At 46.5% G+C, this 72,089-nt stretch overlaps 3 protein-coding genes and 4 pseudogenes across 8 annotated transcripts; 6 read left to right on the forward strand and 1 right to left on the reverse strand.

Annotated features, from left to right (window-relative positions):
* Window positions 1–4,898: 4,898 nt before the first annotated feature.
* LOC125555543 (uncharacterized) lies at window positions 4,899–6,005 on the forward strand. The gene has a single exon (XM_048718457.2). The coding sequence runs from the start codon at window positions 4,899–4,901 to the stop codon at window positions 6,003–6,005; it is 1,107 nt and encodes a 368-aa protein (XP_048574414.2).
* A 10,681-nt stretch (window positions 6,006–16,686) lies between these two features.
* Window positions 16,687–22,808, reverse strand: LOC125535479 (uncharacterized). 6 transcript variants are annotated; one of them, XR_007294682.2, is made up of 9 exons: window positions 22,569–22,808; window positions 22,361–22,481; window positions 19,675–19,796; window positions 19,400–19,586; window positions 19,075–19,158; window positions 18,921–18,986; window positions 18,138–18,294; window positions 17,933–18,052; window positions 17,382–17,762 (listed from the first exon to the last, which is right to left on the reverse strand). XR_007294682.2 is itself a non-coding variant. In XM_048698533.2 (9 exons), the coding sequence occupies exon 3, from the start codon at window positions 22,210–22,212 to the stop codon at window positions 21,106–21,108; it is 1,107 nt and encodes a 368-aa protein (XP_048554490.2). In that variant the 5' UTR covers window positions 22,213–22,247; window positions 22,361–22,481; window positions 22,569–22,808; the 3' UTR covers window positions 17,382–17,762; window positions 17,933–18,052; window positions 18,138–18,294; window positions 18,921–18,986; window positions 19,075–19,158; window positions 19,400–19,586; window positions 19,675–21,105. The 6 variants fall into 6 exon arrangements, 3 of the variants coding, with proteins under 3 accessions (XP_087399169.1, XP_048554490.2, XP_048554491.2); XM_048698533.2 differs by having other exon boundaries at window positions 19,675–22,247; XM_087543043.1 differs by lacking the exon at window positions 17,382–17,762 and adding an exon at window positions 16,687–17,323 and having other exon boundaries at window positions 19,675–22,247; window positions 22,361–22,808.
* Window positions 22,809–35,081: 12,273 nt separating this feature from the next.
* On the forward strand, window positions 35,082–36,627 carry LOC125555542 (mannose/glucose-specific lectin-like). The gene is made up of 4 exons (XM_087539568.1): window positions 35,082–35,418; window positions 35,619–35,808; window positions 35,927–36,124; window positions 36,213–36,627. The coding sequence occupies exons 1-4, from the start codon at window positions 35,138–35,140 to the stop codon at window positions 36,456–36,458; spliced, it is 915 nt and encodes a 304-aa protein (XP_087395694.1). The 5' UTR covers window positions 35,082–35,137; the 3' UTR covers window positions 36,459–36,627.
* A 4,796-nt stretch (window positions 36,628–41,423) lies between these two features.
* On the forward strand, window positions 41,424–42,115 carry LOC125506699 (NAC domain-containing protein 83-like; annotated as a pseudogene).
* An 8,642-nt stretch (window positions 42,116–50,757) lies between these two features.
* On the forward strand, window positions 50,758–52,371 carry LOC125534895 (alcohol acyltransferase 9 pseudogene; annotated as a pseudogene).
* Window positions 52,372–56,531: 4,160 nt separating this feature from the next.
* Window positions 56,532–57,223, forward strand: LOC147983623 (NAC domain-containing protein 83-like; annotated as a pseudogene).
* Window positions 57,224–65,865: 8,642 nt separating this feature from the next.
* Window positions 65,866–67,479, forward strand: LOC147983624 (alcohol acyltransferase 9 pseudogene; annotated as a pseudogene).
* Window positions 67,480–72,089: the final 4,610 nt, after the last annotated feature.

Consider the following 72,089-nt stretch of genomic DNA (forward strand, 5'->3'; position numbering starts at 1 on the left):
ACATCAGAACTATCTACATATGCATCGGTATCAATAAAGGGGGTGGTGGAGTTTAACTGCAGCAGGCCAGCTTTGACTCAGTGGCTAATCTGAACTACGACTGCAAGTAACTCTTTTGAGGTGGCGCACACGAGTCCACAAATTCACCATACCAATACACCACTATGGATCCGCTCCCGTCTCCCTACGAGAACGCCATCCATAGCACTCACACTTATCTTGCCCATTTTAGAGTATCCACTTTCACTTGTCTATGAACTATGCAAGGGGTCCAAGTTTCCATATCCGAGGAATCCGGCTATTCGAATAGATAATGATAACCCTTCAGGGGTGTACTTCTTCACACACGCTCTCGCCACTTATAGCCCTGTACACGTCATGTACCTCGGCAACCTTCAAGCGGAAGCCGGGCGAGGGAGTCGTCCACGACCTGACTAACCAACAAGTCTCTAGTCCAGGTTTATCGCCTATTCGGGTTCCATCCGCAAGGAGATCCGGCCGGGGTGTCGCTCACGGCCCCAAACGATGTGAGCAGGGTTCCCAAGCCCACCATCCGGGTGCCACTTGGTACACCGTGCCACTGTGCCTAGTCTGTCCCAAGCCCACCTGTACCGGGTGCCACTTGGTAGACTGCTAACACTACCTACAAACACCAGAAACTAGTTGCAACTCCTAGACAGAGTTCGAGTTGATTAATAAGCCGAGAGGGGCCGAGTTACCGGAACCCAATGTGTTGTAGTAACTGTTCATGGATCACAAATACAGAACTCAGTTCCTGAGGACGGCTGCAATGAGACAACCCACCATGTACTCCTACATGGCCTCTCACCGCTACCTTTACCAAATCGTATTCACACACTTAGCTCACACACAGTAGGACATGTTCACACACCTCCGATTCATCTCCGATGAACCAGACCTGACTCAACTCTAAGCAGTAGCAGGCATGAAAAATAAGCATGAATGAGTAGGCACATCGGGCTCAAACAACTCCTACTCATGCTAGTGGGTTTCATCTATTTACTGTGGCAATGACAGGTCATGCAGAGCAAAAGGGGTTCAGCTACCGCAGCATGTAACAGTTGAATCGATGTTGTCCTAATGCAGTAAAAAAACAGGAGTGAGAGAGTGGGATTGTATCGGAATGAACAAGGGGTTTTGCTTACCTGGCACTTCCGAAGATAATATAGTTCTTCATCGGTGTCATCGATCAATCGTCGGAACCACGTCTATCGGGGGGGAACAATCACCGGCAACCACAGAAAGAATACAATCAATGCAATGCAACAATATGATGCATGATCATGACATGGCAATATGATGTGAGTTGAGCTAATGCAACTAGTAGCAGAAAGGTTTGGGTTGATTTGAACTCAAGGTTCAAATTCAAATTCAATCTATGAGTTCAAATAGTGCATTATCATGTTTTGGACTAAATAGTGAGGTTAACTTGCTCAAACATGCATGAAAATGGTACAAATGGATTCCTTGAATTTTTCTGATAATTTTTCATATATAATTTGTTTGATTTGGAGTTATAGATTATTTTCTATGATTTTTAGAAGTTTTAGCTATTTTCTGAAATAAATAAATCATTTCTGATTTATTTAAAATCCCAAAAAAGCTTTACTGCATCAGCATTGCGCAAGGGTGATGTCAGCGGGTCAACTGGTCGGCCAGGTCAAACCTGACCTGCGGGACCCATATGTCATTGACTCACCTAATTAATATGGTTAATTAACCTTAAATTAAGCCTAACTAAAATGTCAGTGGGGTCGGGGCCCACATGTCAACGGCTAACCTAACTAATTTAGTGTTAGTTTAACTCCTAATCTAGGTTTGACCAGGGGCGGGGCCCACGTGGTCAAATGGGTCAACCCCACCAGCGACATGACGCCGGCGAGGCCCGAGACGGCGGCGCGGCTCGGAAACGCAGCACAGGCGACGAAACGAGCGGCGGAGGGCATCCGCGGGGAGCTGGAGCTCTCCCGCATCCAGCGCAGCAAGCAGCAGCAACTGGGATGGCCGGAGCTCGCCGGAACAGAGCTCACGGCGGTGGCCGGAGTTCGGGTTTGAGCGGGCGCAGGGCTGCGGTGCGCTAGGAGGCCAGCTGAGGGGCTGGGAGGCCCCCGAGGAGTGCCCTGAGTGCTGTGGCGCGCTCGGGAGCGAGCTGCGGTGGCTAAAGCGGCGGCGGCGACATGGCCGGCGGCAGGGGAAGCTCGGCCACGGCAGCAGCGCTAGCTAGGGGACGAGCAGAGTAACGTGGTTAGGGGGAGGAGAAAGAGGAGCTCACGGCGATGCGGCAGGGTAGGTTAGCGGCCTCGGGGACGCTCTGGACGAGGCGAATTGACGGAGTCGATCTCCGAGCACCGGAGGTGAAGACGACAATGCTCCGGTCGACTGGGGCCTCTTCTGGTCGCGTGCGTCGGGTGTGCTGCTCCACGGGGTCGTGGCGGAGCTCGGGGACGCGGAGAGGAAGCGAGGGAGTGGCTATGGCCGTGGTGGAGCTCGTCGGTGGCGGCGGCGCGGTTGGGCACGAGAGAGAGAGAGATCCAGGGAAGGGGGTGAGAGCGCGACAGAGAGAGAGGGAGAGGCAGGGAGGTGCGGGGCTTCGTCCACGTCTCCTGGGCGTCGTGAGAAGGCCACGGAGGCGTGAGGCAGGCAGGGAGGAGGTGGCGGCCTCAGCGCGCGCCGTGCCCGCCTTCGCCTCTGCCTGCTGGCAGAGGTTGAGGACGACTAGCAACTCGCCAGGTGGGCTGGGCCTCCAACAGTACTGGGCCAACTGGGTGCTAGGTCAGCTACAGGTGAGGTTCTGCCCTTTTTTGTGTTTTGGTTCCTGTTTTCTATTTCTGACATTTGTTTTAATTTGGTTCTTGAACCAAACTAATTTTTCTGCTTCTGACAATTTTTGCAGGGACTAAATGGATTATTCCAAAGCCCCTCAACAATTATCAGAATTATTGGACATATAGTTAATATATCACCTATGTAAATCCAATGCAAATAATTATTGGATTAACTCAAATGCCCAAAATAAATATTTCTGTGAATCCAAAAATATTGGTTTGAATTTTACCTCTTGCCAATATTTTTATAGCTTAACAGGAACATTTTATTGGATTATTTGAAGCAATTTTTAATGTTGATCATTTTTTTGAAATGATTTCTGAGGCTTTCAGCTTTCCCCAATTCAACTTTCATAAATTTAAACATGATGCAAGCAAGATGGAAACTCTAGGCAGCACCAGAAGCTAGGGATGTGACATCTGCCGGAAGCACCTGAAGCTTGTCGAGGCAGAGTGGATGATCTTTGCCAACGCTAGTGGCGAGATTATCGTTATCTCATCCGACGAGGTCGAAGGCGGCGAGGACGGCGGTGCGAAGGGTAGCAAGGACGAGGAGATCAACGTCGAAGTGTGGAGGAGTGTCTTCCCCGGCGACGAAGACGACGACACCAGCACAGACCCAAATCATGACACACCATACCTGACGAGGAAGGATTGGCTCAACCTCACATTCGATCGAAAGTACTTTAGTTAAGCTTAATTTAGTTTAAATTTGTGTTTTATATTTGGTTCTGCAAAACTATCTATGTCTATGTTTGAATGTGGTTCAAATTGGTTTGAATTTGATCAAATTGTAGCTTACTCCGTTAAGTTTAGGGAATCAGCTAGAAACGGCAAAAAAACAGTAGAGTATATATATACTCTACTAAGGGTTTTACTTTATTAACTTATAGGGGACTGGCTAGAGATGCACTTAGCTGATTGTGCGATTTTGTTAACATATATGTTTTTTCCTGGAGCTTTTAGCTGTTTGTGCGTTTTGTTGTCCTTTTGTATCCCTCTCCTGTTCTAGTTTGTCTTCTTGCTTTCTCCTATCTATATTATTGTTTTCATTATTTTTTGGAATGTATTTAAAATTCAAAGCATTAAAAAAAGAACTTCAGGAAAATCATGAAAGCTATTTAAAATGCATGAACAATGTTTTAGTCTGTGAACTCTTTAAAAATTCATGAACATTCTCTAAAGTTTTGGGAACATTGTTTAATACTCCCTCCGTCTTGTGTAGAAAAACGCTCTTATATTATGGGATGGAGGGAGTATGTACTACTTGTTTTAGAGAAATTGTTTTTGAGAGAATTTATCTTCTTTTTTTTGAGACATTCGAGAGAATTTACAAAAAAAATCTGGCTCAACCCCGGAATGGGCCCATGTGTGCGCCTAGGCAGGCTATCCCTCGGAATGGGCCGAATCGAGTGGAGACGAACCGAATTTCAGGCGCCTGAAGAAGAATAGCAGACGCGCAAAAAAAAAGATGGGAAGCAGAGGAGGGGCGGCCACATCAACATTTCGGCGACCACGGGAGGGGCGGCGCGGCCACACCAAGATTTCGGCGACCACGGGAGGGGTGGCGTGTCTCCACTGCCTTGTAGCCACACGGGCGGCCCGGCAACTCGAGGAGTCCACGGGCGCGTGGAGCACGAGAGCGGCGACGACGACTCCGGCGACCACGGCGCGGTAACTCCGGTGACCCCCCTTTTTTCCCCATCTCATTCCCGATTTGACTCTTGATTCGGCTCCCCTCCCCCAACCCTAGCTCCATTGTAGCTCTCTTGTGGAGTAGTGCGCTCGTCATGGTGGTTCTGCTCCTTCCGACTCTGGGTCTAGCTAGGCACTCTGCCATTGCCTATCTGCATGTAATCCGAGCCCGGCTGGGAGTCAGCCCCAGGCTCCTTGCCCTTCCGCTTCTTCTTCATAAATACTAAGACGAGGGATGGATTGGCGAAGCCCTCTCACATCCCCAGGTTAGATCTGTCGCCTCCTCCTTGCCCTTCCGTTGGCAACCTCGTAACTATCAGAATCAAAAAATCAATATTTAGATCTAGTTAGAAGAACATGTCCAAGCGTCAGCACTCGCACCTCGACGGCGATCGCGCCGGAAAAAGGCCACGGCGTGCGCCGAAGAAGCACCTCTACCTAGTGCTGGATGATTGGGACACGGGCTTCAGCATCTACAAGGTTGATGCCGACACTTTGCAAGATACTACCTGCACCAGCAACGTGCAGTTTGGGTTCCCTGACCCTCCCGTCCTCCGGTTTCCCGTGCCAGTACGCCATCTTGGCATGAGCTTCACGCCCTTTGGTAACAGCATCTTCATCGCCACCAACCCACACTGTCCACAGACTCCCATCCTCGTATATGATACCAAGATAGCGGGAATCACAATCGGGCCAAGCGTACCACGTTCACTGCTTGGTGGCATTGACATCTCTGTGGCCGCCGGTGATACGTTGTATGCATCGACATCTCGCCATGCCGGCGAGCAGCACTCTTTTGAGGCCATGTCATGGGCAGCCACGGGAAGCGATGAGCTCCACAATCCACGGCCAGCCATGGACTGGTCCTGGAAAAGGGTGCCATCGCCACCGCCATTTGCCATGGATGATATAATTTCCTCTTACGCGCTGCACCCGGACGGGCACACCATATTCATGTCGGCACATGACAGTCTTTATCAACATGTTCCAAAGGGTACCTTCTCATTCGACACCAAGCGTTCCGAGTCGAGGTGGCATGGGGAATGGGCTCTGCCTTTCCAAGGGCAAGGCTACTACGACAGCGAGCTAGACGCATGGGTCAGGCTCCGTAAAGACGGGTACATTTGTGCCTGTGAAGTCGCCTCCCGCAGCCGCGAAAGTGCTGTGCAGCCATATTGTAAGATTGCGAAGGAGAAGTTGTTCCTCAAAGTCCTGGAGCGGCGGATGGCAGCAACAAGGGCCACTCTCGCGTACATGGGCAACAGCAACTTTTGCCTTGTCGATTGTGTGCAGCGCGAGGGAGTGGAGCCTACATGCATCGCCGATTGTTGCGTGCTCCATATGAGCACGTTTGGGCTTAAGTATGATCACAGGGGAGAGCTGCAAACCACGCGCCACCGCTCTAACTCTAGTGTAGTGTCTAAGCATATCCTGTCCTTTTCTCCTGTAGTGTTCTGGATGTAAGAAGTGTTTTGCTTGTTTTATGCAAGCCCTGCTGTGTAATCTTGATGTAAGCTGCTGTGATATGTGGCACTACGAAGAGAAATAAAAAGAAGTTGGTTTCCTTTTGCAATTTTCTTGAACCTGAGCCCAGAGATGGTCGCATGTTTCAAGAACTAGAAGCGTTGTACTTTTGCTGCTTGCGATATCACGATTGACAGGGATTAGAAAAGGTGGTGCAACTAAAGAAGTGTTTATTCAATTTTTTCCTCCAAATATTAGATAATCCTGTATCTAGCTGCCATGATCACTCTTTCGCAACTAATTAAGAGTCTAAGATCCTCATGTCTAGTCACTATATCTTGTTTCAGGATTAGTGGCAGGGAAGTGTCTAGTCATCTCTCCTCAGGTAGTCATCAGAAAAACAATGGCAGGGAAGCAGGATTAATGGCATGGATAGATAGGTAGAATAAACCTTGAACGCAATACCTGTGTTATACGTGACTAACATTTTTTATCAAGTCCTCATGTACTACCTTATATGTTCATGCATAAGGAATTAGGATTGGATGGAACCCAAGCTTTCCAATATTGTTGCAGATCTCTTTTTGGTATAAAGCCCGATGGCCAGTGAGCTAAAAAATGAAAGAATGGGTCATATGCTCTCCTCTTATAGATAGGACGAACAAAGAACAAAAGGCAGTTAGAAACGACATAGTGTCGGCTGTCAAGTTGTTTGCATGACATGGCAGGTTGATTTAAATGCAGTAACAACTTAACAATGGCCTTGGGCATAAGTTATTTCCGAGGAACAGTAGACCAGGAAGCATCCTTTCTTGCAACTTACAACCCTTTTTTTCTGTTAACCCATAAGATAGAACCACACACCAAAAGTTATAACAACATCCACCTCCAGGTTAGAAATAGCTTCATCCAGAATGTCAGCCCGTCAAGTAGAAGGGTGGAGATGTCGTAGTTTAACACCTATGGCTTTGATTGCAGATCTGAACCCTAGAGCATCTGAGCATTTGAGAAGGGCATTTTAACTCTTTCTCTTTTCTGGTATGGGCAGCACACAGAGATCAGGCAGCAATTTGAGATGGTTGTTCCATGGCTGGTACAGATCATCCCCTTTCCTTATCTTCTCTTTGATATTCTCATTTTCACATTTCTGCTTGTTTGCTGGTTTATTTTCTTTTCAAAAAATTCGGTGGTCAATGGCAGGTTTGGCCTCAATCATGAAGAGTTGAAGACCAATCCTTCCAGTGCAGATTTATTTTTCTTTTTAAGCTTACGGCCGTGTTGATGGATCATATAGAAGGTTCAGTGTGAAGTTTTTAAATTTGTTCAGCACAAGTGTGCATCCATACGCACACATACATAGTTCATAGCGTTTCTTTATTGTGTTATTGTTACCATTTACTTACCAACCAGTGTTGGTTTACTCTCATAATTGACCCAACACATTACCTTCAATTTGCATATACAACAAAACACTTTTATTAGTCTATGATTCCCTAATATTCAGATTTATTCATCCCCATAAGGATAAGTTAAGTATTGTCCATTGCATCGAGAGGATTCATCAAACCATGACTCTCTGTTTTTGGTTTCGTAGTTTCTGTATCTGACATCCATGAATTGTATTATTTGACATCCACTCACTCAAACTAATTATATATGTTTGATATATCACTTTATTAATGATTTACTGGATCTTCGATTGTTGGTGTACCTAATTTTTTAATATTGTGATTTTGGCCAATTACCATTCCTGTTTGGTCTGTGTTTGATTAAACTCCATTCCCCATATACTTTTGTTTATTTAGGCTGCATACTCTTTTGTTTATTTTGTACATGGACAGGGATGGGGGTTTAAGCTGCAAAATATAAACTCAACAGTGAGTTATCAGTTCGGTTTTCTGTATTTCATTTCATATATGTTTGAGTGCCAATGATGATATGGTTCAGGGAGACAATTTAACCCTTTTCTTTTCTTGATCAAGTTTTTAGGCTTCAATTGGTCTACACAGTTTATTTAAATCACAAACCTGACATTCTTTGGAGTAGCCAACTGTGTATCTCTGAATCGCCAAGTGGCGGTTCATTGTAGCAATCGGCGCAGCAGAGACAAAATATGATAAAGATAGTTTGCTTGCCAGCTCTATGTTGGCAGTGGAGGTGCTGTTGGAGAACAAAGCCCTACAGGCAACATAGGTGGTGCTTTTTATAAGTTAAGCTGAGCTGTTCAAGCCGTTATTCTGTATGTATCTTCCATAAGAACACGGCAAATTAATAATTGATTATGTTGATCCAGGAAATATGATTTTATCTTAGTTGCCTATGTATATTCCTTGAATCTTTAACTAAATATCCACTCTTCCTATTTAACCATCAAAATATTACGATGTTGTGTCCTTTTATTCAACTATACGCATCCACGACAATTCCGACAGCACCATGCATGAGTTACTTTCCTTTTTTAGTTGCTAATAATCTACTCTGGACCATGCATTTTAAATTCCAATGAATGTCTAACAGAAGATCCTGCCTTTAATTCACAGTAGACATAATCCATTGTCAATCACTTAAATCTGTCCAAACATAAAAAAAAACTATCACGCTATGAGTCCATTGGTTGGGAACTTGGGATATACTAATTTGCCGTGCACTTTCTTATGCTCCGAAGTCAAATCATACAACAAACTTATACGTTTGTTCACAAAGTCTCTACCAACTTCGACAGCTAGAAAATGTTCCTGGAATTGGTATTCGACGGCTTTGAGATATGCAAGAATCAGGGGGGGTATCTTCCTGAATTACCCCTGTTCAATGCATCATATTATACTCTTTTTTCCTTTATGAGTTTACTTCACAAGTTCTCATTAAGGTTTTTAATGAGGTAATATCAACACAAGACCATATGTCATAATTTTTGTTTTCCCCATCGGTTTTTTTAAGAAAGTATATACGACATATTTATTGTCCTCTAAACTCTACGGATTTTCTCGTATTGAGTTAAAAGAGACAATAATCATTATATGTTGCATCATTTTCTTCTTATTTTCCCACAGGGTTTGAAGGAGTTTTATGCAACATATCAAACACTATACTCATATTTTTCCCACATGGTTTTTGGAGGAGTCTCTTTCAAGATGATGATGATACCTGGACAAACATGGATTAGGGGGAGTGTTAAGATTAATTACAATAGGAATTAAGGGATTAATCCCTTCTTGACAATCGGTGTGCAGTTGCGCTTTGCAACGGACGCATCTCTCTTCTCTAATCGATGCATCTCTGGCAAGCGTTGCGTCTGTTGGGATGATATAAATAGTCCTTGTAACTATCAATCAAAGGAGACAATCATTTGCTTTCACTTGATTACTGACAATTCGCACCGAATAAATTTGAAATCGATTCACTAATAATGAGGTTGTTAATTGATACGTCTCCAATGTATCTATAATTTTTGATTGCTCCATGCTATACTATCTACTGTTTTGGACTATATTGGACTTTATTTTCCACTTTTATATTATTTTGGGACTAACCTATTAACCGGAGGCCCAGCCCAGAATTGCTGTTTTTTTGCCTATTTCAGTGTTTCGAAGAAACGGAATATCAAACGGAGTCCAAACGGAATGAAACCTTCGGGAACGTGATTTTCTCACCGAACGTGATCCAGGAGACTTGGACCCTACGCCAAGGCATCAGAGAGGCGGTCACGAGGGTGGGGGCGCGCCCCCCTGCCTCGTGGGCCCCTCGGAGCTCCACCGACGTACTTCTTCCTCCTATATATACCTACGTACCCCCAAACGAACAGAGAAGGAGCCAAAAACCTAATTCCACCGCCGCAACTTTCTGTATCCATGAGATCCCATCTTGGGGCCTGTTCCGGAGCTCCGCCGGAGAGGGCCGTCATCACGGAGGGCTTATACATCATCATAGCTTCTCCGATGAAGTGTGAGTAGTTTACCTCAGACCTTCGGGTCCATAGTTAGTAGCTAGATGACTTCTTCTCTCTTTTTGGATCTCAATACAAGTTCTCCCCTTCTTTTGTGGAGATCTATTCGATGTAATCTTCTTTTTGCGGTGTGTTTGTTGAGACCGATGAATTGTGGGTTTATGATCAAGTCTATCTATGAATAATATTTGAATCTTCTCTGAATTCTTTTATGTATGATTAGTTATCTTTGTAAGTCTCTTCGAATTATCCGTTTGGTTTGGCCAACTAGATTGGTAGTTCTTGCCATGGGAGAAGTGCTTAGCTTCGGGTTCGATCTTGCGGTGTCCTTTTCCAGTGACAGAAGGGGCAGCAAGGCACGTATTGCATCGTTGCCATCGAGGATAACAAGATGGGGTTTATTTCATCTTGCATGAATTTATCTCTCTACATCATGTCATCTTGCTTAAAGCGTTACTCTGTTTTTAACTTAATACTCTAGATGCATGCTGGATAGCGGTCGATGAGTGAAGTAATAGTAGTAGATGCAGAATCGTTTCGGTCTACTTGTCACGGACGTGATGCCTATATACATGATCATGTCTAGATATTCTCATAACTATACTCAATTCTGTCAATTACTCAACAGTAATTTGTTCACCCACTGTAGAATACTTATACTCTTGAGAGAAGCCACTAGTGAAACCTATGGCCCCCCGGGTCTATTCTCATCATATCAATCTCCATCACTTTAATCTTGCTTTTCTTTTTACTTTGCCTTTTACTTTTCACTTTGCATCTTTATACCAAAAATACCAAAAATATTATATCTATCAGATCTCACTCTCGTAAGTGACCGTGAAGGGATTGACAACCCCTAATCGCGTTGGTTGCGAGTAGCTATCGTTTTGTGCAGGTACGAGGGACTTGAGCGTGGCCTCCTACTGGATTGATACCTTGGTTTTCAAAAATTGAGAGAAATACTTACGTTACTCTGCTGCATCATCCCTTCCTTTTCGGGGAAAACCAACGCAAGCTCAAGAGGTAGCATTAGTTAAGCCTAAATATAATTAGAAGTAGCTATTTTTAATAAGGATGACAATTAATTAATTAGGCAAAAAAACATTTTTTTGAAAACTCAAAACAGTTTCTGAAAAACAAGTTTTTAAAAAGCATGAACATTTTTAAAAATTATGAATAATTTTATCAAAACTTACACATTTTTTGAATTTGCAAAATTTTAAACATGAACTTTTTAAAATCTGTGAACCTGAAACGATATTTTTTTAATTTCAGAACAAATACGGAAAATAGGAACATTTTTTGAATCTCTAGAACATTTTTGAATTTGTGAATAAAATTTAAAAATGAGATATTTTTTGAATTTGTGAACAAATTTTGAATCATGAACATTTCTTTAATGGGAGAACAAATTTTATAAATGGGATCGTTTGTTTTGAAGTTCCTGAACAATTTTTTAGTTTGTGAACAAATTTTAAAATGCGACGATTTTTTGACATTCAAACGTTTTAGAATTTTCAAACATTTTTTCAAAAGATGCGAACAAAATTTGAAATTCTATACTTTTTTTGGAATTTCTGAACAAAAGTTAAAAATAGGAACATTCTCTAAAAAAGTGAACATAACTTGAAAAATGCGAACATTTTTAAAATTTCAGAACATTTGTTGAAATATAAAAAATAAATTGTAAAAGATAGAAACATGAAAGGAATGAAAAAAGGAAAGAGAATAAAAAAGAAAAGAGAAAAAACAAAAAAGGGAAGGAAAAGAAAAAATGAAACCCAGTTCAGGAACCTCCTAGAAGGCTCCTAAAACCGAAAAAACCCGGCTAGAGACACACCATAGAAGGTTCCAAAAACGGGATTGCTGAAACGCTAAACAGACCGGCCCACGCCTCGAACGCTGGGTCGATCATCCAAACAAAATCCAGAGACAACCATCTGCAACAGATATGCAAATTTATTTGGTTTTCAACCTCATCCACAAACACATTACCCTTTCCCTTGCTTAAAACAACCACTTATGAATGGGACACCAAACTTAACTGCAATTCACAACCCCAATTGTTCAATGGCACCATCATGGATCAGCTAGAGATAGTTTTACAGACTGATGCCTTCTACATGTTGTGGCCCTTTAGCAACTACCACACGCAGGAGCAAACTTTAACTGAATTTACATGTACTGAACACCCAAAGTTAACTGAATACCACACAAGTCAGCTACATTATATAAACCGGTACAAGCACCGAGTAGTTCCATGTTATCATCAAGCAGCTCACATAAGGCCCGTAGTGTCATCACATGGGATAACACACAAATAAATATACTAAGCGCAGAGTGATGACAAGGTGAGCTACCAATAAAAACAATCCTGGAAGAATGCCTGGCCAAGCAATGCACCCGTTCCAAATAAAACTGCTCCCAACATACCAAACATGCTCCTGAGAAAAGTAATTGGCCATCCACATTGAGCATGGTTTCCGAGGAAACAGTTTACACCAATGTTGAACTTTACTGTTTGTGGTAAAACCAATTGTAGCATGTACAAACAGAGACACAATTTCTGTTAAAACCAACTATATCGTGTACAAAGAGAGACACTAATGAGTTCGCTAAGATTTTTCTGTACATTTACCAACCGCTACTACTAGCGGCAGTTCAGCTTCAGATGACTTAGGTAGCCTCCATCATACAATGCCCTTTGCAAATCACACAGTAACCTTGGATAACCTTTCATGACCATCTGAACAAAAAATTGGAGATCACGCCTTGACTAATGCTTCGAGTTGTTCCAGATGAGCCTGAGAAGTACTCTTATATCGTATTCATAGAAGACAATTTCTTGATATGTACATGTAGATCTATACAATCTACGATTATTATCAAAACCCTAAAATGTATTGAAGTACTAAAATGTGAATGTTCATGTGCAACAATGTGCGTTTTCATGTTCAACTCTAAGATCATCAGACCTAGGGAAAAAAGTTTTTCCCTACTATCCATTACAACTTCATTTTTTTCTCATGTATATATTTGAAAAATCCTATCCTTCTATTGTAAACATAGACGGGCGCGGCGACGCGCGCCGGCAAAGATCTAGTTATTTTTTGAAAAGGGAATTACCCTGGCCTTTGCATCACATTATGCACACATCATTTTATTAAACGTAGATAAAGTTACTCAAACTAATGAGGGCACAGATTCATCCCACCCCTCGTTTCAAGGATCGAGCGAGATAAAATAAATAATATTCATACTAAACTTCTATATTTCCTTAATTATAATTCGTTGACAACCAATGATCTTACTAGTATATTTCTTCTTTTTTCTTAGTTAGCATATATATCCACCTAACAACATTAACACATATTAGGATATGGTGTTTATGTAGTAAATTTCTAATGTTTATTATTGAGAATTGAAAATACTTTTTACTAAAATTGTATTTATAGCAAACCTTATTTTTTTTCTTAAATAAAAACAATATGGTGTGTCTTTGTGGATTAATATACTACATTTCCATTATGTAAATATAGGGGTTGTTGATATCCTTAAATATCTTAGTTGCAGATTCAGATGCATATTTGTCTAACAAAAACATCTTTAAATACTTTTCTAGTGTATTCTTACGTAAGAAAATTAGAATTATAGACTATATAAGGTGTTTGCATTGGTTTTGACACCAGGCAAGTAGCAAGGTTGCTTTACCCTATTTTGAGAAGCCTATGAGTGGCCTGACATCGACACATGTCCTTCCTAGAATGGGGGGACACTGGTATAGCGTCTCTATTGTCTTTTTCTTGAATATGCGACTCTATCGTCTTGTTCCCTCCTTAGAGGTGTCGTCTCATGATCTTGGTAACTCCAGCTGGTAGTCGGGGTGTTGACCGAGGACCACGTCGATGGTGTTGCTTTCGATCGGCATGGTGTGGCAGGGACGGTCGCCTGGCTCAATATTTTTCTTTCTTGGCGGCTGGTTTCTAGGTCTCATTCGTGGTCTGGTGAGCACATCGTCGTCCGACGGTCGGCACCCTTCTAGCTAGGGCAAGAGAGCGGGGGTCTCTTCGGCGATGGGCAAATGGTTCCACGAGGAAGTCTGCCTTTGTGTGAAGCTAACAATGGGTTCGTTCTTCTGGTGTGTTGTCTATCATTGCCCTCAAGTATGCTTATGTCCTCTTGTCTAATAAAACAGGGACCTGGGGCTAGCTCCATATTTCTCCTCGTCTTAACGCCTGCACACACATGTTGTGCAATCGAGAATTCTACTGGGAGGTGAATTTGTTTACTCCAAGGTCGACGTACACAAGGTCGTGAAAGACATGAATGTCGAGCCAAGTTGCACCCATGAGCAAATTGTGTTGCTGGTTGAGGACGCAAAAGAGGTGCACCACGACAACATTGAGGGAAGCACCTCATCGTAGAGTTCATGTAGGATGGTATGTGCTTCGAACACCTCCAGGAGCGCCCATGAGATGTAAATGCCGGCGAACCACTAAACTAAGGTTGCACCAGCTCAATGAGATTAGAACATTAACTAAATGACTCGATTTCCCTTAAAGAATTAAACCAGGTCGCTCGAATCCTCACCGGAAATTTCGGCAGCATAACGCGTCGCAACATACACAATGGCGCTACAAAATTGCTCCGCACGACCATCCCTTCTACATTTTTTTGCGTGTTTCACATGGAACAAAGGACCACCGCCGACTTCCATCTACATGCACAACGAGTCAACGACCCTATAATAAGATACAGTAATTTTGTTTTCGCCAATCCGGGCGTTGGCAAACCAAAATATTGCCACAATATAAGATCAAAACAAATGATCCCATCAACTGCAGCGCACAACCAAAAATTGGCAAATTCGATGACTACACTAAAACATCACATTTTTTCTCATCAAACACCGAGATTTCCTATATACTCTAACACAAAGAAAAGAACTGGACATTCGCTAATAAGTTGATCTCATGATACATCACCTCCTATTATAAAAGAATGAACTGAACAGTTGGTAATAATGTTTTATTTCTTTATTACCCAGGAAGCAAAACCTAAGATCAAGTGGGAACATTGCATGAATAGCAAGTAAAACGGGCCCAAAAGATGTGTATGTATATTCCCTCTCTTATGGGAGTCTCTACTGTAGAGTCGACTGGATAGAGTTTTCAGCCAAACAACAACAACAATAGTATAGCATCAGAGAAAAGTTCAGTGTAAAGTCAAACAGCTGCACTAGTATAGCATCAGCAACACTAGCAGCAGCAGAAGGAGTAACAGCTGCACTAGTATAGCATCAGCAACACTAGCAGCAGCAGTGACATACAGCAGCAGAAGGAGTAACTTATAGCAGTAGGAAACACACCTAACTATAACGTCAACAACAGAGTATAGCATCAACAACAATAGTTCGACGGCAGAAGCGGTAGTCTTAAAACAAATTCAGATATTGCTTAGGTCACTTATAGCAGTAGCAGCAGGAAACACACATAACTATACAGTTCCTCATCTACTTACTGTGATCGAAAACTTGTTTACTATTAAAACAAATACTAGTTACACTGAAATACATAGCGTAAGTCGCCAATAAACATCAAAAAAAGTACATCTCTGGCAAATTGCTTTAGCTATTTCTGTAAACCGGTTAATAGGTTCCCCATTAGTGGATCCCCCTTACAATAAATGTATAGGTAAACAAACATGTAATCCATCCTCAGCAGGAACATACCTCAATCCATATCCCGCTAGGTAGCTAGTCGTTGTCTGACGAATTCATCTCTGCCTGGCTGCATGTCCCCTAATTAACTACGGAGTAGAACCATGTATTACATCACAAGGAAGAAAACTCATCAGTTTGAGTAGTGCCATATATCCCAAGATTTTTGTCTTTGAAGAGTGAATGTTAGATCGAGAAAAAGGGTGCACTCTTACTGCGAGATGGCAAATCAAACCCACAAGCTCTGCTGACCACGACATGACATGGGTGATCAGTGTTGCTGCAGGCAAGGTGCATCATCGGAGCGGCATGGAACAACTTTGGGTCTCCATGTATGCATGCGTTGTAGATGAGGCAAGGTGAGGAGCAGATGGAGAGGAAGGGGGGCGCGGGGAGGAGGGAGACTGGATTGAGATAAATAGAGAGAGAGGAGGGCAGGCGAGAAACGCGCGGAGACGTTGGATGGGAGGTGGATCCGCGTGACGTGATGGGGAGGCCGATGGATGGCAGGCGGCAGGAACGAGAGGGAGGGAGTAATAGAGCGCCTGGTTTCGAGGAAGAGAATAAGACTCCAGAAGATGATCACCTTCCAGATTGCATTTGCCGAGGCACATAAAGGAACTCCTTGGAAGAAAGCTCGGTTAGGCCCTGCAAACAATATCCCATTTTGTAGGGCAGTGCCCTCCAGCAACTTCAGAGCCCTTCCAAAGGAAGGCCCTGCAAATCTTGCCGATTTTCTTGAACACAAGAGAATCAGGTTGCAGATTGCAATGCAGGTTAGGACAGACTGGACCAACACAAGATGACCACTCTGCGTTAACATTGCAGACCGCCACGATGCAAGACGCGACCTTATGATGTCCAATAATAATCTTTGAAGGTCCTCTTTACTTGCCCTTTTGCAGTTCAGTGAGTGAGCCTACGGCCGAGCATATTGCAACAGAATGTGGCTAGATAATCATCACATACGATGGGGGAGCTTGAACTTTTGGATAAATTACAACTCAGTCCAGAAGCCCCTTTAAGGATTTCCAACAAAGAGTTCACGACCTGAACATCCACCGGGGAAGCCCACACAAAAAGGATCACATGGAAACATGGTGAAAAGACCACAAAAATCTGCCTTAGAGATCACCCAGTCAATTTAGAAATGTGTGTTTAAGCTGCGAGGCTTGTTGCTGCAATTCAACGAAACTTTGTCGCTGCTTCATCTATGAAATTTAAAGAACTGACCACATGGTGTATGATAGGGCATTTCAAGCGAATGGCTTATCCACTGCAACAACTGTCCTTTGTCAACAATATAGACAATGGCACCAGTTAAGATTATACGAGTGAATGCATTTTCTTTTCTCAGCAATCAAACAAGGAAATCCACAACTCTCCATCTACAATGGCACCAGTTGATACATATGGACATGCTCAAAGTCAGAATGCAAATAGACATTCAGGTTCAACTAATAGCCAACCAGCCAACGTCTCTCTTTTGTTTACTTATTAAGTCGACCACACAATACAATACAATCCAAACTTTAGCACGACAAGACCAACACCGACCTTCAACGAAAAATAAACAGAGAAATATGATCCTCCTTTTTTGGAGCAGAGCGTTTCCTTCCTCAGATATGCAAACAAGGCAGGCGCCCTTCCTTCCTTCTGCACAGAAAAATGCAAAATCGGGGTCTGATACATCATATAATAATACATACACCCGGCAGTAGAAATCTCTCTGCATACGCAGAAAGAAAGAAAGAATCTGCATCCAACCTTTGCATCGTCAAAACTAATTAAGCTCAGCTTTTTGTGATCAAGCAACAACACTCAGGGAAATCCAAGAAAACAGCCCCCAAACTGACGGTGGCATTGGCACTAGCTAGCATGTAAAAACACACAGTACAATGTTCAATAGACAGCAAACTAAACTGCTCGCAGAAGCAGGCGCAGCCCAGGCCCCAGGCAGTGTGATCAAATTGGCTTCAACGATGGGGCTTTGGCACAGCGAGCACTGACCTCCAGCTAGAAACAAGGCACTCACGGCTCAAGCCGTGTGCGCCCCAGCAAGCAGGCGCGAGGCTTAATCAGGCTCGATCTGGGCCTGTTGGAAGTACATAATTGTGAGCAACCATGTCTGTTGAGCTAGTAGTATCTCTAGAGTTTTCCTAAGCACATGTACTTTCACCAACAGTAGCTACTTCTAAGTCACAATCATGTGAACTGATGATGAAGAAACAACGGTGTGAAGTTTGAATAGCTCAAGAAACGTACATGATTTAGGAGTCCACTGCTAGCAACTTTGACCCCTTACCCCTTTCATCTCAGCTTCACATATGCCATTTATTTAAAATTGGGCTATTTAAATGCTTTCTTCTCCCAGTTCAGTCCATACTGCAGAAGCATAAAAGTTGGTTATTCTGTTATAACTGATATAAGATATCTCTCCAGCGCATTCTTATGTTCAAAGTTGACCCACCCATAATAACTTATATCCACCCGACATATCATATAAGATATCTTCTTCTGCTGCAGCGCCCTGCTTGAGGCGCTTGGCAAGACCACAGCCTGTAGGAGAAAATGACTGTCGTCATGCTTTTCTGTCATGTCCGGTAAGTTCCACGGATGTATACTCCCTGAGGAATGCAATGTGGGTGGAAATAAAACAAGCAAAAAATGATCAGTCTACTGCACAAGCAATGTAATGCATTGGAGGAATGCAGGAAAGATTAGAGTAGAGTAGCTCTTATTAAAGTAGCTTAGCTAGCATACAGCGGTCTGCATTTTACTTCAGCTGTCCTACTTATGATGTGATTCGGCTCCAAGAAAGAAAGTGGCCGTGTAGTCAAAATTAAATGCGACTACTAAAAGGAAGAAGAGACCAACAACAGCGAAAGACCTCTCTATACATGTACTACACAAAGCACATAGATCACTGCTGCCTTGGTTCTGACCCAAGAACTGTTCAGTCACTCACTACTTGGGCAATACAACACAACTAGAGATGCCCAACAAGTCTTCCATCCTACACTGTTTTTGGTTCACCATTAACTATCTACAAAACTCGAGCTTCCAGGTTGAGACTCCAATCAACGCCCATGAAAAACAGCACAGACCCATTCGATTTGTGGACCAACATAACACAGGCCAAAGTAGACCAACGTCCAAATCCTTCATACTACTACTCCTACTGACAAATCAAAACAATTAAACACTACAGACGGCCCTGCTGGTCTTAAGTCGTGGCATCATTGAGACTTACTTCCAGGTATACAAAACTTCATACTGGGCGAACCACGGCTACTTTCTTAGTCCTTGAGTTGTTGATCTACAAAGGAAAGCAACATCAGATAGCTGCCAACACTACATGATGTTTGACTGGAATACATAGTAGACAAGTCAGAGTCAGTACTTACAGTTCCACCACCAGTTAGCCAAGCTTCACATGTAAATAGTTGAGCAGCAAGTAAATCCTCGACATTGATCACCATCTTGATTCACTGTTCAATGATCAGAACAAAATCGATTTTACTTGTATTCAGTAGTGATTGGCACATAAAAATAGAAAATGAACTGATGGAAACTGAAAACTGTGTGTCTCTATTATATTCCGTACAGGAGACTAGAAACTTTGAACAGTGACTGAAAACTGTAATAGCTCAAAAAATGGAAGTAAGTAATCTTCTTAGCTCAGAACTGAAAAAAATAATGAATAGGACGTCACTGGATGCACCTACTTACCGCAGCAATTCAAGTCTGAGCAACGCCACGAGGGGACAGGCTTCAGAATTACCACCTAGCTCCAGGCTGCAATTCTGCTAGGCAATTTGTCATTTTGCTTCTTCTTGCAGTACTACACAGTGTATGGCTTGGAGGCATATTGGGCGAACCGCAGCTACTTGTTTCTCGTTGTCCATGAGTGGTTCATCTACAAAACAAAGCAGCATCATGACTAAGACTAGCTACCAACAGTTGCTGAAACACATAACAGATCAGTCTCAGAGCGAGGAACTTACAGCGCAATCACTTATTAGGCAAGTTCATATTGAGCAGCAAGTGAATCCCTCACATTAATCAACATCCTGATTCACTAACTGTTGACTGATCGAACAAATTGCTTTACTTGTATTGGGTAGTCCTGGGAACATAGAAAAAGAGATCACACAATTGATTCAACACTATGTCTCTGTTCAACACAGGAGACTAGAAAGATGGGACACTAAAAACTGTTATAGCTACAATATAGGAAATAAGTAATCTTCTCATAGCTCAAAACTGAAAAACGATGAATAGCTTGCAATAACGCATCTTAGTGAAACCAAGTAAGAGAAATAAAAGTTGAGTTGCATTGTGGCTTTTGATGGATGTGCGGTCTGCATCAGAAACTACGCCCGGACCACCGAACCATGGAATTTCATCCGAGGTTAAAATCCTACAGAGGAAAAAACACGCACGCACACATGGCTAGCCCTGAGCTGCTGTAGTTTAAGTGTTTAACTAGCAGCAGAGCAAACACCTGGCCTGTGTAGCAGCCAATGAAATTTTCTGGTACCATCAGTTGCTGTGTGCCTTTCATGTTCGCCAGTTAAGTTAGTTGCCCAGCAGCAGAATAGCAAGTATATATACCCTATTTTCTTCCTCATCATGTATATAATATAGGTCAGATCATTCAGTGCATAGTTGTTGTACACTCCCTCCGTCCCAAAATAAGTGTCTCAAACTTAGTACAACTTTGCACTAAAGGTAGTACAAAGTTGAGACACTTATTTTGGGACGGAGGGGTACAAAACAAGTACTCCCTCCATTCAGAAATAACTGACGTGGTTTTAGTTCCAGTTTGAACTAAAACCACACTACTTGCTTCCCAACAGAGGCAATACACTGTGGTTCAGGAATTTGAATCATTTAAATTACTAGAGCGCTACATATCAAAACAGAGGAGCCCCAAGCTTATCTAAAAGAACAACTCTGAACCATCGTCCCATCATAGACACAAGAACATATATCTTTAATTCTTTTCATGGTTTTGCCTCGGTGGTTCTACCCACTCAGATAGAAAAGACACGATTTTTTGAACCCCAAATCAATAGGTTTTGTGGAAGCATGCATGTGCAGAAAAATATACTCCCTCCATTCCAAAATAAGTGTAGATATAGAAGATAAAATCACATGTACAAACATAGCTGCTCTGCCAAATAGGCTTGGTAGTAAACAACCATAGGTTTAGAGATGCAAATATACAAGCTACATACTACTAACATGGTTTAGAGATGCAAACATAACTGTGCTTTCAAGAACAGTTATGCAAAAATAATCACTCATGTTCCACAAAAATGCCAAGAGAAGTGGACTTCTTTTTTATTTCTCTTTATAGTGCCCACATATAATAATACATAGCGTACATTACTCTCGGACATGGTTTGCATAAAACATGTCAACAAATAGCTCTACATCCAGAAGACTACAGGAGAAACTGTCTGGAAATGCTTAGACACTACATAGGAGTTAGTGTGGTGGCGCGTGGTTTGCAGTTGTCCCCTACGATCATACTTAAGACCAAAGGTGCTCATGTGGAGCACACAGCCATCACGGTCACCAAAGGCGCACTTAAACTCCACTCCCTCGCGTAGCACAGACTCCACAAGGCAAAAGCTGCCATCGCCCATGTAGGCGAGACTGGGCCTCGCAAATGCCAGCCGCCTCTCCGGGTCCTTGTGGAACAGTTTCTCCTTGATCACCTTCCACTCCGGCTCCACCGCACTTGTGCTGCTGCGGGAGGCGACTTCACAGGAGCAGATGTACCCGTCCTTGTGAAGCCCGACCCATGCGTCTAGCCCGTCGTCGTAGTAGGCTTGCCCTTGGAATGGCAGAGCCCAATCCCCATGCAACCTCCACTCGGAAGTCCTGGTGTCGAAGGAGAAGGTGCCCTTCGGAAGATGATGATAGCGAATGTCGTGCGCGGACATGAATATGGTGTGCCCGTCCGGGTGCAGCGCGTAAGAGGTGATTACGTCATCCATGGCGAACGGTGGCGGCGAGGGCACGCTTTTCCAGGACCACCTCATGGTTGGGCTGGGCCAAGGCTCGTCCTTGTCCATTGGTGCCCACGACATGGCCTTGAAAGAGTGCTTCTCGTGGACATGGCGATGCGTCAACGCGTACAGCATGCCGCCGGCGGCCACGGTGAAGGTGGTCGTGTCGATGAGTCGAACCGGTGGGCAGGGGCCCATGGTGAGCCCGGCCGTCTCGGTGTCGAACACGAGGGTGGGAGTGTGCGGGCAGCATGGGTTGGTGGTGATGAAGATGTCACTGCCCATGGTGGCGAAGTCCATGTGAAGACGTTTTACCGGTGCGACCAACCGGAGAGCAGCAGGGTCGGGGAACCCATGGTGCAGGTCGGTGGTGGTGTCCTGCAAGGCGTCGACGTCGATCTTGCGGATGCTGAAGCCCTTATGCCAATCACCCAGCACCAGGTAGAGGTGCTTCTTTGGCACACCACGCGGCCTTTTGCCAGTGCGGGCGACGTCGAGGTGCGAGTGCTGACGCTTAGACATGTTTTCTCCAATCGATCTTCCGGCTCTAACTGGATCTAAAGATTGATTTTTTTGATTCTGATGATGATTACGAGGTTGCCAGTACAGGAGAAGAAATCTATAGACAAACGGAAGTGCGAGGAGATGGCAATGGGAATCCAGATCTAACCTGGCGATAAAATGAGAGGTTTTCGAATCCCTCATATTTATGAAGTGAGAGGCTCAGCCGACTCCCAGCTGGGCTCGGATTGCAGACCCCGAGACGGAGCAGAACCACCATGACGAACTCCCTAGAAGAGAGCCAGGGGGGAACTAGGGTTGGGGGAGGGGAGCCGAATCAGGAGTTAAACCGGGATTGAAAAGGAAAAAGGGGTCACCGCCGTGGTCGCTGGAGGAGTCGCCGCCGCGCTCGTGCTCCACTCCCGTGGAAAATCTGCAGTTGTCCGACCGCCCGTGTGGCTAGAAGGCAGTGGAGACGCGCCGCCCCTCTCGTGGTCGCCGAGATCGTGGCCGCGCCGCCCCTCCCGTGGTCGACGAGATCTTGGTGTGGCCGGCGGCGCTCCGCCCCTCCTCTGCCCCCTCCATTTTTTTTGGAGCCTTGCCTCCACTAATTCTGCGCGCGGCAGTGCGGCTCGGCCCATTCCGAGGGACAGCTTAGGCGCACACATGGTCCCGTTCTGGGATTGAGCCTGTTTTTTTGTTTTCTTTTGACAGATTAAAATAAATTCGCTCAAAAAACTTCTCTAAAAAAAGTACATAGTAAAAGATATTCATGAATTTCACTCAAAAAAGATATTCATAAATTTTGTCGAAACTTCACGGATTGAAAATGTTCATGCATTTTCAATAGCTTCCATGAATTTCCAAAAAATACTCTAAATTTTAAATAAACTCAAGAAATTCTAAAATAGTAATCATAAAAAACTTCACTGAGTTGTTAAAAAATGTGTACACAATTTTTTTTAAAAGTACTTGTTTTTATTTTATATTAAAAAATTCTCACGAATTTTTAAAACAATACATGTTAGTTCTTATGCCTGTCCCCCGCTATTCCTTGCTCTATGTATGGATTTTTTTTATTAAAACACAGTACAAACACATACGCGGGTCTTGAGATTGACGAAATCAGCACAAACGCCTCACCATCAAGGGAAATGTGGTTTGATCCCTGGTAGGATAGGGGTACAATCACCCTCCTAATCATTCAACTACATATTGATTCTTGTAGGGAATAATATTTTGCCGTGATATTCTAAGCGTTTCTATTATGGAATTTCTATTCTTCGCTCCTAGCAAAGAATACTATACTAGTCTTCTCGTGCAAACCACATACCAGTTGTTGTGTTTGCCGGCCCAGTTCTGCTTCGTCCCATCCCACATCTTGTTGTCGATTTTCACGCTACAGCGGTTTTACTGTGTTTCTTCAAACTAGTAAAGTGTAGTTGCAATGCACGTTGATATTAGACAATATATGACATTAGGTAGGATAGTTGATATTAGGCAGTATATTAATTGCATGTAAATATTATGTAGGATATTATTTGCATATTAATTATGTGATTAGTGTCGATATTGATATTTGATATGATATTAATTGCATGCTAGACATGTTGAGCCCTCGCCGGGGCAGTCTAGGTCATTAGATTGACCTGGTTTGATGGTCAAGATTAGTTGCATCTGCCTCTATAGGTATGTTTATATTGATATAGATATAGAACGTAGTGATATTTTTTGAGGTGCAACGGCTGGCATGTTGTCATGAAAGTGGTCTGAAAAATATGAAACTTGGCATGTTGTCATGACATGGTATCAATGGGTTGCAGTTAAATTTTTAGAAAAAAATTAGAAAAGTTGTGATGTAAACTGCTTAGAAATCGGAGCATCCCAAGGGAAAGAATTGTAGTTTCGAGAGGGAACGTGCAAGGTGTGAGGAAACCAAGCTGGGCGAATTCACAAGGTTAGTGGCAATCAACTTGGTTGGGCACCGAGTCTAACAAGTTTGTGCCACTTGGTCTCACATCTGATCCACCCCTGACCTACAGTCAAACAAGAAAACAAGTCGCTGCCAATTTTTATCCTGTTTACCTATTTTGATAAATTTTGTTTACTTCAAATCTAAGTTTCTTAACCTCCAATCTGGGAGGCCCCTTTGTGGCTCTGGGGCTGGTGTCGACGCTAACTCATGTGCAATGTACTTGTTGTAGGGATGACACGGTGCTCTGGCGGGGTAGGTTGTGTGAGGAGGACCGAGGTCACATCGATGTTTGGCTCCAAGCCCCGGCTGCCCCGCGCGGCTGATCCCCCCCCCCCCCCCCTCGCATATGCCATCCTCGTGTGTCGATCTGACCGCACCGCCTGTATCTGCTGATCCGTGGTAATAAATGATTCAGGTGGGGGAGGCCTCCCCCCCCCCCCCCCCGGTGAAATTTCAAAAAAAAACACTAGAGCAACATCTTAGGTTTTGGTGGTGTTTCCTTCATCTTGATCTCCTTCCTAAGACCCTCGAGTTATTTTGCCTACGGGTATGCTTGTCAAGCTGGTGCGTCCAATGTCGATTGAATACGGCAGTAGAAGCCTACCACAAAATGCTATAGCACAAGATGGATGATAGACTAGATAGAATAAATCCCAGACTTAAGACATCCAAAGAAGAAAGCTTCAAGAGCACACCATCTCGTGGGACTTGACATCTCTTATCAACGAGACATTGGGTTCATCAGCTTGCCATCATAACCTGAAAATAACACCGCATGATTTTTGTATCTGAACGGGACAACGACCACAACCAAACCTAGAACAAAGACGTCAAACCTACGCTATACTATGGTGATTATTTGAGGCTTCTCCTACATGGCGATGCCGAAGAAGACATGGGAGGTAGCGGGCAGGCGTGGCTGTGTGGGTGTATGGCACTACAAGAAAAAAAAGCCATATACCTAATACACTCAGCTTGTGCAGATTTAAACTCAGTTTATGTATAAGCTGAGTAAAACTCCCGGCTTATAGGACATGGTTTATAGTAAACCGGCTTATACGGTATAAGCCGAGAGCCATGACAAAAAAACCTGGCTTATGTATAAACGAGTGTTTCCATAAGGCTCTCGATTTAATAAAGTAACATGACGACAGCCGGGTGTTAAGGGCCATGTGCCACCGTCTGTATAAGCCGAGTGCTACCGTATGTTGCAGGGTTTATACATAAGCCGAGGGTGGCCGTGAGTTGCATAGTTTATACATAAGTGTTTGACACGAAAAATAATAACAAACAACGATGGTTATCGTGTTATTATCTTTCTACGCGCCAGAGGAAATAAATATGCGGGCGTGCCAGTGTATTAAATACACAAAGAAAACATAGGGAAACTTGTACTTTATTAATCTCTCATCGGAGAAACAAATTACATGATCCCTTTACATAAGCGCTCCATGGCCTGCTAGCACGGCCGATATGGCTTGGGCGATTGTGAAGTTCTGGTTCACGGGGCCTCGGAAGGCTCCCGATTAATTACGTCCACGAGTCGAAGTCGCGGACCACCTCCGATTAAGCTGCTACAATGGTCGTCGTCTTCAAGTCTTGTCTTCTCCAAGTGCTCGGCGTAGGCGATGGTGATGATGTTGTGGAATAGAGTGGTGGAGCGGTATGCCCGTCGCTCCGGAGATGTTTGGCCATATCCCTCCGGCTTGTCGATGTCCGATGATGGAGATGTCTGGCCTCCTCAGCTCAGACAGATGGGCGGCCTTCGCCTCGTCGGTGCCCGGCCTGGTGGTGTCCGCCTCGTCGGTGTCGGACCTGGTGGCTTGCCTTCGCCTCGTCGGTGCCCGGCAAGATGTGGGTAACCTCATCGGAAGAAGACACGTCGGTTAAGTGGCTTCGCCTCGTCGGAGCTTGGACGATGTTGGGGAAGGGTGTTGATGTAGAAGTCGGAGTAGACTTGTGTGTCGCCACGTAGTGGCGTCACTTGAATATGACAACAATACGAGCTCGTCGATGTAGACCTAGGGGCGTCGCAGTTATGGGGACGACCTCCGCTCAATGCAGACGGTTGGTGTAGAAGAATGAGTACGTGCCGGTGCAGTCAGCATCCTCGCCAGGCGATAGGTGGAAGAAGATGGCGACATCATGTGGACGTTCGGTGGCACCGATGTTGACGGCATCCTCGCCAGATGCAGAGATGATGGAGATTGTGAGGCCGTGTCGATGTAGTCGAATGGTGGCATGTCGGTGTAGTTGGCTTCTCCGTCGAGACCGATGATGATGTCGATGGCACTAGTGGTGGGGTTGATGAAGATGTGAAGACGGTGGGCAACTCCTCCTCCATCTACTTCGGTTGCACATGGGTGAACTCTGATTATCCGTCCATCTTGGTCGTGATTCCTATCGCCCGCTCACCTGTAGATGCACTGAAATGAGAGAGATAGAAAAGGATAAAGAGAAGATGATGCATGTTGGCATGCCATTAAAGTAGGTGGATGTCGTGATTTTAATCTTCAGTTTTGCTAGAACTCATCTAGATGAGATATAATCTGGTCTCATTCACTTTTTATAGCCATTGGATGTGATGCTATAAGATGCGTATGTGCTGACGTGGGTTATATCTATTCTTGTTTTCAAAATGAATGAGACCAAATTATATCTCATCTAGATGAGTTCTAGGTACTCCTTTTAATCTTCCCTTGCTGAGATAGATGGTGGCGCAGCCTTGTACGCCGGCCCCCTCATTGCGGCGTGTGCACCACTGTACATGTTCGCCAGGTGGAAGTAGTCCGAGTGTCCGACTAGGGGTGTCATAGGGAGCCACCTTGGGATGCCTGTGTTGAGGTAGTACGTGGCCGCGTGTACGGACGAAGGCTCCGCCTGGCTCACCGGCGGACGTTCGTCGTTGTTGCGGTCTTCACAGGCGTGCCTCGTCGCTGCCATCTTGAGCTTTGTTGTGGCGCGTGCTACATCACCGCCGCGAGTGTCTCATCGACTCCATGGAGATGGCATTGAAGCTGCTTCTTCATGTGTACATGAATATCATCTGCTCAGCTCTTGGGCGCCATGTGTCATTGAACTCAACTTTGATGCAGGTTGATATTGGCAGGGTGGAGATGGCGCCGGGCTGTAAGCGGGCGGCTTCAATGTCGTGGTGGTGGTGTAGATGGTGCTGGGCTGCAGGTCTGCAGCTTCGACGTCGTTGTGGTGGTGTAGATGGATGAAGACGCCGGTCGAAGAAGACACCATGGGTGGCGCACGTGGACGCCTTGGGTGCCTTTGCACCAAAAGTGTTAGGGCCTGTGTGCGGGCTCCTCCGTATATCCCAGACGACCAGGGTGTGTGGGCTGGTCAATGAGCATGCCTTCGCCATGGGCGCGTCTCGCAATCTCCTCTCCGCCGCCGCCGTGGGAGCATCTTCAACTGGGCATGTGTTGGCCTACGTGAGGTCGCCGTGCTCGGCGTGCGTGCTGCCGCCGACGCGTCATCTCGTCCTCGACACTGCCACCGCAGGCCGTCTCCTCTTGGCTCGGTTTCTCCCGGGTGCAATCTCCCGATGGCCTTGAGGTCTCCTCTCGCTGCTTTCCTCCGTGTCACCTGAAGGATTAGGGACGGAGAGAACGAGATATATTTATATACAGATAAACCATGAATTAAGAATAAGAGCTCCGTGCATGCCCCCATGAGTATGCATGAGATGCGTCCGGATGATGATTTCCGTGGAGCTAGCTTGGACAAGTCTGCATGAAGCGGCCATGTGGCGGTGGCGCAACTTCCCGGCCTTGCAGACGCGACCAGCGTTGTCTCGGGCCGCCGGCAAGCTTCCGCCGCCGTGAACCGCTCATCGCTGCCGCTGCTTCCTCTACATGGGCGCGTGTGTGAGGGCGCCATCGGCCGCCACCAAGGGCGCACCCATCTCCTGGGTGCAGCTTCTGGTCTCTTGGCCGTCCCGGGCACACACGCCGTGCGCGCTACTGCGGGCACGTCCTTGCCTCTCTGGGGTCTCTGGTTTGTTGGCTGCCTCCCTAGACGCGTGCTTCACCATCCGGTTGACGTGCTTTGCATCTCCAATCTGCACAGTGAAGAAGATAAAAGAAGGATAGGGAGTCATCAACGTGCATGGTTCCTATATTGTTTAGGCCTTGTTGATACGAGTCTCGACGTCGTTGCCACCGAGCATCTCATCGACGCCATGGAAATGGCATGAGGTTTTTGCTGGACGTTTGTGCGTCGGCGCGTGTAGGCCGCAGCCTCCTCCTTGTGCTGTCCCGGTGTGCCATACGGCTACCGGTTGCTTCTGGTCCATGCGCTGGTGCAACCGAAGTCGGCGCGTCATCCGCCACCGTCGCCGCCGCTTTCCTTCTCTCATCGCAAGGGCGCAGCGGGGCCTCCTCTGTAGGCTCCTCCGTCCATCTGCTGGCCGCCGCCACCGTGGGCGCGTCTCTCCGTGCGTGTCTCTGCTGGGCGCCTCCTCGTCGATGCTGCCGCCATGGGCGCGTCTCCTCGCCCTCCTGGATGTGATCTCGCGATGGCCTTCGGATCTCCATCTTCGACATTTGCTAATTGAGAATAAAAGAAGAATCATTAGAAAAGGAATTGTACGTGTGCCCTTATATGCATGTGCCATGCAACGCAAGATGTCTTCGATCAAACGCTCATGTGAAGAGCTAGCTTGACTTGACGCAGCGGTCTTGCCGTCGCCGCCGGCGCATCTTGGAGCTTGGACGGGGGTCGCTGCTGCCGCCACGGCGGCGGCATCCTCTCGCCGGTCTGGTGCACGTGCACCGCCGAACAAGGCTGTCGTACTCGCTGCTGCCGTGGGCGCGTCTCCTCGCCCTCCTGGATGTGATCTCGCGATGGCCTTCAGATCTCCATCTTCGACATTTGCTAATTGAGAATAAAAGAAGAATCATTAGAAAAGGAATTGTACGTGTGCCCTTATATGCATGTGCCATGCAACGCAAGATGTCTTCGATCAAACGCTCATGTGAAGAGCTAGCTTGACTTGATGCAGCGGTCTTGCCGTCGCCGCCGGCGCATCTTGGAGCTTGGACGGGTGTCGCTGCTGCCGTGGCGGCGGCGGCATCCTCTCGCCGGTCTGGTGCACGTGCACCGCCGAACAAGGCTGCTGTACTCGCCGCCGCCGTGGGTGCGTCTCCTCGCCCTCCTGGATGTGATCTCGCGATGGCCTTCAGATCTCCATCTTCGACATTTGCTAATTGAGAATAAAAGAAGAATCATTAGAAAAGGAATTGCACGTGTGCCCTTATATGCATGTGCCATGCAACGTAAGATGTCTTCGATCAAATGCTCATGTGAAGAGCTAGCTTGACTTGACGCAGCGGTCTTGCCGTCGCCGCCGGCGCATCTTGGAGCTTGGACGGGTGTCACTGCTGCCGCCGCGGCGGCGGCATCCTCTCGCCGGTCTAGTGCACGTGCACCACCGAACAAGGCTGCCGTACTCGCCGCCGCCGTGGGCGCGTCTCCTCGCCCTCCTGGATGTGATCTCGCGATGGCCTTCAGATCTCCATCTTCGACATTTGCTAATTGAGAATAAAAGAAGAATCATTAGAAAAGGAATTGTACGTGTGCCCTTATATGCATGTGCCATGCAACGCAAGATGTCTTCGATCAAACGCTCATGTGAAGAGCTAGCTTGACTTGACGCAGCGGTCTTGCCGTCGCCGCCGGCGCATCTTGGAGCTTGGACGGGTGTCGCTGCTGCCGCCGCGGCGGCAGCATCCTCTTGCCGGTCTGGTGCACGTGCACCGCCGAACAAGGCTGCCGTACTCGCCGCCACCGTGGGCACGTGGCTCTTTCCCTTCTCTTTATGGTTTTTCTTGTGTATGTGTTTTCCCGGGGCGTATTCTCTGGTACGGCTCCCCCCTCCCCTCTTCGTGGCTGCTGCCTCAGCCTTTATATAGGCCAGCGTCATGGCAATGGATAGCTATGAGATGCGCGGACGCTGCGGAGGACTTGTTCGGCAGGTGCTATTCTCATGGAGATGATAAGAACGTTATCTCTTTGAGACTTATCCTTTGTGCGTGCGGTGCAGCAGCTAGATCTGCGCATGGTCACGGCTGGCACGTTCGGCCTGGCCTGATGGGCCTGCACCGGTAATCTAAGCCAACTAGCCCCTCTACTTACTTAGCTAGCTAGTAGCCGTATGCACGCATGGGATTTTCATCATATCATGTACGTGTGCATGTTCCCTCAAAAAAAAATGTACGTGTGCATGCAGAGAACTATGATTAACCTCTCTCAATGCTTCCTGCTGTTTGTTCCATCATCAAGGCGGAGGACCATGAGGCGTGCAGGAGCAGGTATATGTATCTCTTCATCAGGGCAACGAAGGTAAAATACTGATGTTGCACAGCGCCGCGGCAGCGAGTGTGCTTGGCTGGCGGCGGCCGCAACAACCATTGCGCCCGAGTAGATCAGCAGCCCTGGTGGCGAGATAGCATCGAAGTTAGTCGTAGAATTCCCACCACATGTGCTTGTACTAGTTACCACGAGAGCAGCTGGATTATCTTGAGATTGCTATCATGATTAATGAAGTCAGAACTTGCTTGTGCGCACGAGGTACGTGCACGTCCCAACTTCTCTTCAACTCATACAAGAAGGAAATGTCTGCATACAATGAGGCCATGTACACATGTATCCTGAGGTCCTTCTCTTGACAGCCCTGTGGCGTCCGAAGGTATCAGTGGCAAGGGCGCGTCTTAGCGGCCACATTGGCGATGGGCGCGTGTGTTGGTGCGGTGCACCCATCACTCAGCATTAATTAGAACACCTAGGAGGCACTCCAAATTATCAGTTTTGCTAGAACTCATCTAAATGAGATATAATTTGGTCTCATTCATCTTTTATAGCCATTGTATGTGATGCTATAAGATGCTATAAGATGCGTGTGTGCTGACGTAGATGTTATATGTTCTTGTTTTCCAAGTGAATGAGACCAAATTATATCTCATCTAGATGAGTTCTAGGTACTCCCCCAAATTATGGCCGAGGAAGTGGATCTTCGGACATAAAGATGAGACTATGTCGCAGTCATGCATTAAGAATAGTGCAAGCGAATTCACTTACATGACGAGGAAACTTGTTGTGACCATGTAGCAGCTATGGTGCCAGCCAACAATACAACCTCTTTTTTTTTTATTTGACGGCAAAATACCATGCTGTGCCCTGAAGTAAATTTATCAATCTAGCCGCGACCGCAGCTGTCGCGGTGCCAGCCGGCTAAATTGAAGGGTTTCACAGATTCACGCTGGCCGCACTGGCGCGTTGCACTGCTCCCGTGAAGTTGACACGTTGATGTAGATGAGATACTAGAAAGCCATTGGTGGGTCACCTCGTAATCATCGAGGTAACACCAAGACGTTGTGGCCGAGGTAGAAAAAAATTCTACACCGGAATCCCATCAGCGTGATCAGAACAGAGAGTGCCGGAATATACTTCAACTCGCTTCGTTGTTGTTGAAGATAAGGGTGCCGGAGTGCCGCGGCGGTGTTGTAGGTGCATGGGTGTTGCTGCTACTAGTGCTAACAACATATGTTGATGTAGACCAATAGTGTGCCGGAATATCATCAGCGATGTAATAGACGCACTGGTGTTGCTGCCCCTAGTGTTGATGAAGTTTGTTGGTGTAGATTATTCGATGCCGAGATGTCGTCGGCGATGTCACGGACACACGGGTTCACTGCCCCCAGTGCCGATGGCATGTGTTGGTGTAGAAAGCTCTATGTCGGGATGTCATCGACGACCCTGTGAACACATGAGTGTTAACCCCCAATGTCGATGGAGTAGGTTGGTGAAGCCAAGACGCCGTCGGCGACGTCTTGGATGAACTGATGCAATTGCCCCCAATGTTGATGGAGTATGTTGTCGACGACATTGTGGACACACGGGTTCGCTGCCCCAGTGTCTGCCGTATATTGGGGTAGACAATCAAATGTCAGGATGTCATCGACATTATCATGACGCAGTTTTGTTACTGTCCAAGTAGCCATCCTGTCGGTGCAGGCTCAACGTGTGCGCCATTAACTAGTGATGGCTGCACTGATGATGAACAAAAGAGTGCATGCAAGCATATTTATGGAATGTAATGTCATAAAAAATGAAGTATTTCTTAGATTGGATGAAGATGTTGGCCCTCCTGACAATCATTAGCTATAATGTGTCATCAATAAAGGCTACCAAAGGGCTTATCATTGGGGACTGTCGAAACGACCATCAGCAAGTTAAGAACTGAATAAGCTTTAGCTTATGTGTATGGGGACACCGTGCTTCAGAGATGCCTCTGACAGGCAGTAGAAAAGCATACCCTAGCCCATCATGGTATCGAGAAACCCCACAGCTCGATCATGCCCCCCGCGCAATGCCTCAAGAACCCAGAGACTTAGGTGAGGTTGATAAGGGTGATGGTTTTGGGATAACAGCTTGGCTATTTTTTTCTTCATGCATTAATGAGGGGTGGTGAATGGCTATCTTCCGCTTTCTTTCTAGTGGTTCCCCTACCGCTCAAGATTGCCGGATTTGCTTCTTGGTACTTTTGGAACTTTTTGATTGCTTCTTGGAATTTGAGGTTTCCTCTATTGTGAGGATTGCTTGCATGGGCTAGCTGCATTACCTTGGACTTCATGAGTATTTTTTCACTTTGGAGATTTGCTTGCACTTCTTCGGGGATCACTTTCCACACTTGCTCGGGGGCCCACCTTCAGAACTTGGAAGACAACCATTCACCTATGTGTACTAAGAAAACCCTCTGGCACTTTATTTGGGGCTTTTGGTGGCACGACCCAGGGTTGCCATGTGGCTACACACCGAACCCAACTTGTGTTGGGTCAGGTAGCCCTTTCATAATCTTTTCCTATAGTCTTCCCTGGGACGTGAGCTTCTGTGAACTTGAGACATGCTGGGAAACATGATGGGTGCGGGGTCTGATAACAGAAGTGCCCAAGTAATCTTAATTTCTAGCATATACTTGTTTGTACACACGTATTAACGCTATATTTTTATAATTGATAAGCACAAAATTACGACAAAATCTCGTCAAACAATAAGCCAAGTGCCTCCTCTGCCACATGGTTTATACATAAGCCGGGTGCCACCGTGGGGCGCACAGTTACTATATTTTCGAACGGAGGGAGTATGAATTTACACTATTCTCTTGCATATATTTTGTACTTACATGAAAAAAGAAAATAATTTAATTTAAAATATTTAGAACATAGTTTTTTTTCTATTTTTTACATGAATTTGATGGGAAAAATATGTATGCGCATTTTGGGAAAAATGTTAAATGAATACCTCTCGATATAAGAGCCGAGCTGGATTCCCGGTAGGCTGAGTGCAAATGCTTTCTCATATATTGCAAATAGTTAATTTGTTAATTGAAATTTTCATAAATGTAGTTAAACTCATAAGAGGGCTATTATTTTGCTAAACCATAATACTCTCATGAGCAGTATCTTACATAGGATGCCACATACACATATCGATAATTATCAGAATACATTTTTGTTTTGTTGTTTTCTCACATAGGCACACCATATATACTTCACACTTTATATTCTACTCCCTCCGCAAAGAAATATGAGAACATTCTAAATGTTCTTATATTTCTTTACGGAGGGATTAGAATGTTCTTATATTTCTTTACGGAGGGAGTACTAGGAAAAAAAGGGAAGGCGTGATGCACGACCCAATCTCTCTTGAACTTGTAATAGTAATCATCTTCAGCCCTTCATTTCATGGTCATCCCATCGGATTTCCACAACTTACAAAAGTAGGACAAGCCTAACAGTATGTTTTCCTTGTTAGTGGCAACACCATTTGTACAGTAGTGATTCCCTCCCTGAAAAGAATCTTGTACTGACCGTGAGCACTGAGCGGAGAGGGCTCGTGATGCAGATGGTGCACGTCCTCAGTCAACACCTCAGTCAACACCGCTTGCAGCATTACCCGTACGTGCCTTTATTTCTTACTGCCACCAGATCTGAGATGCAGTGATTCTCTTGTCGGTTAGACAGGTTCTCGTGATGCACGAGTCTCGAATAGCAAACGTTGTCCTAATTATGCCATGTTAAAACACGCAAACGGGCTGAATTATGAATATAAAATTTATCAAGGGATAGTGAGTTTTACAGTTATTAAGGTTATTATTGAGAAATAGTACTCAATGATCATCTGAATTTTTTTCAAAAATAATTTGTCAGAATCAAAAATTTATAAGACACCTGGGCTCTGAAGTTTCAAAATAGGCGCGATGTACGACCCTATCTCTCTTGAACATGTAGTAATCAACTTCAGCCCTTCATTTCATGGTCCATCATATAGGATTCCACAAGTTCCCATTCAGAGGGAAATCTCATTTTAAAACTGAATCATATATACTGCTTTCATCCGGGATCCATTTCTCCGACAAGTATTTCCGGATCCATTTCTTCGACAAGTATTTTCGAACGGAGGTAGTACCAAATTACTAACAAGGTGCACCTAAGGATCGTTGTATTCTAATGATGGCCTTGGAGGAAAAATCTTATCCTGATTGTGAGCACGGAGCACATGAGCTCGTGATGCACGAGGTGCACATCCTTAGTCAAGAAAGCATGCAGCGTTGCCCGTATGTGCCTTTATTCCTTACTGCCACCAAAGCTGAGATCGAGTGATTCTGTTGCCGGTGAGAAAGGTGCTCGTGATGCACAAGGATGAGTCAGCACCACCAGTTCTGTCCTCGTATGCATCCTAGCGTCTTCGTGGTGCACATGGCTGATCCTCACATGCACAAAACATCATGGGATGTCTCGCTCCATCTAATCCTAGACATGCTCCTATTGGCATTGGCCCTAGCTAGTGATCTATAAATACGACTCCCAGCCTTCTAGTTCTCACACACAACAATCTACTAGCATCTCATAAGCCTACAACATCCCTTGAACCAGAGCCCCACCCAACTCACTAGTCACCATGGCCAATTTCCAGATAACTCCCCGCGCCGCGTTCGTGGAGAGCAATGAGCTCAACTTCCGCAGCCTGTACCTTTTCCACACTCCCCTTGGTTCAAACCAGAATCAGTCAGGCATAATAGACTCGAATGTTACTACCGGTTTGGGTGCGACCGTCGTTAACAACTGGCCGATATGTGATGGCCCTAGCCCCGGCGCCACCGTTGTTGCGCGTGCACAAGGCTTGCATATCTATGCCGGTAACTGGCAGAATACTTTCAGCATAACATTCGAGGTTGAAAGGTACGTACACAGATGCATTCATACATGGTTATATATATCTTTGTGAAGCAATATATCTTCATGTTGATTAGTTAAACTACAGATGATTATATCATTAGGTAATACTGTATATTGCAGTGCATGATACAGTTAACAACCACATCTTTTTTTGAATTTTATTTTTTTGAATTTTTTAACAACCACATCTGAACGTGATATAGGTTTAAGGGATCAACGCTTCAAGTGATGGGGATATCCGTTGAAGAAGGTGAGTGGGCTATTGTTGGTGGGACAGGACAGTTCGCTATGGCGACCGGTGTCATCTACAAAAAGTTCCATGAGCAAAGGAGCGACGGTAACATCATAGAGCTCACTGTCCATGGATTTTGTCCCATGCTTAAAGGTTCACAGGTGAGATGAATAACCAACATATACAACTACTTTTTGTCTTCACCTAAATCTTCATTAGTTTGTGTCCGCGTCCCTTTTATTCAAGAAAATATCACATAATTGTCTTATCATATTGTAGAGCCTTCCCACAAAGGTTGGACCATGGGGTGGAAATGGAGGCTCAAATAAAGACATCGTCGAGGCACCAAGACGTATAGAGAGCATCACAGTTAGCAGCGGCACCATCATTGATTCAATCAAATTTTCTTATGTAGACCAAGCTGGTCAGAAGCGCACTGTTGGACCCTGGGGAGGTTCTGGAGGAAAACAAAATACGGTCAGTGGACTCTTTTAATGAAATTTTATGTGATTTTCTCAGTTTCATATGTAAGCAACAAACACTTATTTATTCTTGCGCAATGCAGTTCGTACTCGGCACTTCTGAGTTTGTGAAGGAAGTTTCCGGAACATTCAGCCTTTATGGCAGAGACAACCACAACATAATAACATCACTGAAATTTGTCACCAACATGAAGACATACGGGCCTTTCGGACAAGCGAAGGGAACCACTTTCACCATACCCGTGCAAAAGAATAGCAACATCGTGGGCTTCTTCGGACGCAGTGGGATATATCTCGACGCGCTTGGTGTCTACGTGCACCCTCTCTAAGCTACTAGCTAGAGGCTAATGCTCTTATTTCCGGTGTGTATTTCTCAATCAATTTGAATAAGCGGAAGGGATCTAGTAGACTTTTCTCTTGTCTAGAAGATCCTATCAAGCCACCCAACTGCCTTTTTTAATTAGCTTTGTTGTGATGAATAAAAGTCTCGGTTTTATATGTGGGATGTGATTTTCTTATATATGCGTCTTGCTTGGGATGCATGTAAAGTGATGACACCTATGAGAGTTGAGTCAAATCATATCTTCTCTGCATAATTTTGTATACAACCATCTAATAATTAACCTGATAGGAAATCTCAAGGAGGTTGTTTCGTCATCCGTGCTCCTGCCCCTCATCCTCCTCCCACTTTGCATGCAGGTTCGGAAAATGGAACAAGAGGGAGGGCCCAAGGTCTTCAGTAAGCTTATTGTGTGCTCACCATTTCTCACTAGAGATTGTGGTAAATAAAAGGACACGCATAAGGTTGTAGTGGTAACAGAGACATCCTTCATCATAGAACTGCTTACAAGAACGGGCGAATCATATAAGCACCTCTTCCCATTGCAAGATAAATAGATCAAGTTGGCCAGACAAAATCCAAATACCGGAGAAGAAATACGAGCCTATATGCAATCATGCATATAAGGGATCAAAGAAACTCAAATAACTTTTATGGATATAAAAAGATAGATCTGATCATAAACTCAAAGTTCATCCGATCCCAACAAACACACCGTAAAAAGAGTTACATCATATGAATCTCCAAGAGACCATTGTATTGAGAATCAGACGAGAGAGAGGAAGCCATCTAGCTACTAACTACGGAACTGAAGGTCTAAAAAAAACTACTCACACATCATCGGAGAGGCACCAATGGAAGTGGTGAACCCCTCCGTGATGGTGTCTAGATTGGATTTGGTGATTCTGGACTCTGCGGCGGCTGGAATTGATTTTCGTCGACTCCCCTAGGGTTTCTGGAATATTGGGGCATTTCTAGAGCAAAGAGGCGGTCCGGAGGGCACCCGAGGTGGGCACAACCCACCAGGGCGCGCCTGGGCCTCTTGGCGTGCCCTGGTTGGTTGTGCTCTCCTCGGAGCACCCCCTGGGCGCAACCTTGGCCCATTAGGTGTCTTCTGGTCCATAAAAAATCTCCGTAAAGTTTTGTTGCATTTGGACTCTGTTTGGTATTGATTTTCTGTGATGTAAAAAACATGCAAAAAACAACAACTGACACTTGCCACTATATCAATAGATTAGTATCATTTTTTATAAAATGATTATAAAACATTCAAGATTGATAATATAACAGTATAGAACAATTAAAAATTATAGATACGTTGGAGACGTATCACCCCACCGTATCTCCCTGCCCATCAGTGCATATGGCGAGCACCAGCCACCTACCCACCGGAGAGAGACGCCGAGCAGGCACCACATGTTGCCGCAGAAGGGCTGTAGAAGCGTCCAATCGTTCCCGCAACCTAACCCGCCGACTATCATGGACCGACGCTCCACTGCCAAGCGACTGCACGCCGCCAGTAGCCTCCACTGCACTGCCATGGACCACGCCCCAAGCCTTGAACCCGACGACCACGACCACCAGCCTGCACCACCCCACTGACAACCAGGCGTGAGATCCAGATGGATTTCACACTAATCTGGCACGCAAAGCTCCAGTAAGGTAACTACAACAGCTAACAAACGCCAGGCCTAGACACTGCTGCAACGTGTTGAAGCTCGCCGACAAAACCTACCGAGTAGTTGATGAAACTCTGACGAATCCTCGCTATAGTTGGATATCTGCCAACTCCTTGATCACATCTCATACAGCCCTCACACGCGGACATAATAGATATGCATGCTCCGCACTCTCCAGTCGACCACAGAAACAACAACACACAGCATCGGAGATGTGTTGTCGTTATAATTATGCTCCGGATGGAAGACAATCTTGAGCAAAATGCCATAGGACAACTTTCATTTTATTGGGAGCTTTTACAGCCGAAATGGCCTTCCAATTCTTCTCCTCAACAGCTATATTCAAGGATAGACCAGAGCCACTTTTGCTGCGAGTTAAAAAAAGAGAGCCAACGGCATCATATTACATGCAGATAGTACCGTGTCTTCACCATGCATACTTAGTAAAAGGTCATCTTGCAAAGTCCATACCACCATGTATACGCGTCTCATGCATACGTGTGCGTGCCCTTAAGTATGCACGTTTTTTTAAAGCAACATGGCTTTATTACTCAACGTGCGGGCAGATCGCCAAAATACATTCATCCACTCGGGCAGGCACAACCGCTTCCCATTGCATACAGTGGTCAGGTTCACACAAACGACCAAGGTTAGCCAGTTTGTGAGCGACCGAGTTCGCGCTACGTCAACAGACAAAGATAGAAAAATGAGAGAATCAGAGCTTCAATTAGTATTTCATGTCCTTGATCATAGCTGCGTACGCCGAAGAATCCACCTTGCGCAAGTCCAACGCCTTAGCCAGTAGTTGCGAGTCCGTCTCAAGCTCTACTCGTACCAGACCAAGGTCGACAGCCGTATTGATCGCGTGGGACATAGCTACGGCTTCAGCAGCAAAAGCATCACTTACGTTGTCACTCCTCCCTGCCCGAGCACATAGCAGGATGCGCCCTTTTGATCTTACTGCGACTCCCCACCCGACGTGGTGCTGACCAGGAACAAAAGAGCCGTCCATATTTATCTTATAATCAGACTTCACCGGAGGTCGCCATCTCTCTGGGGTTGCCTTGTCAGCTGCTTTCCCGAAGATGTGCAGATATTCGAGAACATTGCTCCTGGTCCGTCTAGCCACTTCTGCAGCCGCAAGAGGCATTTCTCCTTCTATGAGTTTGTTCCTATTTGACCACCACAACCACCAAAAGGTGAGCACATGTAGCCGCTTTTTAATATCTAGATCCCAGAGATAATCTATCATCACATGCACAGACGTAATAGTCTCCAGCTCCATGCGTTTCTTTTCCATGGCTAGGTCTCTCCACACCTCCTTTGCTGACTTGCATTTTATGAACAGGTGTGCTCCGTCCTCATCAGCCTTGCCACAGAACAAGCATTTTGTGTCGGCGATTGGGTACACCGTATATGAACTCGCCGGAACTCATACTACTCCAAATATTAGTACGTACTAGGTACTTTCCTAGTCTAATAACTTGCACGCTGATCCTAGATAATTGCTCTAATACCAATGATTGGAATTCCGTCCTCGCCGCTTTCTTGTCACCGCCCCGCCGAACAACAACTGCACGATCCTCCTTATTGCCGCTCGAGCGACAATTGCCTGCTCCTCCTCGTCGCTTCATCCCAGCGACTATATCGCTTGCTCCTAGTTGTCGCTACACCAACGACTAAATCGCCTGCCGCTCTTCGTCGCTACACCAGCGAATGTATTGCCCGCCCCGAGGTGCTAATCTGGTCGCCACCCCGGGGAAAGCGCAGCTTCACCTCGACCTTGCTTTGATACCAATTGTTAGAAATTCTCCCACAGGATCGATCACATCAAACTACACGAACATACGCACATAAAAGTGGATAGCCAAGGGTGCGTCTCGCACCCTCTAATTCCTCTATTTATTGCTTTTCTCTTTTTTCTCTTGATTACAACATACGCCCTAGGCTGTACATATATACACGTACCAGCCATGACTCAAACCGACTCAACCTTGACAAGCTTTAGGAACCCTACTAAGACACGTATATGTACTAGTATAGCTAGCTAACTCGTACACGGACGCTTTCCTAAATCAATCAACTGACGCAACTATACTAATTCCTAAACGAGCTAGCAACTCGTACATGATCAGGCATCCACATGAAAACTTTCCAAACTGTACGGCGATCTGCCGAACTGACGTAAACATCGGTCACCCTAATCATGCTTAGACTTAACCAGACTCAATACATTAATCACCGGCAAGCCTGATTGCAACAATACTAATTTTAATTAACCCAACATATGTTTGGATTACTCCAATAACCCTTGCGTACTACATTTGTGCGAAAAGCGAGGGATTCATGTTTAAGCCGCCAAGTGAACATTTGGATGTTTTTCGGGCAAGGATCTTCCAAAGACGCTTCCAGCAATCGTTCTTAGCACTGTCCAGATTGCCAGGGTTCGGATCACTTCCCCCACACCACCATTCATCATGTTTTGCTCGAGCTGACGCTGGAGTTTGTATGCACTTTTGACGGAGTGGACACCCTTGGTATCGTACTGCCATGCAATGAAATCTTGGACCCCCTCTCATAGCGGTATGTGGAGAATATATTTGATGTCATCCGCCCAGAAGGTGTCTCTCACCAGTTGCTCGTCCCACTGTCCGGTAGTTGGATCAATGAGGTCACAAACTCGCTCCAGGAGATTTTGCCCTTTGGGGGTCAAGACTCGTCGTGACCAGGGCCGAGGTATCCACGGATCAGACCAAATCTTTACTTGAGTACCATCGCCAATCCTCCAAATGTACCCTTCCCGGAAAAGGTGTAGCTCGTGAAGTAGACTGCGCCAGGAGTAGGATATACCGTCCCTAGGAGCAGCATCTAGAATCTAGCCATTCGGAAAATACCGAGCCTGCAATACCTTAGCACAGAGAGAGTTCGGGTGTTGGATGAGTCTCCATATTTGCCTGGATAGCATAGCTATATTAAAATCATGCATGTCACGGAACCCTAGTAAGCGTTTTCCGGCCGATCCAATGGGTGGTATGTTCCTTGTCTTGTTGGCTCCGCCAGTAATTTCCATCCGGATCCGAGTTCCAACGTGATCGACCAAATACGTATGGCAGTCTGTTCTATCTGCTCACCGGGTGGCCGGGGATAATAAATATCAGACGTATGTACCTACGTACCTTCCGATCACGCACCGCACCAAACGTACCTGTCGTCTCAAGTCCCGAACCATCCAAACCCTAGCAACATTAATCCTAGCTACCTATTCCAGGCACACCATGGTAGAGCTGGCCGACGTGCTGGGCCTCATGCGGGGCTACAAGCTGCAGCCTCACGACGACGAGGCGGTGGAATACTACCTGCTCCGTCGACTCCTTGGCCAGGAGCTCCCGCTGGAGGGCATCATCCTCGAGGACGATCCGTTGAGCGCGCCGCCATGGGAGCTCTTGAACAGACACGGGCGGGAGGACGATGCTTTCTTCTTTGCCCACGGGCAAACCATAGACGACAAGGGGAGTCGGAACAAGCGGACCTGCGCGGGCGGCGGGTGCTGGGAAGGGCAGAAGGTCATCGTGGATGACAAGCAGCTCATCGTCCCCGACAGCGGCATGGAGATCACCTGGAAGAAGTACCACCTCAAGTCCTCAACTTCCACAATGACGGCGAGAAGGGCAGCACGAGGTGGGTGATGCACGAGTACTCGGTCACAGGCCCGCCCGATCTGGCCTCGTCGTCGGTCAGGCTGTATCACATTCTGTTCAGTGGCCATGGCAAGAAGCGCAAGAGGGAGCCCGATGATTACGGCCGCGACGACGACAGTGGAGAGCGCGCGGCCACCCGACAAGCGATTCCCGAGGAGCACATGTCGGCGTCGCAATCGTACTCATCTCTTTTCGCTCAAGATCAGGATCGCTACGGCGGTGCGGCGATTGACGGGAATCAATGGCCACCGGTGACGTCCTCACATTAAAACTACGTGCGCGTGAACGCGACGACAGAAGATCAACATCTGCTGGGTTCTTCCCAAGACTTGGGCTACTCCTGGTTCTTGCCAGGCAGAGACCTCGGAGAAGGGCCGGCCGCATCGACATTAGATCAAGAGATTCAAGACGCCCCAGCTGTCATGTTGCGCGAGTTCTCCGGTGGAGATGGTGGTTGACGGTGTCCTGGACTAGGGGGTACTCACCATGTCGTCTCCCGATCTATTAGATTGGGCCGAGGCCCCCCATGGCCGTATACTCATGGGCCAGTTCGGACAGCTGCCGCATACAAGGAAGATTCACAAAGACTTGGCGATCAAGACAAGGACTTCTCCCCACCGGCGTATTCGGCTAGGACTCTTATTAACCTAGGCCTCTGGTGCATTATATAAACCAGGGCCAGGCTAGTCGATAGAACATAGACAACAACAATCATACCATAGGCTAGCTTCTAGGATTTAGCCTCTTCGATCTCGTGGTAGATCTACTCTTGTACTACCCATATCATCAATATTAATTAAGCAGGACGTAGGGTTTTACCTCCATCGAGAGGGCCCGAACCTGGGTAAAACTTCTTGTCCCTTGCCTCCTGTTACCATCCGGCCTAGACGCACAGTTCGGAACCCCCTACCCGAGATCCGCCGGTTTTGACACCGACATTGGTGCTTTTATTAAGAGTTCCGCTGTGTGATCGACAAAAGGATCGATGGCTCGCCTGCAGATCAACTGCGACTTCGGCGTCTCCGTCACCAGTTCGACTGGTCACCTTGGTTCGACCAAGAATTGCGCCCCGTGTTCGGATCACCATGTTCGGACCAGGGCCTTCATCAAACATCAACTCCGATCTCTATCAAGATCACGGAGGAATCATCTATGGAGCTCGGGGGCTCAACGTCAACATTGCCCTCAAGCGACCGTGCTGTTTTTTTTGGACAACGAACTCGTATCTGCCGCCGCCACCTCCTCGAGTATCGCTTTGACGATCGCTTTGGTGGAATTGTGCGGAATTGAGTCTATACAACCCTGGAAAATTTCGTCGAGTTCCGATGGAGGAATCTCTGGCAATCCACGATATACCGGAGCCCTGTCAAATCTGGATGGGAATTTGGATGAGTTTAGGGCGTGGTGTCCAGCTTCTAGCTCGAACGTCCTGTGGAAGATCCAACCGTTGATCGCTGCGGAATTCCTATATCTACCACCTCTCAAAATTTCAGCTCGATCCGACCGTCCAAACTCCGGGAACCTTCCGATTAGTGCATCACTTTTCGGATCTATTTTCTGCGCGAAAACGAATCCGACCCGAGTTCATCTTTTTTATGAACGGGATTTCGGACATCCCTTTTGAAGGAAGTTTTGTATGAGTCCGGCAATATTACTCCACGGATGCCGACCTGCGCTAGACACGTCGTCACTTTAGCCAAGTTCAACTTCTTCGGATCATCATCTCGGCAAGCCGAACAAGAGTCCGACATCGCGAAGGATAAATCATCATCAACATCGCCGCCCCACGGATTACACGGAGTGGGCATACCGGCATCGCCGCATGGTCGCTTCATCAAGCCGGCATCGACCACGTCACGACCTGCATCGACAGGGCCGCACTATTGCTTCTTCAAGCTGGTGTCCATCACGCCGACCTACTTCGACTCATCGGCTGACGTCGAGGCTTCGACATCTCAGCTGGACCGGGGGCTTCGCCATCTCTTTATCAACCTACTCCGGACACTTCGGCGTCACTAGCCGACCAGCTCCGTCACGTTAGCTGGGCCGAGGGCTTTGCCTCGACGAATCAACCTTTACCAGCATTGCCATGCCGTCGTTTTATCGCCCATCAGGCAATGGGTGTGCGGAGCGAGTCTCAATTTTGGGAATCACCTTCCTTCGGATTGCTACAACAAATAAACCAGGTGCTATTAATCCCAATATTTTTTGCTTGTTTGGGTTCATTTTTCCCAAGGAATTATTACTCTGATTTGTCCATGATATTTACACAGGTTTATCAAATGGTGACCGCATTAACGACGGTCGCGTGTTGGTTCGATCAGTTTCCGTACATAGTCCGGCGAACGCCGCATCCGGAGCTCGGACCGACCTGTGAATTCAGGCTTTGCCACGCCTTCACTACATCGCGCCGACGCCCTGCATCGACATTGACTTCGGCGCCAGGCCATATTTCTTCTATACCTCACTTTGCATAAATTATTTATTATGCAACATTTTTTTTAATTATCATTATTACTATTATCTCCGGTTTGCACTATTTTTTGTGCACAGAAAAATGATCCGGGGACTTCGGCGTCACTCTGCCGGTCTGCATTGACCGTGCTATGTCACCACTTCGGCGTGTCGAGCTCTCCGCTCTGCCACCTCGGGACCAGCTTGGGGGATGGAACCTTGCCCCGCATCAAGCTCGGACCGCGTTATCAATACCAAACACATTAATCAGCTAAGTCGCTTTCATGCTCAAAGCTTTAATTTCTAACTTCTGTTCGATTCGACCAAGCATTATACTTTTTTGGAAAAAAGTTGCTTGTAAAAAATTTCCTTTTCCAAACTTTGTTTGTGACGCATAAATTCAAATACCCAATTCATTTGGGGGCTTCCTTCATGAAGCTTTTTCACTTGCATATGATTATACTTGTACGGCTTCGTTCCTTGTCCGTGTATTACGCCACAATATGCACCATATTGACTTAAGCGATTTGCAAGTTGGGTTGCCTCGCTCCTGTGTTTACCCCTACGTTCCCGATTGTTCGGCTAGGGAGTAAAGGGAGCACCTATGCGATTGTTATGATCGGGTCGCCCGAGCCGGACCTCAGACTGGGTGAAGCCGAAAGCTAGCGCTCTTATAGTTTTCAATGATGGTCGGCACACAACGGAACTCATGAGTACAAAAAATCTATTGCACAAGTCTCATAATAACAATGAGCACCGAAGAAAGGTATCGGTGGGGGTACTATTTTCTTTGAAGATGCTTCTTACACTTCACGGTAATATAGCATAATTTCCCTGAACGCGCTTTGTCTGTTACAGCCTTATGGCCTGATTACCTGGTTATTGGAAACACCGTCGATATTCTCGACCGATGGAGTATATAACACTTTTCGGTCCTTGACCGAAGAGGGAGAAGCTGACGGTCGGTTAAGACGCGTTTAAAGTTCGATTGAACATAGATATGATATAAGTACTTCGGTACATGCAATCATTCTTCTACCCAAGTCACTTGGGGGCTCTTAAGTTTATTTGAGCCGTTTTATAATAAGTGTTCTTCTTCTTAGTCGTTGCAAAGTTTTATTATTATTATTTATCTCTCCTTTTTTCGACAGGGATGTGCGGTCACTAGCCGGGGAGCCTAATTTCTCTCTCAAAGCCGCTAGAGTTTAGTTTGCTAAACTGGCCCGATGAGAAGTACTCCGCCCTCGGGATAGGAGGTCGAAGCCGTAGGCTGACCCGCTCGATGTCTTGAGATAGGATGTATTATGTTAAAGCACGACAGAAGCACTTTTTTTCTAAGGCCAATTTTCAGATTGGCACCGAACACTTGATCTTGTTCGGACATCAAGTTTTTACTGACGTTTTTTTGGTTTTCCAAGCTTGTGGCACTTTTTAAACTATTTGTGTGTTTTCAGCACAAGTCTCGCAGTGCAACGCCGGACACCTTTAGAGATTCGGCAAAAACATTCTCGGATATTGCTATATATGCATCGGTTTCGAATTGTGTCTTTGGTCAATAGTTGGGTTGCCCGGCTCCTGCGCTTGCCTCCTACGTTCCGCTTTATTCGGCTAGGTGTGCAAAGGGAGAACCACTGCGATTGTGCTTCCAGCTCACATGGTTAAGCACCTTAGTGGAGAAAGCCGAAAACTGACTGTCACAATAAGGGTAAACTGGTCAGCGATCCGATGACGGTGTTAAATGACGGGCCATTCATAACAATGGACGAAGTGTTTACGGCTTGACCTCGACTGTCGCCGAACACTATTGGGGGCTATTAACTGGCCTCCCAAACTAAATCCTCGATATTTTGCTCTTACATTTGAGCTGAGGTTTCATGATCATGCTTAGCGTGACAACCCAAAGAAAGGAACCGATAGCGGGACTATTTTCTTTGGAAGACAATTCTTATGTTAAACAGTAATATAACATATCTCTCTGCATACCTTTGTTCATAAAATCGTATGGCCATATTGCCTTGTTTGTCGTAAATCTTTGCCCTCATAAAGGCTTTATAAAGTAGGATAAACACTCCTCGGCTACTAGCCCAGGAGGTGGAAGCCGATGGTCGGTCAACAAAGTTTTGTACAATGCGGATCCAAGCATTAATGATGTAAAGTACTTGGATACATAGAGTCATTACACATAATTTATGATTTTACTATGGATATCGATCCTTAATTCGGCCACCCGTGCCCGCATTAAGACTCGGGGGCTACTGGGCTTCGGCCTTATTATTTACAAATATTAAAGGGGAACATCGATCCCCTGATCTGGTGTTGCCACCCGACCAGTGTCTCAGGGGCTACTGCATTACCTGTTCAATGCAGAAAATTTTAAGTGCAATACAGTTGCCGAGGAGATTTTGATCCTCAGGTTGGTCGGCCGCACCCAACCTGAGTCTCGAGGACTAAGCACGCCGCTTTTTGTGTCCCGAAGTATTCTGCCGAGCTAGGACTTGATCCTCAGGCCGATTTTGTAAATCAACCTGAGTCTCAGCGGCTACTGGGATCAGCGGTTTTACGTCATCCTTCAGGTGCATCTCGGGTTTTAGACCGATACACACCTTGAGGGCTATTGGCCATATATCTTAGCAGAGAATAAATTGCAATAATAAAAAATATTGACAAAAAATCGGCCCACAGTCGGGGTGGTGCACCACCTCGGAAGCAGTCCGGCATAAAGCTCGGGCGCTAGTGGCTGGCTCCATAGAGGGCATTTTTGGCATTAAGCTCGGCTAAACTCCTTCAACTCTTTTGAACCAAGGTGATATGACACCTCGGATATAGTCCGGCGTTGGAGCTGGGAAACTGTCCGGCGTTGGAGCTCGGATATAGTCCGGCGTTGGAGCTTGGACATAGTACGGCGTTGGAGCTCGGATACATTCCGGCGTTGGAGCTCGGAAGCGGTCCAGCATTGGTGCTCGGCTGCAAAAGATACCTCGAATGCAGTCCGGCGTTAGAGCTCGGACGCAAGAGGACACTGCCTCCCGGGAACAACTTCAAACCCGAGGTGTGGCATAAAAATAACAAGGCATTGATAAAGGCCGGAAACTTAAAGGGGCTCCTCGGATACCCGACGTGTAAACTCACCGAATGCATTTCGGCGATCCTCAAGATCGAAGATAAAGAAGATTTGTTGAACCAGTTTTCAAGACCGACGACCGAAGATGAAGAACAGTTCGGAAGAATCGAGGAGCGTCCCTAACTTGAAGACCGGTTCAGGGGGCTACTGACGGTGTCCTGGACTAGGGGGTACTCACCACGTCGTCTCTCGATCTATTAGATTGGGCCGAGGCCCCCCATGGCAGTATACTCATGGGCCAGTTCGGACAGCTGCTGCATACAAGGAAGATTCCACAAAGACTTGGCGATCAAGACAAGGACTTCTCCCCACCGGCGTATTCGGCTAGGACTCTTATTAACCTAGGCCTCTGGTGCATTATATAAACCAGGGTCAGGCTAGTCGATAGAACATACACAACAACAATCATACTATAGGCTAGCTTCTAGGGTTTAGCCTCTTCAATCTCGTGGTAGACCTATTCTTATACTACCCATATCATAAATATTAATCAAGCAGGACGTAGGGTTTTACCTCCATCGAGAGGGCCTAAACCTGGGTAAAACTTCGTGTCCCTTGCCTCCTGTTACCATCCGGCCTAGACGCACAGTTCGAGACCCCCTACCCGAGATCCGCCGGTTTTGACACCGACAGTGATGTTGCGCCGGTGGCTGGAACGCTACCGTCCTCCGTCGCAATGGACGACGAGTCCTTAGATATCAAGCTGCCAGAGAACATCAACTTCGACGAGTTCTTTGCCTTTGACGAGGTGTGCGGTTTGGAGGGCCACATCGACGGTCAGTTCGGCGGCGCCGGCATGCATAAGCAATTGTCCGGGATGCAGCCCAGGCCGAATCCTTACTATATGAGTTGCTAATAACTAAAGTTAGCATACATGCGCAATTGTCCAGGACACACGCGGTAGCATGATTTGCTGATCGGCACCGTGTGCATATATCACTTTGTAGTGTATCCAGATTAGATGACCCTTGTTTGTAATGCTATGCAGAAGGCCGGATCTGATGTGACAGCTTGTAATAATTGATGAATTTGATTATAGATTTTTTCAACCAGTATCTGGTTTGAACTTAATTACTAATGACAAGTTGAAATTAATCTCTTCAACCAAGCAAAATTTTCGGTTACATACTTCCATCGATATTCTATCTTTTAGTTTAGGGATTGGCCAGGGGTAAGTTGACAGAATATTTGATTTGGGTCAGTCGCTCTATTTTCAGCTGTCAGATTCAAAATGAACGGCTAGATTGATCTCTTCAACATCCAGCCTGATCTACTGTTCATCTTCTTCCCTGTAACCGTCGTCCTCCGCCACCCGCGGCAGGCGGCGCTCTCACGCCAGCCCGGCCGTCGCCCACCGTCGTGCTTCTGCCGTCCCCGGCCATCCCTCTAGCCCCCCCCCCCCCCACCACCACCACTACCGCCCCCACCCGAAACCCTAAGATAGATACTAGGGTAGCCTGCCCGGCGACCTTCTTCTTCCCCTCCGGCAAGTTTCTTCGTCCCCGCGATTGTTTCTTCCTTCAACCAAAATCGATTGACCAGAAATTTGAAAGCCAGGCGATTGACATGTGACTATTGTGTTTAGTTTATCTTGCGATTGTGCATCTGTGTCAAGTACCAGAAAGATCAAGTATTGATTTGCACCGTGCATGTTCACGAGCAAGTATTGCTCACACCTTACAATCTAGTTAAGCTCTCGGATGGATTACTCAACTAGCTTGAAAAAAAATATATGAATATGCATGTCTAACATCCAACTTGTGAATATCATGTAATCAAAATATTAATGTTTGGCATCCATCAAACCCTAGCTGCTAATTGAATAATAAACCTAGTCTCCTTTTACCCACTCGGCCACGCTTACCTGCTGCCTCCCATGTCCTCTCCAGCATGGCCATGTAGGCGAAGACTCATTTCTCGGTGTAAATTGTGGAAAACCACCACATTGATGCCAAATTTTGTAGAAAATACTGTTTTACGAATTTATGACAAATATCATAGATTCTCAGCCTAATCTTTTGTAAAATAAACACTGGTCGGATTTTCTTTATTTAGAAGTCAGTCCCTGTAATTTTACAAGGACACCCTTCGATCAAACAACAAAAAGAAATCAACTCCTCCATGGATTGGCTGGCAAAGCAGCCGCGTAGAGCAGCAGAACAACAAACATCACAACATCACGCCGACCAAGGGTGATGGGTCCCATCGCCGGGAACGGGAGTAGAGGGCATGGCCGCAGCACAAGGGCATCCTCAAGCTGCAGGCGAGCCTGCTGCCACGGACGCCGAGGAAGGGCGCCTAGGCTGGTCCCAAGGCTCGACACTGCAGCTCTGCAGCAGTGGATGCGAAGCCCCTACCAAACTTGGCGGCGAGGAGGGCGTTGGCGGCCTGCAACTCCAACAGGGTGAGGAGGGCGCAGGCGGCCTGCATCTCCGATGGGTCGCCACACCTGGCGACCGCATAGACAAGCCCCGTTGCCGCAGTGCTGCAGTGCCGCGCCTCAGGACCAGCACTATGTTAATCTATATCAATACCAATTTATGAACATACCAGATGCAACTAATCTTGACCATCAAACCAGCTCAATCTAATTACCCAGACTGCCCGACGAGTGCTCGACATGTCTAGCGTGCAACTAATATCATACCAAATATCAATATCAACACTAATCACATAATTAACACGCATAATATCCTACATCATATTTACATGCAATTAATATAGTGCCTAATATCAACGTGCATTGCACCTACACATTTATTAGTTTGAAGAAACACAGTAAAACCGCTTGTAGCGTGAAAACCGACAACATGATGCGGGACGGGACGAAGCAGAACTGGGCCGGCAAAGACAAGAACTAGTATGTGGTTTGTATGAGAACACTACTATTAGTATTCTTTGCTAGGAGCGAAGAATGGAAATTCAATGATACTAATGCTTAGAATATGATGGCAAATATTATTACGTACAAGAATCAATTGTGTGTAATATTGTATTACACTCCCTCCTATACATATTAATTGTTGCTGATTTATTTTGCTGATTTACTTAAAAAAGGTCTTGATGCCTCGGTGAACTTTGTACTAAATCGGCGACAATTAATATGGATAAGAGGATGTAGTTTATTTTGCTTCTTTATTTTTTCAGCACGTTGTTTTGTGTGCAACCGGAAAGAAAAAGATAGCGCGCGCACACACACATCCAAACACTTCGAATAGCCAGAGGATATATATTCATTGGTCAACATATCTATCAGATTTCGAGGATCACCGGATATTGATAGATCACAAAACCAAGTGAGTGACATCAATGTGGCCATCTCCACCAGCTGTTTGATCTGCATTTCTGGCCTACAAAGGCCAGCAGCCGAAGTCGATGACACAGATCGACAGCAGAGCAGCAACACATGGACATCGCTGCTGACTGCGAGCACCGCATGGAGCCGGTGCTGGTGACCCCGAGCCAGCCGACGCCGGCGCACACCCTCTGCCTCTCCAACCTTGACGACCAGTGCCTCCTCCGCTTCTCCGTCGAGTACCTCTTCGTGTTCGCCGGTCACGTCGACGTCGACGCCCTCAGGACGGCGCTGTCCAGGGTCCTCGTCGACTACTACCCGCTCGCCGGCAGGCTCGGGCCCGGGGACGACGGCAAGCATGTCGTCGATTGCAACGCGGAGGGGGCGCTTTTCGGGGAGGGGTTCCTGCCGGGGCTCACTGCCGACGAGTTCCTCCAGGGGTCCGCCATTGCTAAGCCTCACGAATCTTGGAGGAAGCTGCTCCGCGGAGCCGAGCCGCAGAGCTTCCTTGGTGTGCCCCCTCTTGTCGTCCAAGTGACTCGCCTCGGCTGCGGCGGCACCGTCCTTTGCGCGGCCATCAGCCACTGCCTCTGCGACGGCATCGGCGCCGCGCAGTTCCTCCATGCGTGGGCGCGCGCCGCCAGGTTCGAAGCCGCCGATCACCACGTCGCGCCCTTCCATGACCGCTGGGTCCTGAGGCCACGCTGCCCTCCGTGCATCGCGTTCGAGCATCAGGAATACGCCATGAACTCCTTCCCCAGTGGCGATGAACGGGCGGCAACGTCCAGCCTCTTCACCGGACCGCTGGCGCCGGTGTCTCTGACCTTCACGGGGGCACACGTCCAGCGCCTCAAGGACCGGTGCGCGCCGTGGCTCGAGGAATGCACGTCCTTCGAGGCGCTCGCAGCTCACGTCTGGCGCGCCTGGGTGCGGTCCCTCGGTCCTCCGAGCGACCTCCGCGTGAAACTCCTCTTCACCGTCGACATCCGCCGTCGGGTGAAGCCGGGCCTCCCCGAAGGGTACTACGGCAACGGCTTCGTGCTTGCATGCGCCGAGTCGACGGCTGGGCAGTTGGCGGCGCCGTCCGGCGAGCACCACGCGGCGAGGCTGGTGCGGGCGGCCAAGGAGATGATTGATGATGACTACGTGCGCTCCACGGTTGACCTCCTCGAGCTGCGACGGGACGCCATGCCAGACCGCTCGGCGAGCCTGGTGATCTCGGCGTGGACGCGGATGGGGCTGGAGGACCTGGACATCGGGGCCGGGCGGCCGTTGCACGTGGGCCCACTGACCAGCGAGACGTACTGCTTGTTCCTCCCGGTGGTGGACGATCCCCGTGGCGTGACTGCGCTGGTGTCGGTCCCGGAGGCGGCCGCCGAGAGGTTGGAGGACCGGTGCCTTCATGGGTTGGATGACGTGGAAAACGAAGAGCAGTAATGGTTGGTTGAAGCTAGAGTTCAAGGAAATACATATTTGGTTTTGCCTACTAAACCTTAACCTTTCTTGCGGTTTGGCCTTTGAAGAGCCAATTTCATTTCTAAAGGTGAAGGTATGTACGGTTCAGTGGCAATATCCACTAAATGACTTTTGAGAAAGGTGTTACAGCTCCATGATAGCACTAGACCCTCATGATATATGCGTCATCACCTCGCAGTTTACTGAGAATAAATATATATTTTAAATAATCATATCTCTTAAACCGTAACTCTCATTTTAACATGTTATATATGTAATTTGATTACAAAAATGTGTAGAATTTGAATACGATGTTCTTTTACATGTTAAATATTTTTAAAATGCTATATTGGGTGCTACCTGTGTCCTTTAAGTTCATCTCCTTAGCTCTTCTTGAGACTTTGCCCCTGCTGGGTGGCTTCCTTTGTAATAATGCTACTTTCGCTAGTTAGCTCGTTTGCTGTTTTCTGCTTTTTGAACTGCTCTTTTAAGAGCTGTTATATCAGACTTGGGGTGGTTTTTGGTTTCGTTCCAAGCAATGGAACCGGGGAGGTGCTCTCTGTTCTTCTAAAAATATTGGGTGCAATGTTAATCAATGGTGCACAATCTGTCTTTATTTCGTATCGTGATCTGTATTGCAACATGTAAAATTAAATGTTAATATTTGAAAAGTCTTATAATCCTTGGCCATGCTGTACTTGCATCAGGTTCTCTTTTGTGTACATGTTTCATGATATAAAACCCCTACATATGTATGTTTTCTTGGCGAAATTCACGCGGGTACTTACCAAGGGACTACACATTTTTTTAATGAATACACCAACAATTTTTATAGGATGTACATACACTTATAAAAACCATGAATATCAGAAGTACATGAAGGTTTATTTTGAAAACATCCAAACAATTCGTGTATTAGTCATGAATGTTAACAGTGGAACCGATAAGTACAATCTTAATTTATGTTCCATCGGTTGCATGTGATGGCTATACATATAGGCTTTCTTGAATAGACTTAATTTATAAACACGACTTCCTCGGTGTCGAACAACACCACAATGATGATGCCTGAGTGTGTTCATAGGTGCACGCCATCAATATGACGAGTCAGAATCAAAATTGGGCCGAAATGGTAGCGGCTCAGGTCAAAAACATATACTGTACAGTTGCAATGCATGGACATTGTGTCATCAGGGATAAATCGCTATATTATCCTTGATTGTAGTCTGATAAAGGTGAAGTTAATGTGCATATGCTCATTGTCTATAATTTTTGACTAAAAAAGGTTTGCTTGTTTGCCATTGTTTTATCAAATTTTACTCAATACTCATTAAAATTATTCATGTGCACCGTTTCCAGTACCATACCAACATGATAAACGTAATTTCTTCATTAACCTATTGAGTACTACAACATAGCAGATACAGAATTTGGCATTGTACTGAAGACAAAACAAATGCTAGCCATATCACTTGTTGGCACTTGGCAATACCCATGATCGGCGTGCCATGCCTGGCTTTCATGTTTAGAGTGCACTTCCGTTTTTGTTGTTATTTAATGAAGAAGATATTTTAGGTAAGTATGTTTCATGCTTTGTGATAAGTTATAATATTAGTCAAATGACTTGCCCAAAAAGGAAAATATGAACACACTCTTTGACTTCTCCAAATAACAGTAAATTGGAATATGTATCCATCCTTTACTAGAAGGATTTGACAAGCTCCATGTCTATGACATACCATCACCACCTACCGAGAGCACACCAGTTGTGACATCCTCTCAGTGCACGCTTTGAACCACCATCTTTTTAGGTTTTGAGATAGCTCAACACATAGCCAAGTGGTACATTAAACCACCATCTTGGGAATATGGCTTGCCTATGTTTCCACATCTTAATCCAGTATATTAAATTATTATTATTTGTAGCATTTGGATTATTTTTTCAAATAGCTTTCTTATATGTTGCCAAGAATAACGAGCACGGAAAAGTGTGGCTTCATGTTCTCGTGTCTATTCAGATTCCATCAAATAGCAAATTTCCTTCTCCGACATGGCAAATCCTAAGCATGGCAATTATCACCATTTTCTTTTTCTAGGCTAGCAATTTTCCACGCTACAATCATGGCCAACCCACCAAAATGCATGGCAAGTACATTGTTGAAGTATGAAAATTTTCTGACAATTTCTTTTATACAACATGACAGTTTTTACTTTAGAACATGGTAAATCTTCACAACAGCACGGTATCTTTATTTGTTCTCACATGGCAATTCTGAAACGTTCGCCGGGAGTGGTTATTTTGAGCGAATGAAATTGTTCGTTCGTTCCTCCTTGCTAGGGGCAGCGGCTTTTCGCTCGGGGGCGGGGGGGGGGGGGGGGGGGGGGGCTCCAGATCTGGCGTTTAACATATATTGCAGTCCAAAAACTATGGACCAGGCCAGAACCGTGTGCATGTCGGTGGATGCAACCATGGTCCGCGTGCAGTCGCCCAAAAGGAGCCAGATTCGCATCCAGATCACCGGAGATGAGTGAGAACCACATCCAGGATGTTGGATCCATGCTGAGGTCACTGAAGAGGAGCAGGGACCCGTTTCCAGGATTCCAAGTTCGGGTGGGGTCATCGGAGACTAGATGGATCCGATCGGAGGTCGGCGGGGATGAGCAAGATCCTTGTCCAGTCCATCGAGACTGCGTCAGAGTTGTTTGGAGTGCATTCCATTTGCCAACCACTTCTGTTGGAGGAAAGTTTCATCTCCTTCCTCTTGCTTTCGCACGGAACATCTCCTCTTCCTGCCAATGGCATAGACGGCCAGACACCCATGGCATGGGAAGCAAGCCAATTAATGGCGGCTACCCCGTGTCCAGTTGCCCGTTATGTTTTTATACTGCCCCCGCCTTTTGCCGAAATGTTGTCGCGCCGTCCACGGTAACGAAAAGGCTTTTCCACCCCGTCTAACTATTGGATTGATGCTGCAAAAAGGCAAAATATATGAAGGCAACAAAGGTGACTCTGAATCTGTGCATCGCCTCGGCAGCCTCCATATTATTATGCAATGCGCTTTCTACATGTGATGGAATTTGACAATATGCTCTCTCAAAGAATTGCTCTAAGGCCCTGCGAGGACTAGAGCGAACTACATGAGGACATGAGACACGCCCCACCCACATAAGGTGGCTGATCGCTCGGTGTTACCAACGAGGGGTCCTAATTAGCGCCTTAAGCGCCTAAAGATTCCGCTACTACAGCCCTTTAGTTAGTGACCGCTGACGTAAACATCGGTCACCCTAATCATGCTTAGACTTAACCAGACTCAATACATTAATCACCGGCAAGCCTGATTGCAACAATACTAATTTTAATTAACCCAACATATGTTTGGATTACTCCAATAACCCTTGCGTACTACATTTGTGCGAAAAGCGAGGGATTCATGTTTAAGCCGCCAAGTGAACATTTGGATGTTTTTCGGGCAAGGATCTTCCAAAGACGCTTCCAGCAATCGTTCTTAGCACTGTCCAGATTGCCAGGGTTCGGATCACTTCCCCCACACCACCATTCATCATGTTTTGCTCGAGCTGACGCTGGAGTTTGTATGCACTTTTGACGGAGTGGACACCCTTGGTATCGTACTGCCATGCAATGAAATCTTGGACCCCCTCTCATAGCGGTATGTGGAGAATATATTTGATGTCATCCGCCCAGAAGGTGTCTCTCACCAGTTGCTCGTCCCACTGTCCGGTAGTTGGATCAATGAGGTCACAAACTCGCTCCAGGAGATTTTGCCCTTTGGGGGTCAAGACTCGTCGTGACCAGGGCCGAGGTATCCACGGATCAGACCAAATCTTTACTTGAGTACCATCGCCAATCCTCCAAATGTACCCTTCCCGGAAAAGGTGTAGCTCGTGAAGTAGACTGCGCCAGGAGTAGGATATACCGTCCCTAGGAGCAGCATCTAGAATCTAGCCATTCGGAAAATACCGAGCCTGCAATACCTTAGCACAGAGAGAGTTCGGGTGTTGGATGAGTCTCCATATTTGCCTGGATAGCATAGCTATATTAAAATCATGCATGTCACGGAACCCTAGTAAGCGTTTTCCGGCCGATCCAATGGGTGGTATGTTCCTTGTCTTGTTGGCTCCGCCAGTAATTTCCATCCGGATCCGAGTTCCAACGTGATCGACCAAATACGTATGGCAGTCTGTTCTATCTGCTCACCGGGTGGCCGGGGATAATAAATATCAGACGTATGTACCTACGTACCTTCCGATCACGCACCGCACCAAACGTACCTGTCGTCTCAAGTCCCGAACCATCCAAACCCTAGCAACATTAATCCTAGCTACCTATTCCAGGCACACCATGGTAGAGCTGGCCGACGTGCTGGGCCTCATGCGGGGCTACAAGCTGCAGCCTCACGACGACGAGGCGGTGGAATACTACCTGCTCCGTCGACTCCTTGGCCAGGAGCTCCCGCTGGAGGGCATCATCCTCGAGGACGATCCGTTGAGCGCGCCGCCATGGGAGCTCTTGAACAGACACGGGCGGGAGGACGATGCTTTCTTCTTTGCCCACGGGCAAACCATAGACGACAAGGGGAGTCGGAACAAGCGGACCTGCGCGGGCGGCGGGTGCTGGGAAGGGCAGAAGGTCATCGTGGATGACAAGCAGCTCATCGTCCCCGACAGCGGCATGGAGATCACCTGGAAGAAGTACCACCTCAAGTCCTCAACTTCCACAATGACGGCGAGAAGGGCAGCACGAGGTGGGTGATGCACGAGTACTCGGTCACAGGCCCGCCCGATCTGGCCTCGTCGTCGGTCAGGCTGTATCACATTCTGTTCAGTGGCCATGGCAAGAAGCGCAAGAGGGAGCCCGATGATTACGGCCGCGACGACGACAGTGGAGAGCGCGCGGCCACCCGACAAGCGATTCCCGAGGAGCACATGTCGGCGTCGCAATCGTACTCATCTCTTTTCGCTCAAGATCAGGATCGCTACGGCGGTGCGGCGATTGACGGGAATCAATGGCCACCGGTGACGTCCTCACATTAAAACTACGTGCGCGTGAACGCGACGACAGAAGATCAACATCTGCTGGGTTCTTCCCAAGACTTGGGCTACTCCTGGTTCTTGCCAGGCAGAGACCTCGGAGAAGGGCCGGCCGCATCGACATTAGATCAAGAGATTCAAGACGCCCCAGCTGTCATGTTGCGCGAGTTCTCCGGTGGAGATGGTGGTTGACGGTGTCCTGGACTAGGGGGTACTCACCATGTCGTCTCCCGATCTATTAGATTGGGCCGAGGCCCCCCATGGCCGTATACTCATGGGCCAGTTCGGACAGCTGCCGCATACAAGGAAGATTCACAAAGACTTGGCGATCAAGACAAGGACTTCTCCCCACCGGCGTATTCGGCTAGGACTCTTATTAACCTAGGCCTCTGGTGCATTATATAAACCAGGGCCAGGCTAGTCGATAGAACATAGACAACAACAATCATACCATAGGCTAGCTTCTAGGATTTAGCCTCTTCGATCTCGTGGTAGATCTACTCTTGTACTACCCATATCATCAATATTAATTAAGCAGGACGTAGGGTTTTACCTCCATCGAGAGGGCCCGAACCTGGGTAAAACTTCTTGTCCCTTGCCTCCTGTTACCATCCGGCCTAGACGCACAGTTCGGAACCCCCTACCCGAGATCCGCCGGTTTTGACACCGACATTGGTGCTTTTATTAAGAGTTCCGCTGTGTGATCGACAAAAGGATCGATGGCTCGCCTGCAGATCAACTGCGACTTCGGCGTCTCCGTCACCAGTTCGACTGGTCACCTTGGTTCGACCAAGAATTGCGCCCCGTGTTCGGATCACCATGTTCGGACCAGGGCCTTCATCAAACATCAACTCCGATCTCTATCAAGATCACGGAGGAATCATCTATGGAGCTCGGGGGCTCAACGTCAACATTGCCCTCAAGCGACCGTGCTGTTTTTTTTGGACAACGAACTCGTATCTGCCGCCGCCACCTCCTCGAGTATCGCTTTGACGATCGCTTTGGTGGAATTGTGCGGAATTGAGTCTATACAACCCTGGAAAATTTCGTCGAGTTCCGATGGAGGAATCTCTGGCAATCCACGATATACCGGAGCCCTGTCAAATCTGGATGGGAATTTGGATGAGTTTAGGGCGTGGTGTCCAGCTTCTAGCTCGAACGTCCTGTGGAAGATCCAACCGTTGATCGCTGCGGAATTCCTATATCTACCACCTCTCAAAATTTCAGCTCGATCCGACCGTCCAAACTCCGGGAACCTTCCGATTAGTGCATCACTTTTCGGATCTATTTTCTGCGCGAAAACGAATCCGACCCGAGTTCATCTTTTTTATGAACGGGATTTCGGACATCCCTTTTGAAGGAAGTTTTGTATGAGTCCGGCAATATTACTCCACGGATGCCGACCTGCGCTAGACACGTCGTCACTTTAGCCAAGTTCAACTTCTTCGGATCATCATCTCGGCAAGCCGAACAAGAGTCCGACATCGCGAAGGATAAATCATCATCAACATCGCCGCCCCACGGATTACACGGAGTGGGCATACCGGCATCGCCGCATGGTCGCTTCATCAAGCCGGCATCGACCACGTCACGACCTGCATCGACAGGGCCGCACTATTGCTTCTTCAAGCTGGTGTCCATCACGCCGACCTACTTCGACTCATCGGCTGACGTCGAGGCTTCGACATCTCAGCTGGACCGGGGGCTTCGCCATCTCTTTATCAACCTACTCCGGACACTTCGGCGTCACTAGCCGACCAGCTCCGTCACGTTAGCTGGGCCGAGGGCTTTGCCTCGACGAATCAACCTTTACCAGCATTGCCATGCCGTCGTTTTATCGCCCATCAGGCAATGGGTGTGCGGAGCGAGTCTCAATTTTGGGAATCACCTTCCTTCGGATTGCTACAACAAATAAACCAGGTGCTATTAATCCCAATATTTTTTGCTTGTTTGGGTTCATTTTTCCCAAGGAATTATTACTCTGATTTGTCCATGATATTTACACAGGTTTATCAAATGGTGACCGCATTAACGACGGTCGCGTGTTGGTTCGATCAGTTTCCGTACATAGTCCGGCGAACGCCGCATCCGGAGCTCGGACCGACCTGTGAATTCAGGCTTTGCCACGCCTTCACTACATCGCGCCGACGCCCTGCATCGACATTGACTTCGGCGCCAGGCCATATTTCTTCTATACCTCACTTTGCATAAATTATTTATTATGCAACATTTTTTTTAATTATCATTATTACTATTATCTCCGGTTTGCACTATTTTTTGTGCACAGAAAAATGATCCGGGGACTTCGGCGTCACTCTGCCGGTCTGCATTGACCGTGCTATGTCACCACTTCGGCGTGTCGAGCTCTCCGCTCTGCCACCTCGGGACCAGCTTGGGGGATGGAACCTTGCCCCGCATCAAGCTCGGACCGCGTTATCAATACCAAACACATTAATCAGCTAAGTCGCTTTCATGCTCAAAGCTTTAATTTCTAACTTCTGTTCGATTCGACCAAGCATTATACTTTTTTGGAAAAAAGTTGCTTGTAAAAAATTTCCTTTTCCAAACTTTGTTTGTGACGCATAAATTCAAATACCCAATTCATTTGGGGGCTTCCTTCATGAAGCTTTTTCACTTGCATATGATTATACTTGTACGGCTTCGTTCCTTGTCCGTGTATTACGCCACAATATGCACCATATTGACTTAAGCGATTTGCAAGTTGGGTTGCCTCGCTCCTGTGTTTACCCCTACGTTCCCGATTGTTCGGCTAGGGAGTAAAGGGAGCACCTATGCGATTGTTATGATCGGGTCGCCCGAGCCGGACCTCAGACTGGGTGAAGCCGAAAGCTAGCGCTCTTATAGTTTTCAATGATGGTCGGCACACAACGGAACTCATGAGTACAAAAAATCTATTGCACAAGTCTCATAATAACAATGAGCACCGAAGAAAGGTATCGGTGGGGGTACTATTTTCTTTGAAGATGCTTCTTACACTTCACGGTAATATAGCATAATTTCCCTGAACGCGCTTTGTCTGTTACAGCCTTATGGCCTGATTACCTGGTTATTGGAAACACCGTCGATATTCTCGACCGATGGAGTATATAACACTTTTCGGTCCTTGACCGAAGAGGGAGAAGCTGACGGTCGGTTAAGACGCGTTTAAAGTTCGATTGAACATAGATATGATATAAGTACTTCGGTACATGCAATCATTCTTCTACCCAAGTCACTTGGGGGCTCTTAAGTTTATTTGAGCCGTTTTATAATAAGTGTTCTTCTTCTTAGTCGTTGCAAAGTTTTATTATTATTATTTATCTCTCCTTTTTTCGACAGGGATGTGCGGTCACTAGCCGGGGAGCCTAATTTCTCTCTCAAAGCCGCTAGAGTTTAGTTTGCTAAACTGGCCCGATGAGAAGTACTCCGCCCTCGGGATAGGAGGTCGAAGCCGTAGGCTGACCCGCTCGATGTCTTGAGATAGGATGTATTATGTTAAAGCACGACAGAAGCACTTTTTTTCTAAGGCCAATTTTCAGATTGGCACCGAACACTTGATCTTGTTCGGACATCAAGTTTTTACTGACGTTTTTTTGGTTTTCCAAGCTTGTGGCACTTTTTAAACTATTTGTGTGTTTTCAGCACAAGTCTCGCAGTGCAACGCCGGACACCTTTAGAGATTCGGCAAAAACATTCTCGGATATTGCTATATATGCATCGGTTTCGAATTGTGTCTTTGGTCAATAGTTGGGTTGCCCGGCTCCTGCGCTTGCCTCCTACGTTCCGCTTTATTCGGCTAGGTGTGCAAAGGGAGAACCACTGCGATTGTGCTTCCAGCTCACATGGTTAAGCACCTTAGTGGAGAAAGCCGAAAACTGACTGTCACAATAAGGGTAAACTGGTCAGCGATCCGATGACGGTGTTAAATGACGGGCCATTCATAACAATGGACGAAGTGTTTACGGCTTGACCTCGACTGTCGCCGAACACTATTGGGGGCTATTAACTGGCCTCCCAAACTAAATCCTCGATATTTTGCTCTTACATTTGAGCTGAGGTTTCATGATCATGCTTAGCGTGACAACCCAAAGAAAGGAACCGATAGCGGGACTATTTTCTTTGGAAGACAATTCTTATGTTAAACAGTAATATAACATATCTCTCTGCATACCTTTGTTCATAAAATCGTATGGCCATATTGCCTTGTTTGTCGTAAATCTTTGCCCTCATAAAGGCTTTATAAAGTAGGATAAACACTCCTCGGCTACTAGCCCAGGAGGTGGAAGCCGATGGTCGGTCAACAAAGTTTTGTACAATGCGGATCCAAGCATTAATGATGTAAAGTACTTGGATACATAGAGTCATTACACATAATTTATGATTTTACTATGGATATCGATCCTTAATTCGGCCACCCGTGCCCGCATTAAGACTCGGGGGCTACTGGGCTTCGGCCTTATTATTTACAAATATTAAAGGGGAACATCGATCCCCTGATCTGGTGTTGCCACCCGACCAGTGTCTCAGGGGCTACTGCATTACCTGTTCAATGCAGAAAATTTTAAGTGCAATACAGTTGCCGAGGAGATTTTGATCCTCAGGTTGGTCGGCCGCACCCAACCTGAGTCTCGAGGACTAAGCACGCCGCTTTTTGTGTCCCGAAGTATTCTGCCGAGCTAGGACTTGATCCTCAGGCCGATTTTGTAAATCAACCTGAGTCTCAGCGGCTACTGGGATCAGCGGTTTTACGTCATCCTTCAGGTGCATCTCGGGTTTTAGACCGATACACACCTTGAGGGCTATTGGCCATATATCTTAGCAGAGAATAAATTGCAATAATAAAAAATATTGACAAAAAATCGGCCCACAGTCGGGGTGGTGCACCACCTCGGAAGCAGTCCGGCATAAAGCTCGGGCGCTAGTGGCTGGCTCCATAGAGGGCATTTTCGGCATTAAGCTCGGCTAAACTCCTTCAACTCTTTTGAACCAAGGTGATATGACACCTCGGATATAGTCCGGCGTTGGAGCTGGGAAACTGTCCGGCGTTGGAGCTCGGATATAGTCCGGCGTTGGAGCTTGGACATAGTACGGCGTTGGAGCTCGGATACATTCCGGCGTTGGAGCTCGGAAGCGGTCCAGCATTGGTGCTCGGCTGCAAAAGATACCTCGAATGCAGTCCGGCGTTAGAGCTCGGACGCAAGAGGACACTGCCTCCCGGGAACAACTTCAAACCCGAGGTGTGGCATAAAAATAACAAGGCATTGATAAAGGCCGGAAACTTAAAGGGGCTCCTCGGATACCCGACGTGTAAACTCACCGAATGCATTTCGGCGATCCTCAAGATCGAAGATAAAGAAGATTTGTTGAACCAGTTTTCAAGACCGACGACCGAAGATGAAGAACAGTTCGGAAGAATCGAGGAGCGTCCCTAACTTGAAGACCGGTTCAGGGGGCTACTGACGGTGTCCTGGACTAGGGGGTACTCACCACGTCGTCTCTCGATCTATTAGATTGGGCCGAGGCCCCCCATGGCAGTATACTCATGGGCCAGTTCGGACAGCTGCTGCATACAAGGAAGATTCCACAAAGACTTGGCGATCAAGACAAGGACTTCTCCCCACCGGCGTATTCGGCTAGGACTCTTATTAACCTAGGCCTCTGGTGCATTATATAAACCAGGGTCAGGCTAGTCGATAGAACATACACAACAACAATCATACTATAGGCTAGCTTCTAGGGTTTAGCCTCTTCAATCTCGTGGTAGACCTATTCTTATACTACCCATATCATAAATATTAATCAAGCAGGACGTAGGGTTTTACCTCCATCGAGAGGGCCTAAACCTGGGTAAAACTTCGTGTCCCTTGCCTCCTGTTACCATCCGGCCTAGACGCACAGTTCGAGACCCCCTACCCGAGATCCGCCGGTTTTGACACCGACAGTGATGTTGCGCCGGTGGCTGGAACGCTACCGTCCTCCGTCGCAATGGACGACGAGTCCTTAGATATCAAGCTGCCAGAGAACATCAACTTCGACGAGTTCTTTGCCTTTGACGAGGTGTGCGGTTTGGAGGGCCACATCGACGGTCAGTTCGGCGGCGCCGGCATGCATAAGCAATTGTCCGGGATGCAGCCCAGGCCGAATCCTTACTATATGAGTTGCTAATAACTAAAGTTAGCATACATGCGCAATTGTCCAGGACACACGCGGTAGCATGATTTGCTGATCGGCACCGTGTGCATATATCACTTTGTAGTGTATCCAGATTAGATGACCCTTGTTTGTAATGCTATGCAGAAGGCCGGATCTGATGTGACAGCTTGTAATAATTGATGAATTTGATTATAGATTTTTTCAACCAGTATCTGGTTTGAACTTAATTACTAATGACAAGTTGAAATTAATCTCTTCAACCAAGCAAAATTTTCGGTTACATACTTCCATCGATATTCTATCTTTTAGTTTAGGGATTGGCCAGGGGTAAGTTGACAGAATATTTGATTTGGGTCAGTCGCTCTATTTTCAGCTGTCAGATTCAAAATGAACGGCTAGATTGATCTCTTCAACATCCAGCCTGATCTACTGTTCATCTTCTTCCCTGTAACCGTCGTCCTCCGCCACCCGCGGCAGGCGGCGCTCTCACGCCAGCCCGGCCGTCGCCCACCGTCGTGCTTCTGCCGTCCCCGGCCATCCCTCTAGCCCCCCCCCCCCCCACCACCACCACTACCGCCCCCACCCGAAACCCTAAGATAGATACTAGGGTAGCCTGCCCGGCGACCTTCTTCTTCCCCTCCGGCAAGTTTCTTCGTCCCCGCGATTGTTTCTTCCTTCAACCAAAATCGATTGACCAGAAATTTGAAAGCCAGGCGATTGACATGTGACTATTGTGTTTAGTTTATCTTGCGATTGTGCATCTGTGTCAAGTACCAGAAAGATCAAGTATTGATTTGCACCGTGCATGTTCACGAGCAAGTATTGCTCACACCTTACAATCTAGTTAAGCTCTCGGATGGATTACTCAACTAGCTTGAAAAAAAATATATGAATATGCATGTCTAACATCCAACTTGTGAATATCATGTAATCAAAATATTAATGTTTGGCATCCATCAAACCCTAGCTGCTAATTGAATAATAAACCTAGTCTCCTTTTACCCACTCGGCCACGCTTACCTGCTGCCTCCCATGTCCTCTCCAGCATGGCCATGTAGGCGAAGACTCATTTCTCGGTGTAAATTGTGGAAAACCACCACATTGATGCCAAATTTTGTAGAAAATACTGTTTTACGAATTTATGACAAATATCATAGATTCTCAGCCTAATCTTTTGTAAAATAAACACTGGTCGGATTTTCTTTATTTAGAAGTCAGTCCCTGTAATTTTACAAGGACACCCTTCGATCAAACAACAAAAAGAAATCAACTCCTCCATGGATTGGCTGGCAAAGCAGCCGCGTAGAGCAGCAGAACAACAAACATCACAACATCACGCCGACCAAGGGTGATGGGTCCCATCGCCGGGAACGGGAGTAGAGGGCATGGCCGCAGCACAAGGGCATCCTCAAGCTGCAGGCGAGCCTGCTGCCACGGACGCCGAGGAAGGGCGCCTAGGCTGGTCCCAAGGCTCGACACTGCAGCTCTGCAGCAGTGGATGCGAAGCCCCTACCAAACTTGGCGGCGAGGAGGGCGTTGGCGGCCTGCAACTCCAACAGGGTGAGGAGGGCGCAGGCGGCCTGCATCTCCGATGGGTCGCCACACCTGGCGACCGCATAGACAAGCCCCGTTGCCGCAGTGCTGCAGTGCCGCGCCTCAGGACCAGCACTATGTTAATCTATATCAATACCAATTTATGAACATACCAGATGCAACTAATCTTGACCATCAAACTAGCTCAATCTAATTACCCAGACTGCCCGACGAGTGCTCGACATGTCTAGCGTGCAACTAATATCATACCAAATATCAATATCAACACTAATCACATAATTAACACGCATAATATCCTACATCATATTTACATGCAATTAATATAGTGCCTAATATCAACGTGCATTGCACCTACACATTTATTAGTTTGAAGAAACACAGTAAAACCGCTTGTAGCGTGAAAACCGACAACATGATGCGGGACGGGACGAAGCAGAACTGGGCCGGCAAAGACAAGAACTAGTATGTGGTTTGTATGAGAACACTACTATTAGTATTCTTTGCTAGGAGCGAAGAATGGAAATTCAATGATACTAATGCTTAGAATATGATGGCAAATATTATTACGTACAAGAATCAATTGTGTGTAATATTGTATTACACTCCCTCCTATACATATTAATTGTTGCTGATTTATTTTGCTGATTTACTTAAAAAAGGTCTTGATGCCTCGGTGAACTTTGTACTAAATCGGCGACAATTAATATGGATAAGAGGATGTAGTTTATTTTGCTTCTTTATTTTTTCAGCACGTTGTTTTGTGTGCAACCGGAAAGAAAAAGATAGCGCGCGCACACACACATCCAAACACTTCGAATAGCCAGAGGATATATATTCATTGGTCAACATATCTATCAGATTTCGAGGATCACCGGATATTGATAGATCACAAAACCAAGTGAGTGACATCAATGTGGCCATCTCCACCAGCTGTTTGATCTGCATTTCTGGCCTACAAAGGCCAGCAGCCGAAGTCGATGACACAGATCGACAGCAGAGCAGCAACACATGGACATCGCTGCTGACTGCGAGCACCGCATGGAGCCGGTGCTGGTGACCCCGAGCCAGCCGACGCCGGCGCACACCCTCTGCCTCTCCAACCTTGACGACCAGTGCCTCCTCCGCTTCTCCGTCGAGTACCTCTTCGTGTTCGCCGGTCACGTCGACGTCGACGCCCTCAGGACGGCGCTGTCCAGGGTCCTCGTCGACTACTACCCGCTCGCCGGCAGGCTCGGGCCCGGGGACGACGGCAAGCATGTCGTCGATTGCAACGCGGAGGGGGCGCTTTTCGGGGAGGGGTTCCTGCCGGGGCTCACTGCCGACGAGTTCCTCCAGGGGTCCGCCATTGCTAAGCCTCACGAATCTTGGAGGAAGCTGCTCCGCGGAGCCGAGCCGCAGAGCTTCCTTGGTGTGCCCCCTCTTGTCGTCCAAGTGACTCGCCTCGGCTGCGGCGGCACCGTCCTTTGCGCGGCCATCAGCCACTGCCTCTGCGACGGCATCGGCGCCGCGCAGTTCCTCCATGCGTGGGCGCGCGCCGCCAGGTTCGAAGCCGCCGATCACCACGTCGCGCCCTTCCATGACCGCTGGGTCCTGAGGCCACGCTGCCCTCCGTGCATCGCGTTCGAGCATCAGGAATACGCCATGAACTCCTTCCCCAGTGGCGATGAACGGGCGGCAACGTCCAGCCTCTTCACCGGACCGCTGGCGCCGGTGTCTCTGACCTTCACGGGGGCACACGTCCAGCGCCTCAAGGACCGGTGCGCGCCGTGGCTCGAGGAATGCACGTCCTTCGAGGCGCTCGCAGCTCACGTCTGGCGCGCCTGGGTGCGGTCCCTCGGTCCTCCGAGCGACCTCCGCGTGAAACTCCTCTTCACCGTCGACATCCGCCGTCGGGTGAAGCCGGGCCTCCCCGAAGGGTACTACGGCAACGGCTTCGTGCTTGCATGCGCCGAGTCGACGGCTGGGCAGTTGGCGGCGCCGTCCGGCGAGCACCACGCGGCGAGGCTGGTGCGGGCGGCCAAGGAGATGATTGATGATGACTACGTGCGCTCCACGGTTGACCTCCTCGAGCTGCGACGGGACGCCATGCCAGACCGCTCGGCGAGCCTGGTGATCTCGGCGTGGACGCGGATGGGGCTGGAGGACCTGGACATCGGGGCCGGGCGGCCGTTGCACGTGGGCCCACTGACCAGCGAGACGTACTGCTTGTTCCTCCCGGTGGTGGACGATCCCCGTGGCGTGACTGCGCTGGTGTCGGTCCCGGAGGCGGCCGCCGAGAGGTTGGAGGACCGGTGCCTTCATGGGTTGGATGACGTGGAAAACGAAGAGCAGTAATGGTTGGTTGAAGCTAGAGTTCAAGGAAATACATATTTGGTTTTGCCTACTAAACCTTAACCTTTCTTGCGGTTTGGCCTTTGAAGAGCCAATTTCATTTCTAAAGGTGAAGGTATGTACGGTTCAGTGGCAATATCCACTAAATGACTTTTGAGAAAGGTGTTACAGCTCCATGATAGCACTAGACCCTCATGATATATGCGTCATCACCTCGCAGTTTACTGAGAATAAATATATATTTTAAATAATCATATCTCTTAAACCGTAACTCTCATTTTAACATGTTATATATGTAATTTGATTACAAAAATGTGTAGAATTTGAATACGATGTTCTTTTACATGTTAAATATTTTTAAAATGCTATATTGGGTGCTACCTGTGTCCTTTAAGTTCATCTCCTTAGCTCTTCTTGAGACTTTGCCCCTGCTGGGTGGCTTCCTTTGTAATAATGCTACTTTCGCTAGTTAGCTCGTTTGCTGTTTTCTGCTTTTTGAACTGCTCTTTTAAGAGCTGTTATATCAGACTTGGGGTGGTTTTTGGTTTCGTTCCAAGCAATGGAACCGGGGAGGTGCTCTCTGTTCTTCTAAAAATATTGGGTGCAATGTTAATCAATGGTGCACAATCTGTCTTTATTTCGTATCGTGATCTGTATTGCAACATGTAAAATTAAATGTTAATATTTGAAAAGTCTTATAATCCTTGGCCATGCTGTACTTGCATCAGGTTCTCTTTTGTGTACATGTTTCATGATATAAAACCCCTACATATGTATGTTTTCTTGGCGAAATTCACGCGGGTACTTACCAAGGGACTACACATTTTTTTAATGAATACACCAACAATTTTTATAGGATGTACATACACTTATAAAAACCATGAATATCAGAAGTACATGAAGGTTTATTTTGAAAACATCCAAACAATTCGTGTATTAGTCATGAATGTTAACAGTGGAACCGATAAGTACAATCTTAATTTATGTTCCATCGGTTGCATGTGATGGCTATACATATAGGCTTTCTTGAATAGACTTAATTTATAAACACGACTTCCTCGGTGTCGAACAACACCACAATGATGATGCCTGAGTGTGTTCATAGGTGCACGCCATCAATATGACGAGTCAGAATCAAAATTGGGCCGAAATGGTAGCGGCTCAGGTCAAAAACATATACTGTACAGTTGCAATGCATGGACATTGTGTCATCAGGGATAAATCGCTATATTATCCTTGATTGTAGTCTGATAAAGGTGAAGTTAATGTGCATATGCTCATTGTCTATAATTTTTGACTAAAAAAGGTTTGCTTGTTTGCCATTGTTTTATCAAATTTTACTCAATACTCATTAAAATTATTCATGTGCACCGTTTCCAGTACCATACCAACATGATAAACGTAATTTCTTCATTAACCTATTGAGTACTACAACATAGCAGATACAGAATTTGGCATTGTACTGAAGACAAAACAAATGCTAGCCATATCACTTGTTGGCACTTGGCAATACCCATGATCGGCGTGCCATGCCTGGCTTTCATGTTTAGAGTGCACTTCCGTTTTTGTTGTTATTTAATGAAGAAGATATTTTAGGTAAGTATGTTTCATGCTTTGTGATAAGTTATAATATTAGTCAAATGACTTGCCCAAAAAGGAAAATATGAACACACTCTTTGACTTCTCCAAATAACAGTAAATTGGAATATGTATCCATCCTTTACTAGAAGGATTTGACAAGCTCCATGTCTATGACATACCATCACCACCTACCGAGAGCACACCAGTTGTGACATCCTCTCAGTGCACGCTTTGAACCACCATCTTTTTAGGTTTTGAGATAGCTCAACACATAGCCAAGTGGTACATTAAACCACCATCTTGGGAATATGGCTTGCCTATGTTTCCACATCTTAATCCAGTATATTAAATTATTATTATTTGTAGCATTTGGATTATTTTTTCAAATAGCTTTCTTATATGTTGCCAAGAATAACGAGCACGGAAAAGTGTGGCTTCATGTTCTCGTGTCTATTCAGATTCCATCAAATAGCAAATTTCCTTCTCCGACATGGCAAATCCTAAGCATGGCAATTATCACCATTTTCTTTTTCTAGGCTAGCAATTTTCCACGCTACAATCATGGCCAACCCACCAAAATGCATGGCAAGTACATTGTTGAAGTATGAAAATTTTCTGACAATTTCTTTTATACAACATGACAGTTTTTACTTTAGAACATGGTAAATCTTCACAACAGCACGGTATCTTTATTTGTTCTCACATGGCAATTCTGAAACGTTCGCCGGGAGTGGTTATTTTGAGCGAATGAAATTGTTCGTTCGTTCCTCCTTGCTAGGGGCAGCGGCTTTTCGCTCGGGGGCGGGGGGGGGGGGGGGGGGGGGGGCTCCAGATCTGGCGTTTAACATATATTGCAGTCCAAAAACTATGGACCAGGCCAGAACCGTGTGCATGTCGGTGGATGCAACCATGGTCCGCGTGCAGTCGCCCAAAAGGAGCCAGATTCGCATCCAGATCACCGGAGATGAGTGAGAACCACATCCAGGATGTTGGATCCATGCTGAGGTCACTGAAGAGGAGCAGGGACCCGTTTCCAGGATTCCAAGTTCGGGTGGGGTCATCGGAGACTAGATGGATCCGATCGGAGGTCGGCGGGGATGAGCAAGATCCTTGTCCAGTCCATCGAGACTGCGTCAGAGTTGTTTGGAGTGCATTCCATTTGCCAACCACTTCTGTTGGAGGAAAGTTTCATCTCCTTCCTCTTGCTTTCGCACGGAACATCTCCTCTTCCTGCCAATGGCATAGACGGCCAGACACCCATGGCATGGGAAGCAAGCCAATTAATGGCGGCTACCCCGTGTCCAGTTGCCCGTTATGTTTTTATACTGCCCCCGCCTTTTGCCGAAATGTTGTCGCGCCGTCCACGGTAACGAAAAGGCTTTTCCACCCCGTCTAACTATTGGATTGATGCTGCAAAAAGGCAAAATATATGAAGGCAACAAAGGTGACTCTGAATCTGTGCATCGCCTCGGCAGCCTCCATATTATTATGCAATGCGCTTTCTACATGTGATGGAATTTGACAATATGCTCTCTCAAAGAATTGCTCTAAGGCCCTGCGAGGACTAGAGCGAACTACATGAGGACATGAGACACGCCCCACCCACATAAGGTGGCTGATCGCTCGGTGTTACCAACGAGGGGTCCTAATTAGCGCCTTAAGCGCCTAAAGATTCCGCTACTACAGCCCTTTAGTTAGTGACCGCTGTTGTCGCTCGCTTCGCTCGGTGGTTGGCCGCTAGATCGCTACTAGCCAGCTATACACTAGGTTTACTAGTGTTTTTTTCCTGGTGAGCACGTGTGAAAAAAAACGCGCTAGTTTAAAAAACAGGCTACGATTTTTCTATTAATTTATTAAAATGTTCGTGAATTATTTTTTTGCGAATTTAAAAAAGCTCTGAATTTTAAAAATATTCATCGATTTTAAAAAAGTTCATAATTCAAAACAAGTTCGCGGTTCTGGAAAAACTATATGAATATGAAAAAGTCTGTGAATCTTAAGATAGTAAAAGAAATTCAAAAAAGTTGGTCAATTTAAAAAATGTTTAGAAAATTTTATAAAATTCTTGAATTAAAAAAATCTTGCAAATTTTAAAAGTGGCCATGAATTTAAAAAAAATCATGATTTTGGAAAACTATTGTTAAGTTTTATGAAAATTGTTAATCTATAAAGTGTAACGAATATGAAAAAAAATCATGTTTTTGGAAAAGGATTGTGAATGTTTAAAAAAATTAAGAATCTGAAAAAGTGTCGTTGGATTTGAATTGTTCACATTTTGTAAATAAAAATCACAAATTGGAAAATTATTCATGAATTTCAATTATTTTTTGAGAATTTGATTTTTTTTCAATATTTTTTAAATTGTTCAGTCATTTCAAAAACTTTTAGTAAAATGGAAAAAAGGAAAAGGAAAAGAGAAAAAAATAACACATAGGAAAAAAGGAAAACAGGAAGCCTCTAGAAGCTTTTAAAACCAGATACCCCAAGTGGCTGCAAAATCTAGCAGGCAGTGCGGTACAGTTAACTCACAGTACGAACAAGAAGACGAAAAAATCGAAATGAGCCGAGCCCATGGTCAAATGGGGGTGTGCGGAAGTTAATAAATCAATAGGGGAAACGGCACGAGGAGGGCTGAATAGGAAACACGGTTATGAGCTACAATATTTATGTGGGCTATCTATTTCGTATTGGTCTTTAATTCGGATACAATTTAGGCAAATTCGATTCTTCATGTTTTTTTAACTACGTACATCGATTAGTCGGCAGGTGGATCAATCCGAACAAACTGCATGCAGTATGGACTCTTTTATTTTTGGGCGAAGCTACGTGTCGGCCGGCGGATCTTTGATTTGGCGTCATCCAGATTTCTAGCTTTTTTTCTCATCATTGCAACAAAGCCAGTGTTACAGAAACATTTGCAATAGAGGTTCTGTTGTAGTTTTTTTTTTCTTTTCATCATAACTTTTCTGCAACATGAGTGTTGTTGCGGAAAGACTTCTGCAACACATATGATGTTGCAGATTTGTTTTCCGCCATTACTTTTTTGCAACATGAGCATTGTTGTGGAAGGACTTCTGCAACACAAGATGTTGCAGAAAAATTGCCAAGGTGGCAGAGACACGCACTCAATGGAAGAGGTCCTGATCGGTCAGCCAAGGAGGAGACGAGACTGAGGGAGGGTGGAAGGAGCCATGGGGCGGTGGAGGCCCCCATTGTGCGATGGTGTTCGGGTGGAGGAGGAAGAGAACGG

This window comes from Triticum urartu, chromosome 2A, assembly GCF_056163025.1.
Source record: "Triticum urartu cultivar PI428250 chromosome 2A, HENAU_Tu73, whole genome shotgun sequence".
NCBI classification, from domain to species: Eukaryota; Viridiplantae; Streptophyta; class Magnoliopsida; order Poales; family Poaceae; genus Triticum; species Triticum urartu.

Bases quoted from the DNA above. Each gene is read 5' to 3' on its own strand.
- LOC125555543 (XM_048718457.2), top strand. From the start codon at position 4,899: ATGTCCAAGCGTCAGCACTCGCACCTCGACGGCGATCGCGCCGGAAAA.
- LOC125535479 (XM_087543043.1), bottom strand. From the start codon at position 22,212: ATGTCTAAGCGTCAGCACTCGCACCTCGACGTCGCCCGCACTGGCAAA.
- LOC125555542 (XM_087539568.1), top strand. From the start codon at position 35,138: ATGGCCAATTTCCAGATAACTCCCCGCGCCGCGTTCGTGGAGAGCAAT. The intron at 35,419-35,618 runs GTACGTACACAG...AACGTGATATAG, and splicing joins ATAACATTCGAGGTTGAAAG to GTTTAAGGGATCAACGCTTC. The intron at 36,125-36,212 runs GTCAGTGGACTC...TGCGCAATGCAG, and splicing joins CTGGAGGAAAACAAAATACG to TTCGTACTCGGCACTTCTGA.